General features: G+C 42.4%; 1 pseudogene; it reads left to right on the plus strand.

The window, feature by feature from the left end:
• Nucleotides 1–5,060: 5,060 nt before the first annotated feature.
• LOC112404585 (calpastatin pseudogene) lies at nt 5,061–43,365 on the plus strand (annotated as a pseudogene).
• Nucleotides 43,366–72,089: the final 28,724 nt, after the last annotated feature.

The raw sequence follows: 72,089 nt of genomic DNA on the forward strand, positions 1-72,089 counted from the left end.
TTATGGCTGAGTAATATTCCATTGTATATATGTGCCACATCTTCTTTATCCATTCATCTGTGGATGGACACTTAGGTTGCTTTCATATCCTGGCTATTGTAAATAGAGCTGCAGTGAACATTGTGGTACATGACTCTTTTTCAATTATGGTTTTCTCAGGGTATATGCCCAGTAGTGGGATTGCTGGGTCGTATGGGAGTTCTATTTTTAGTTTTTTAAGGAAGCTCCATACTGTTCTCCATAGTGACTGTATCAATTTACATTCCCACCAGCAGTGCAAGAGGGTGGTTCCCTTTTCTCCACACTCTCTCCAGCATTTATTGTTTGTAGATTTTTTGATATCCCCTTATTTTACTTTTTCCTTGTATTTTGAGGCCTTTGTGGGTAAGAAAATGAAGCCAGGTTTTGGGAACACATAGCTGTAAGTGCAGTTTGTATGACTTTGGACAAGTTACCCATATTTAAGTGGACTTCAGTTTCACTATCTTGAATTATTTTACATTATAGGGTGCAACAGGCTGAATAATGCCCCCCCACCCGCCGAGATATCCACGTCCTAGTCCCTGGAATCTGTGAATGGTACTTTATGTGGCAAAAAATACTCTGCAGGTGTGACTGAATTAAGGATTTTTGAGATGGGGAGATTATTCTCAATTATCTTACGGGACCCTAGATGCCATCACATGTATCCTTAGAAGTAGAAGGCAGAGGGAGACTGCACCACAGAAGGTGGGACTGCAGTGTGAAGACAGAGATAGAGATTGGAGTGATGCAGCCACAAGCCAAGGAATAGCGGCAGCTGCCAGACACTGCAAGGGGCAAGGAACAGATTATCCCTAGAGCCTCTGGAGGGACAGTGGCCTGGCTGACATCTTCAGATCCGTGATGCTGGCTTCAGACATTGAGCCTCCAGAACCGGAAGAGAATAAATTTCTGTTTTAAGCCACCAAGTTTGCAGTAATTTGTTATAGCAACCACAAGAAATTAATACATATATGTTATATACAAAGTATATGACATATACATATACATATGAAGAGTATACACAATGTATCTAGCAGGGTCGGGCACACAGGACTTCAGTTGTTGGCAGGCATGTAATCTCTCAGTCATATTTATCTGAGCTGTGGCAGTTTGCCTGCCTGGTTGACATCTCCCTATAATACTTAAAAAGAAAAATAGCCCTTTTTAAACTTTTAAAAAAATAAATTTATTTATTTTATTTATTTATTTTTGGCTGCATTGGGTCTCTGTTGCTGCGTATGGGCTTTCTCTGGTTGTGGAGAGTGGGGGCTACTCTTCGTTGCGGTGCACAGGCTTCTTATTGCGGTGGCTTCTCTTGTTGTGCAGCACAGGCTCTAGGCGCACGGGCTTCAGTAGTTGTGGCGCATGGGCTCAGTAGTTGTGGCTCACGGGCTTAGTTGCTCCACAGCACGTGGGATCTTCCTGGACCAGGGCTTGAACACGTGTCCCCTGCAATGGCAAGCGGATTCTTAACCACTGTGCGACCAGGGAAGCCCTAAACATTTTTAAAAATTAATTTTTATTGGAGTATAGTTGATTTACAATGTTGTGTTAGTTTCTGCTGTACAGCAAAGTGAATCAGTTATGCATATATCCACTCTTTATTGGATTCTTTTCCCATATAGATCATTACAGAGTCTTGAGTAGAGTTCCCTATGAAAAATAGCCCTTTTCAAAAAAAAAAAGTGTTGATTCCTAGGGTTTTCTAAGAAGAAAACAAACCCTAGGCATAATACCATCCCTTTTCTTTATTTACAAAAATAGAATTCACTATGTGACTGTTTTCTGTTTATTAAAGTAAAATTCCCCCCAAGTTCTTTAACCATCTTTAATGTTCAGAATTAGTCAAACATTATCACGTTTCAAGAATTTATTTCCTACTACATTGCAATATATATATATATATATAATACTTACATCAATAAAGTAATATCCTTTCTCCCTAAAATAGTCACATACACACACAAGGAGGCTGGTAGAGAGGAAGGTGTCTAGGGAGGACAGAGCTGATGTCCCGGGAGTGAGGGAGCTAAACAGGCTCTAAGGGGAGGGGTCACCGTTGGTGAGCGAAGCCTGAATCCACAATGCCAGAGCTGTAGCGGGGGGCAGCCACGCACGTGGGCGCCTCACTGGCCTGAGGATGACAGGGTCACAGAGAAGGTTCCGGGGTATTGGGTCAGCCCTCCACGTGGGCATCAAAGTCACCTACAGCTCCTGCAGAACTTAAATAGCAGGCGGACTCTAAGCCAAAGCCTGCAGTGAATCCAGGACAGGGAGCAGCAGGTCCCCAGGTCCTAAATTATTCACAGGCGCTGAACCAGTGTCTACGTTCAGTTTTCAGGTTTGTATTTTCTGCACAGGTTTTGTAAATTTGGACTTTGCACCGGTATGTGGGGCAGGGCATCCAACTTCTTATAGGAGAATTTTTAGTTTTCCCATCCAAGGCATCCTACTGAAGGCCAGCCTCCTCCCTACCTCCCTGGGCCAGCGAGCCCCTCCTAGACCACAGGGCGCTCCCAGAGACACGGGTCTCTAGGGTCCTAGTTCTGCCTCTGTTGTCTCCTCTGTGTGAAGAGGTGTGCCCCCTTTTTCCACCTGGGCATTAAATTCCTGGTCTGCATGTAGACCTGGGGTTTCCGGTTACTCTTACCACTTGGATTTTAATTTTTTCCTTTTTCTTTCTTTTTTTTTTTCCTTTCTTAGCACTTCTTCTATGTATTAAAAATATCTTTTTCTATTTTCTGTAGCATTCCTATTGCTTATATTAAAGGAAGGGGCTTCATATCTGTTTGGACCACTAAGTCACCAGAAGTGCCACTGTCCCCCAGACGTGGTGTCAGCCTCCCATTATTTATTTATTTATTTATTTTTGCGGTACGCAGGCCTCTCACTATTGTGTCCTCTCCCGTTGCGGGGCACAGGCTCCAGACGCGCAGGCTCAGCGGCCATGGCTCACGGGCCCAGCCGCTCCGCGGCATGTGGGATCTTCCCGGACCGGGGCACGAACCTGTGTCCCCTGCATCGGCAGGCGGACTCTCAACCACTGCGCCACCAGGGAAGCCCCCAACCTCCCATTTTTAATACTTCACGCCTCACAGTTGTTTGTGAGTCTGTCTCTCTTCACAAGCTTCTCTAGGGTTGATTGATGGCATAGCTTACTTCTCTTTGTATCCTGCTGCCCAGTACAACACAAGGAAGATGCTTATGAAGTCATGGAATGAGAGAGAGGGAGAGAGAAAGATAACTTAATAGGTGTTAACCTCAAAGTAGTGAACTTTTTTTGGAGCCACACAAACAAAAATGTGTTACTTTGTTCAGTATGAGATCAAGTCAGAGCGTTTGAACTCAGTTTAGGGGCACGTACAACTCCGATCCGACCCTGTTACTTATTAAATGCAGCATCTTAAAGAACTACAAAAAGCCAGACCGTATATCTTCTAAGGACTCCGTCGTTTTAAATTTAGGTTTGCAGCTGAAGTCAGCCACACCTCCTGGGGCTGGTCTTAAAATAATTCCTTTCTCAAAAAGTCCGAGTATCCTGGCACTGAACAATAACATGAAAGAGCCCCAGCCTGGAGGAACTATTTGTTTTTGTAGCACCAGAATCAACCCTCTTTTAACGAACACAGAGCTTGCCATAGGTTCAGGGGTTTTATTCAGCTGTTTTCTGAATCTCTCAAAGCTCAGCTTCTGAAGTTCTAGCGAGACCCCATCCACTGCCCTCCTCAGCCTGGACACCCCTTAGCCTTTCTGCTCGCCAGCCCCGACCTCAGACAGACAGGCAGGGACAGACAGAGGGGCCGTACTGACCAGGAGCCTCGCTGCCTCTCACTCGCTTTGTACCGCAGCAACAGAGGTGTCCTGGACCAGTGCCCACGCCCTGGAAACAACACACCAGTCTCAAAGGCACAGGCCCTGCCTGATAGGACTTGAATGCGGAGGTGATAACAGCAGCTGAGCCAGAGCAGGGCTGGGAGCCCCCCATCCCCTGTCTATGGAGGCATAGCAGACACATAAACACCCCCTCCACTGCCGCCGGAAGGAGGGGGTGAGGCGGAGAGACTGACGGGCGGGTGGCCGTGCATCGCTCCAGGTGAGCAGGCCCTGAACCTGCACGCCAGGTTGGCACCAGACCACCAGCTCTACACTCCTTCCTCTAGGGTGACCCCGAAATGCTGCTTTCCCAGCCAAGAAGCCTGGCGGGCCAGCCAGGCAGCTAGGAAACGGATGCCAAGGCTGTCACTGGCGGAGGGCTTGAAGAGGTGCAACCGAGACCTTCCGACTCCCACCTGTATCAGACACACCTGTATCCATCTGTCTGCCTGCTGCACCAGAGATTATAGAGAACAACAGAGCGGGGAGGGCGGGCTCCTCTCTGGCAGATTTCAGTACAGGAGATGGATGATGAGAAACGTGCAAGGATGATGAAATCGCCCCCTGCCACCCCAGTGCCCTGTGTGTCTGTGCTCTAGGCGCAAAGCCAAAGCAATATAAGAGGCGTGGCTTTCTGCATAACCTCCAGACCTCTCTGAATAGTGAGGTCGTCTGATACATACGGGATCTCATGCTTCCTGAGCATTACAAAGGGAGGGGACAATTTCTGCCAACGTGCTATAGCTACTCTCCCTGGGACCAGCTAAATCTAAGTGTTTGCGATGACGTTTCCTCCAGCCACGGGCTGGGGGGAACAGGGAGCCGTGTGGATTCCTCAGTTTCTATCCCTGCAGCCTGGAATGGGATGCACCAGCCAGTGTGGACTCAACGGACACCTGAAATGCCATTCCTCAGAACTGAGTCTGCCACTCAAGCGGGGGCTTCCTAGAAGGCGGGGGTGGGGGGGGGTGGCCCTAACGCCACCTCAGGCCCCTCCATCCTGAAGCAGTTCGTCCTAGAGCCCTAGGTCTCCCCCCCTGCCGGAGGCCAACCGGGAATGCTGGAGGGCAAAGCCCTGTTGCAGGAAGCAGACCCCAGCTCAGCGGGAAGTATTTCTTTATTCGTTCCAGAGGTGGGCTGTGGAGCGGGTGTGGATTAGGGCCATGCTGCTCCGATCAGCCTTGAGCATCTTGTCAGACCGTGTGCCTGCAGAGTTGGACGGAGACCAAATGCGTCTGCAGGTAAAGCCGCGGCTGTCCGTGGGGTTCGCAACACGGCCGTCGGGATGAAGAGCTCTTCCAGCAGAAGCAGGAAGGTGCGCTGCCCATCTCCGGGGGCCCAAGGCAGCGCAGAGCTCCTTCTGACCTGCATCCACATCTGAGTGCTCTGAGGGCCCCTGGGGTTACTCCACTAATTCACAGAGGGCCATTAACCAGAGGTGACGCCTGACACCACTCCAGAAGCAAAACAAGAATTCAACTGCACCAAGCTCATTGAAGTATTCAGACGCACACAAACGCAAAAGCAAATGAGACCCCAAACGCGGCGGTTTCTTAGGGCAATCAGACTAAAAGCAAGAGATTAGGTTCGAATTTAGACTCTGCTGATTAGATATGAGAATCCAGCAAGTTGCCAGATGAAATACAGGACGCCCTGTTAAACTTGAATTTCAAATAAATTTGAATAACTGTGTAAGTGGGCCCCATGCAGTGTTTGTTCCCTGCGGTATTTTTAGTTGCTAAATTTGGCAACCTTGGTGCTGCAGAAGTTGAGGTTATCGTTAGGAGGTAGATAACATGGGGTGATCTTTGTAAAAGGGTGGTGTGACATTGAATGAAACTTTGGGCAGGTCTTTCCTACGTGTTTGCCGCTCCTGGAAGCAGGGACTGTGTCTTACCAGATTGTAACCCACAGTCCCCAGTGCCCGGCGTATGGGCAACGGTACGTGAACAGTATGTTGAATTGGGTATAATGATTAAATGACACTTAGGGGGCACTTTTAATAGAGCAGCTGATGGAGATGGTGGCTGAAAAAAAGGTTGCAAAGAATATGCAGTAACTGCACCCTGAAGGAGCTGCCCCTTGGTGTTCTCAGGGAGTCCTGCCGGGTTGGAAAGGAGTCGGCCATGGCAGCAAAATGGAATCCGCAAGTTGTCAGGGCAGAGGTGTGCGGGGAAGTTCATGACAGAGAATTCGCGGTTAAGCGACAGTGTGGCAATATTCCTGATGTGACATTTTCCCCAGATTATAAAAATCATTTATGTGCATTGGAAAATTGAAGAAACAAAAAAAAAACTACAGAAAAATATTGATTAAATTTGTTCATAACCTCACACCCAGAGATAAACACAATTAACACTTAACACTTCTATACTCATAGTATTTCTGAACCTATATATATATACTTAGAAATTAAAATTCATATAATTTTTTTCTAGCTTTTTCAAAGTATTGCGAGCATTGCTTCATGTCCTTAAATATTCTTTGAGTATATAATTCTGACGTCTGCCTCTTATCAACTTTTGGATGGGTCAAAATGTGTTACACCAATCCCTAAACATTCAAAATTGAAGTTGTTTTTAGTTCCTTGGCATTATAAGTAAAGCTGTTATAATCATTCAGTCATGCAAACCAATATACACATCTCTGATTATTTTCTCAGGGCATTTTAGTGAAATTATGGGGTCATTGATTATACACATAAAAAGGTATTTTTTAATGTATTTATATTTATTCAGCACTGACTGTATACCCTGCACTATTGTAAGTACTTAAGATAGGCTAAATCATTTTATCCCTGTAGTACTAAAGGTGACGATGGTTGTTTTCCTCATGTTTCAGAAGAGGAAATTACACCACAGGAAAACTAATAACATGCCAAGTTTTCACACCTAGAAAGTGAAAGAGGAGGGATTGTCACAATCCAAACGGTCTCCAGTCCAACTGTCTGATTGCTCTTCGCTGCTGTTTCACCAGTTTTCCATTGGTAGCTTTTGAATTCTCATCTCACACGTTGGGAGACAGAGGGAAATATTATATCTTTATCTTTGGTACTGTGATAACCTATAGGTTGTTTCATTTGTACTTTTGATAACTATGTAGGTTGAATTTTTTCACATTTATTAACATTTTTCATAATAGAATTTTTAATATTTATTAAAAAGTTGCTTTTTTCCTCATTAGTGAACTGGCAGTGTTTATGTTAGGGTGATTGTCTTTTCCTCTTTGACATATGTAAGTGTGTATAAATACATATATGTGTGTGTGTGTGTATATATATATTTTTCTCTCTCCCCCTCCCTCCATAGAGGTATATACATGTATATATACATATATATATATACACACACACACACATAATATATATATGTATATGTATATGGAGAGAGAGGGAGAGGGGATGTACATGTTAAGTATATTAACCCTTTGCTTATCGTAAATATTCTATTATTCCCTGTGTAGTGCCATGTAATTTTATAAAGGTTTGGATGTCTTTAATTCCTATATACCCAAACTATTTATTGTTCCTTACTTTAAATATTTTTAGTTAAGAATTGCTTCTGCCTTAAACATTCATATTTTCTTTTAGCTCTGTTATGATTTTATGTTTTATTCAAATATCCGATCTACTTGGAAAATTCATTAGTGTTATTTTGCTATTAGGGATATAACTGATCTTTAAAACTAATAACCAAGTTTTCTACTAACATTTACTAATTAATGCATCATTTCTCCAATTACTTGGAAGTGTACTTCTATCATATACTTTTTTGGGCTTTCTGTTCTGTTCCGTGGCTCTCTTTATCCTATGATATTACCACATTGTTCTGATGATTGTAATTTTATAAACAGTTTAGCAATGTCCCTGCATTGCTCCTCTTTTAAATAAAATTGCCTATCCTTGTTCCTTTATGGTTTTGAATAATCTTCAGAATCACTTTTTCAACTTACAAAATAACATCATGGTGAAGTCTACTGGAAATACCTTAAACTTACCTATTATTTGGGGAAAGACTTACATTTATAAAATAATACCTTTCCTTCTAGGAATAAAACTTATTTTACTTTTGTTTCTTTAATATATCTTGATAAAGTTTTGTAGTATTTTTTCTCATAGACCCTGAGTGTTTCTTTTTTAATTTATTCCTTGCTATTTTGTATATTTTGTATTCATTTGAATAAGTCTCTTTTTTAAAAAAAATGCTACTTGGCTTTTTGAAATGTTTAAAAGAGTCTTTGAGGCTTTGTGGTAGTGGTAGTTGGTGCTTCTTTATTTTGTTTTAGCCAACGTTCTGTGTAATTTATTCGTTTGAGTAGATTTTTAGTAGATGCTCTTGATTTTCCAAGGAGAACAATCATTCGTCATCTGGAAATGACAAGTTGGTCTTGTTGCCACTAATGATGTCTCTTTTTTCAGTCGTTTGTTTTATTGCTTTGGATAGAACTTCCAAAAAATACTGTGTAATTGTGGTGATGGTGGAGGGGAGAGGGATGGACTGGGAGTTTGGGGTTGGTAGATGCAAACTACTATATATAGAAGGGGTAAACAGCAAGGTCCTACTGTATAGCACAGGGAACTATATTCAATATCCCGTGATAAACAATAATGGAAAAGAATGTCTATATGTGTATAACTGAGTCACTTTGCTGTACAGCAATTGGCATGACATTGTAAATCAACTACACTTCAATTAAAAAAGAAAGAGAGATAATTGTGGTGATGGCAGATGCGTACCTGATTCCAGTGAAAACTCCTATGGTGTTTCATCATTGCATGTAATCTTCACTGGGTTAAAATATATCCTTTTTTCTTATGTCAAAAATTACGTTTTTTGATTTGCTAATATTGGTATTTGATTTTATCTAATACATTTTTTCTTACGGTGTTTAGAAGGTTTTCCCCTCCTCTGACCTGTTTATGTAATATATTTTAATAGTAGCTTTCCTAAAATTAACACATCCTTTCATTCTTAAGGAAAAAATTGCAACTTGGCTGCAGAACATTATTTTTTGAGGTCAGAATCACATTCCTAATACTTTCTCTCTGACTGTACAATGGGTACATAGTTTGTGTTTTTCTTCTCTCGTGCTGTGGTTGTCAAGTTTTAGAACCAGAGTTAAGATAGCTTTACGAAACGAATTAGGAAGCTTTGGATCTTCTTCTGTCCTTTCAGTTTACAGAGTCCGAGAATTATCTGTTCTTAAAAGTTGGAAAAAATTGTTCATAAAAACATGTGAGTCAAGAGCCTTTTTTGGAGGTAAGCCTTTGACAACACTTCCAATTTCTTCCCTGGTTATTCTCTTTTTTTAAGATTTATTTATTTATTATTATTATTTTTGGCTGCATTGGGTCTTTGTTGCTGCACACAGGCTTTCTCTAGTTGCGGTGCACAGGCTTCTCATTGGGTGACCTCTCTTGATGCGGAGCGTGGGCTCTACGCGTGCGGGCTTCAGTAGTTGTGGCATGCGGGCTCAGTAGTTGTGGCGTGCAGTCTTAGTTGCTCCGCGGCATGTGGGATCTTCCAGGACCAGGGCTTGAACCCATGTGCCCGGCATTGCAGGCGGTTTCTTAACCACTACGCCACCAGGGAAGTCCTTCCCTGGTTATTCTTTCCTACTCAGGTGTCTGCTTCATCCTCAGTCCATTTCTGTCATCTCTATTTTCCTAGAAAATCGTCCATTTCATTGAGATTTTCAAACTGACGAGCATAAAGCAGTAAATAGTATTCTCTTACGACGCTTTTAAACTCTCTCTTGTCCACAGCATCATTGCCTTGTAACTAATTTTGTACATTTACATTTTCTCTCTCCTTTTTAAAATGAGATGTGTAGTTTGCCTCTATGATTGGCTCAGTCACAACACTAACAAGGTCCAAATATCAGACCTTTAAAATAAATTCTAAGTTTTTCCCTCTTTCCTAATGGATTTTTGCTTCTTTCCTCATAACTTTCTCCTCTCTGCTTCCCTAAAGCTTATTTTGCTATTCTTTTCGCATATCTTAGTTGAATGTTTAATTATTTTGTACTCATCTTTTCTTGAATAGCAATGAACATATTTAAGACCGTGCAAATGCCCCTGAGTGTCACTCTGGCACCGTTCCGTGGTCCTTTATAAGCAGCCTTCCTATCAAAGTAAAATTGACCCTTGAACAACACAGGTTTGAACTGCATGGGTCCACTTGTACATGGATTTTTTCAACAAATACTACAGTTCTACCTGATTCACGGTTGGTTGAATCTGAGGATGCAGAACCATAGATATGGATACAGAGGGCTGACTAGGAGACTTGAGTATCCGTGGATTTTGGTATCCACAGAGGGTCCTGGATCCAATCCCCCATAGATACTGAGGGATGATTGTAGTTCAGAGTTATAGTTTTTCCCCTCAGAAGTACAAAAGCTATTTACATAGTATTTTATCTTCATTTAATGAGGTTTTATTTAAACCGGCATTAGTCATTTATAGAGTAGGTTTCTTCTTTTTGTTTTTACCATAGTATGTTTAGATGATGCTATCGTAAGATTTCTGCCCTGAGGGATAGACATACTAAGGTTTTGTAAGGGTTTTGATTTTGTAAATAAATATGTGAATCAGTTTGTATTAATATGTCATGAGCATTTTAAAATAAAGTGGATTCCAGTTTTTTAGGGCTCAAATTCGGTATGTATCTATTATATTATTAGTTTTCATACTTAAAGTCATTATAATATTAATAATTTGTGACTTTCTGCAGCTATTAATGACCAAGAATGATATATTAAAGTATATTATTGTGTTTCTATTTCTTTCTCATTGTTTTTTTTGTGTGTGCGGTACGCGGGCCTCTCACTGTCGTGCCCTCTCCCGTTGCGGAGAACAGGCTTCGGACGCGCAGGCCCAGCGGCCATGGCTCACGGGCCCAGCCGCTCCGCGGCACGTGGGATCTTCCCGGACCGGGGCACGAACCCGCGTCCCCTGCATCGGCAGGCGGACTCTCAACCACTGCGCCACCAGGGAAGCCCTCTCATTGTATTTTTAACTGATATTCTTTGTATGCTTTGACGTGATGTTTTCAGCTGTGTGTATGAACTGTATTTCCATGGTGGAGTATACTTTTTGAAATATAATAGGACATAATACGATTCCTATTTTTCTGTGTAAACTATTGCATCTTTCATTTTACTTCAGTATAAATATTTGCATTCATCTCTGTCAGTTTGGGTAAATCTTTATCGGTTTTACTCTTAGCTGCTCTGAGTAATTTCAGTTAAGATGTGTTGCTAATTAAAGAAACAGACTAATAATACCTACTTCTTATAGCTGTTTTAAGGATTCAGTGAGATAATACAATTAAAATGACTAGCGTAGTGTTTGGCACATAGAAAGTGCTCATGGGACTTACCTGGTGGCTCAGTGGTTAAGAATCTGCCTGCCAGTGCAGGGGTCACGGGTTCGAGCCGTGGCCCGGGAAGATCCCACATGCCATGGAGCACCCAAGCCCGTGCGCCACAACTACTGAGCCTGCACTCTAGACCCCTCAAGCCACAACTACTGAGGCCCACGTGCCACAACTCCTGAAGCCCGCGCACCTAGAGCCCATGCTCTGCAACAAGAGAAGCCACCGAATGAGAAGCCCGCACACAGCAACGAAGACCCAACGCAGCCAAAAATAAATAAATAACTAAATAATTTTTTTAAAAAAGAAAATGCTCATGAAATACCAACTAATAATAGCATTAAACAGCATGCATTGAATTTTTAAAACAAGATGATAATTTAAGAATTGTAAGTAAAGAGGATGGCCTATTTGCTTTTATGGTCACGTGGTTTATGTAGGCATTATTCTTGACATCTTGTTTCATACTTTCTTTTTTTTTTTCGATGCCCTTTGCTCTTTCCTTGTTTGTTCACTTTACTTTCTCTCGAAAAATTGTATCAGGCCCTGTGATAAGCTGTATGGATGATATTGTGAGCAAAATGTACTTGGCCTGACCTCAAGCAGCTTATATTCCAGCAGGGAGACACAGATCAAATCATCCTTCAAACAATATGTGAAATGCCAACCACAGTCAGTGCTTTGATGTCTGTTATGAAAGTAAAATCCCAAGTGCCACCTTGGACTCATATAACCATTAGTGAAGCACTTTTCATACATTATGTCATATGAGAAGAATGATGGTGGTATAAGAGGTGTCTCTCAATAGGGTGTGATTAAATGGCAGGTGGTTATTAGTGCCTTCATAATAAACATCTCTTGTGTAAAATGTCACAGTCAACTCACTGGAATCTCTCGTAGCGGGAATACGGAGAAACGTTGCCTTCTGATGGGATTCAACATTTTCAGGGAGAAAAATCACCAGAACATCTCATTTCTTAGGTAGAATATCCAAGACCCCAGGCTGCGGTTCTACCACATTAGAGGGGGAAAAAACCCTACAAGTCATTAGCTATTCAGTGACATGTGTTGTGTGTCTTCTGTGTGCTAAGTACGGGGCTAAGTGATATTGTTACAAGAAAAGTGAGACATGGCTCCTGCCTCAAGGAACTGCCAGGCATTTGAGAAGCATCATGGAGTTGAACATGAACAGCAGAGGACTCAGGTGGGCGATATCAGGTTGGGGGCAATTATAGCCCTCTTCAAATATTGAAATGCCAAAACACCACGGTATCTTTCTTCTAGTCTGAACTGTTGAAAGATGGAGTGAGTTTCCTCATGAAAAAATATGTTTTTCTTTCACCAGTTCCATGGACTGGTCCTTCAACTTTTTTTAGCTCACCTATGACATCAAGTGAAGATACCCTGTATGCATGACTTTTAGAATTCTTAGCTATAGTAATTTTCAAAGATTCAGAAAGGTACTGAAAATAATTTAACAAGTAACCATGTACCCAATCCCCAATTTATTCAGTGTGAACATTTTTGCAAATCTACTTTAGATTTCATTAATGAAGAGATAAATTTTTATTTATTTTTTTAATGACGTATAGTTGATTTACAGTGTGTTAATTTCTGCTGTATAGCAAAGTGATTCAGTTATGCATATATATATATATATACATTCTTTTTCATATTCTTTTCCATTATGGTTTATTGAATATAGCTCCCTGTGCTATACAGTAGGACCTTATTGTTTATCCATCCTATATATAATAGTTTGCATCTGCTAACTCCAAACTCACAATCCATCCCTCCCTTACCCCTCCTCCCCCCTTGTAAAAACCACAAGTCTGGGCTTCCCTGGTGGCGCAGTGGTTGAGAGTCGGCCTGCCGATGCAGGGGACACGGGTTCGTGCCCCAGTCACTCCCTTACCCCTCCTCCCCCCTTGTAAAAACCACAAGTCTGTTTTTACGTCTGTGTGTCCTGTTCTGTTTTGTAGATAAGTTCATTTGTGTCATATTTTATATTCCACATATAAGCAATATCATATGGTATTTGCCTTTCTCTTTCTGACGTCATTTGTTATGATCATCTCTAGGTCCATACATGTCACTGCAAATGGAATTATTTTATTCTTTTTTATGGCTGAGTAATATTCCATTGTATGTACACCACATCTTCTTTATCCATTCATCTGCCGATGGACATTTAGGTTGTTTCCATGTCTTGGCTATTGTGAATAGGGCTACTATGAACATAGGGGTACATGTATCTCTTTGAATTAGAGTTTTGTCTGGATATATGCCCAGGAGCGGGATTGCCGGATCATATGGCAACTCTACTTTTAGTTTTTTGAGGAACCTCCATACTGTTTTCCATAGTGGCTGTATGAAGAGGTAAAATTGTAAAGATACAGTTGAAGCTACCTTTGTCCCCGCTACCGATCCCATTCCCTTTTTTCAACCTCAGAGCCGGTGCTGCAAACATCAACTGAAGTCGATGTCCATCTTTCCCATCCATGGTTTTCTATATTTACTGAATAGACACATCTGGGTTTTTCCTGAGACTTTTACCCTAAGTCACTTCCTTGCTCAGAACCCTTCATTGCTTCCCACTGCCTGTCCCAGTGGTTCTCAAATCACAATTTTCTGAATCCCTGTGGGAGTTTCAAAATGATATGAAGAGATTCCAGGGTTGTCCTTGAGGACTTTTCAATTTCCCAAGGTGTCTTGACCTTGGAACTGTTGACACGTGGGGCTGCACAGCTCCTGGTAGTGAGGACTGTCCTGTGCATTGTGGGACGTTTAGCAGCACCGCTGGCCTCCACTCGGTAGATGCCAGTAGCAGTCACCCTCTCCCCAGGTGTAAAAACCAAAACTGTTTCCAGACATTGCTGTATTAACCATATCTTTTACTTCCTGTAGTTCTGATGCTTTGTCATCTGGGGTCTTGCTTAACTCTAGAACGATTGCTCCTCGCAGGGTTAACCAATTCTTAGAAATAATAAACAACTCACTCACAAGTGTACTTTTCAATTACAACTCCACCAAACCAGAGCCCACATTCCAACTACCTCTTTTATGGAATTCCCACACTTCAGGCCACTATCCACCTGCTCTGAGCATTCCAGAACCAGGTACTAGACAACTAGGGACACCCCTTGCCCCAGAGCCTGCTGAAATGATTCATGCTAGCCAATTCTAAACCTGCTTACCCTGCCTCACCTGTTCCTTCCCATGGAAACCCCAATAAAGTCTCGTGTCCATGGTTCCCCCTTCTCCTTTTGGCCCATGATTGACCCTGGTGCTTCCCTGAGTGGCCCTCCCAGCATGGCATGCCCCCTCCTCTTGGGAACTGTGAGTAATAAACTATCTTTTATTTTTTTAAAAAAAAATTATTTTATTTATTTATTTTGGGCTGCATTGGGTCTTCATTGAGGCACACAGGCTTTCTCTAGTTGTGGTGAGCAGGGGCTACTCTTCATTGCGGTGTGCGGGCTTCTCATTGCAGTGGCTTCTTTTGTTGTGGAGCACGGGCTCTAGGCGTGCGGGCTTCAGTAGTTGTGTCGCACGGGCTCTAGAGCTCAGGCTCAGTAGTTGTGACACAAGGGCTTAGTTGCTCCGCGGCCTGTGGGATCTTCCCAGACCAGGGCTCTAACCCGTGTCCCCTGCCCTGGCAGGTGGATTCTTAATCACCGTGCCACCAGGGAAGCCCCTAAACTATCTTTTCTATGGACGTTGTTTCCTGATCTGTTGGCCCTCTTGTACCTCAAATTTGCTATGAATATACTCAATTTTAAGCAATTCCCAAGTGTCTTCTGGTGCAAAATGGCCCCAGTGTGAGAATGACTGGATTAACTTGAAACCTGGGCATCTGGATTTTTAAAAAATTATCCAGGTGATGTGAGATCAGCAAGTTTGGGGAACCGCCAACCTTTAGAGTTTGTGCACAGAGCTTTGAGTCTGGCTCTCAAGGCTCCATACAGTCTGACCCCATCTAGCGTGAATTCCTTCTTTCCTGCATAAGACTTCACAGCTCTAGTCCTCTTGTCCTGTGACCTGACCCTTTGCTGCACGCTGACCCCTCTTACTTCCAAACCTTTGTTCCAAATGCAGACCCCAGCTTTTCAAATGAGCCATCAGACTTCTAATCTCATATGTATTATTTTTAATAATAAATTTGTTTTTAATCAAAGGAATTAACTCACCACATCTTAATCTGGACACATCTGAAACTGCTAAAACACTACCCTCAGGCCATAATGCTTTACAAACCCTCATACATACATGAGGCAGTCATTGCAAATTTATACTCTCATAACACATGGCAAGGCACTTCTCACAGTTTAATTTCATATCCATGTCTGTGGTTATTTGATTCCTGTCTCTGGCATTAGACTGAAGCCTTCACAAGGTCACAGATCACGTCTGTTTTTGCATTACTTACCACGGTGTCTGGCAGTAAACATTCAGTAAATAAACAAAAGAATTGATTAATTAGCCAATTAATTAATCACTACTTTGTCTTCTCAACGTGATTTCACGCTCCTGCCGATTATTTCTTTGTTTCCATATTTCCTTCCAACCTTATGAATATAGTTATGTTTAAACAGTACATATTGAAACAATAAATGATAACTGTTATCTAAACCACATTAGTGTTGTCAGCTGTGCTTTACAGAGACTGAACTACAGATGCCAGCACTCATTTGTTTTATTTTTTAAATGGGCAGACTCCCTTCGAACAACAATGACAAAAAAAAACCCAACAATTGCATTTGAAAAGAAATATGATGTTATTTATGGCAATTATGTCGTGGCTTATCTAGAAAGGACAGGTTTAATTAAAACTGAGCATTGGTTCCTAAACCCAAAAACTATCCTCGCATTTGACAAATGTCTGTGTTGCCAAGGCACTTCCAAAAATTGAAAGGAATTAGTAGAAAGTGTTCTCTGCTGTATTTATTTCTGTTTCCTACACGGAGATGCCCTTCAGCCTGGGGGGAAAAACACAACATGTCTCCCCAGCTCCCTGTTTTTCCACCTCAGCATCTGCATTTCTTATTTAGAGGGGAAAAAAAAAAAACCCTCTCAAATGCTAGGATTTCTTTCGTTCTGAGTGACGAATCTGCACATGCTCAGAAAATACTGACTTGCCAGTTCACTGTGAGAATTCTCACCCGCAACTCCCACCCCACCCGTGGGAACAGGTGGCACCTCTGGGCTCCTTGTAGACCTGGCACCGCTCAGAGGGGCTTCTGAGGACCCAGGGCAGGTGCCGTCAACAGGTTGATTCCCCAAAGCCTTCTTAATGTTCTGTCCATCTCCATGGCTGTAACGCAATTAAGACGTACTTGTTTCCCAAATTCTGAATGTAATTTATATCTAAAGGGCCTGAACACCTAAAATTAAACGCTGACTTATGAAGGTAGCCTACAGGCATTATAGGATGAGTCAGACCTCCTCTCGCAGAGAGTACATGTGAGGTATCCTCACAGCCCTTGAGACTCAAGGGAATATTTTGACCATAGTTTGTATAATAACTGAAAAAGGCCCTGAAAAACAAAACAAAACAAAATAAAACCTCTTTGATCTTTCTTAGATGGGCAAACCTTCGAACTTCCTTGAGAAAATAAATCTGCACTTGAAAATTTATATCCCAAGGTTGGAAAACAAAACCACACTCGCTGGTTTCTCTAAACAGAAAAGACTTGTTGGAAATGGCTCCAGGGGTGATGGCTGTGACTAGAGCCATGAGGAAAGCTGGTAGCTTCTTCACCAGATGATCAGGGTCAGCTCCGGCCCGCCCAGGGGTCCCTGCGCTTTCTTTCTCTCCACAGACCCTTCCATCTCCACCTCTACCCCCAGCATCTCTTCCTCTTCTCACCCCCTGACGTCATCCCATTTCAGTCTCTTTGCCCTGTTTCTCCCTCCCTCTGCCTCCCCTCTGCCTCCTCCCTCCTCTTCTCTGAGCCCTGTGATAACCCTTTTCCCTCTTTTCCTCCTTCTTACCTTAGAGCTGTTTGCATCCCTGTTTAAGGTTTCAATCTGCCTTAGATCCCTACAAAATGAGATGCACTAAAAATAGATGCACAGGGGCACCTCAGAGCCAAAGTAGAGGAATCCAGGAATTCATTCTCGGTCGTGGTTTCAAGCCTTCTTCACTGCTAATCACGGCGTCTTAGACACCTGAGGACGAACGTACCACATACCACGTCGCGGGACCTGACCTGACATCTGAGCGTGAGACTTCCCAGGCTCCAGGAATCGAGATGCAAGCACCCCATCAGCCCACTAGTCTCTGATGAGCCCCTCATGCACTGCAGTGGGAATGGGCTTCTCCCATGAACATAGAGGGCACACGGCTCACCCACAAAGAGCTGGGTGACTAGCCAGGCAGAAATGACAGCCCAGGCACCAGGTTTGGTTGAAGAACCAATGAGTTAGATGGGGGAAGAGCAGAAAGGGCAAGAAGGAGGGGTTCAAGGCCAGGCCAGTGCAACCAAGAGAAGGCGGGTCACACATCCAGACTCTCCACCGATGAATGGAGTCCCTGTCCATCCCAGGCTCTCGCATCCCCATGGCAGCCTCTGCATGGCCCCCAGGACCCTGCATTGGTAACCCGGTCTGGTCTTCTCTGCTGCACGATAGTGAGCTGGACAGGCAGGTGGCTGTGGTCCCGCGTTTCGTCTTCATCTCCTTAGGACATTGCCCAGGTCCTTGAAGCCCATGGGTGTTTTGAAGAGGATGAGGTCTCAGCATCTTCTATCAGTATCTCCCCCCGTCTGGTCACCCACTGGAGAGATGGGGCCTCTCTGTCTCGTTAAGGCAGTTGGTACCTATGACACAGGGACATGTTGAGAATTTTAGAAGTCTTCCAGATGGTAAATTCTGTAGATTTCAGATATCATGACTCTAGGTCATATGTAGAATTTATAGAGGATGGCTCCATCTTCCCTTTGCTTGCCCCTATCTTCCTTTGTGTGTTTCCATTCCCAAATTTATGGGTCAGGGGCAAGACAGATATGCTGGAATGTCTGCATGTGGGAGAATGTTTGGACACTGGGAGCATCCCCAAGTCCCATTCCATGATAGAGAGGGGCAGGGGGAGCTGGGGCGGAAACGTATACGACATAGACACGTTATCTTTATGGAAAGCCAGTGGTCCGTATGGCAGGTAGAGAGGTACCAATCACCGTCTACTGAAATGAAATACACACCAATCTCCACCCAAAATAAAAACACACACAAAATTTGTAATCTTTCTTGGTGAGAGGGAGAAAATGAGCTCTTAACAGAGACCCACTCCAGAGGTGAAGGGAAAGTGCCTCATGTCCTCTTTAATGTCCTCCTCATTCACTTTTTAAGCAAATGCTTGAGTCAGAAAGAAAAAAAAATACCTGCTCCCATGTAGAGATAAGTCATAATCAGAAAAGAGCCAAGGCATGGATATAACTAGAGAGAAGGAAGAAATGTGCCAAACAAAATTTTGCCAGATGGAGAGAATATACATCAGAAGAATGACTTAGCAAACAACAGTACAAACAAACATTTATCCACAGAGTCAAAGAATTTCTAATGGCATCTGTGAAACTCAGAGCTCAAAGAAGAGATATAAGGATCAAGGAGGACGTGATAAAGCAACAGAAAGAAATAATGTGAGCTGAAAGAGCGCCAGGGAAAATGTGGAAGAGAAGAAAAATCCTTTCAAAACCTTTTTGAAAAGTCGGTTCAAAAACCCAGAATCTTCAGAAATCAAAATAAATATTGCTGAGAGAGATGCGAAGGACAGTCTTAGAAAAAAAAGAAAGGAACAAAATATGTGAACAGAAGTGAAGAGTGACAGAGAAAATGAGGCACAGTGGATAAACATGCACGTGATTGGTGAACCGTCAGAAGGAAACTAAACAAACGGAGTAGATCTAAAATATTCAGATATACAAAAGAGGGACATTCTATAAAACAAAGGTAATTATGTGTCTTAGGATTGGAAGGGTACACTGTGTCCCAGGAAGAACTAGTGCAGAATGATCAACGGAAACATATCTTTTAAATTTGTCGTGCTTTGTTAATTACAGTGAGTTTCCTACACCATCCAGCTCATCCTCTGTATGGCTCTCCAGCCCTCCCCGAAAATAAAGAAGACACACATTTTAAAAAAGCTACCTCTAGGGGTAAAAAAAAATCTACCTGGGTCCAAAACTCTCTACAGCAACATATGTCTACAATTCCTCAGATATAAGAAATGAGACCAAATGTTTTCTGCCAAGACAGACGTGTTCAAATACTCAAGAATGAAATAAACATAGACTCCGTAAACCCTTCCAGAAAAAAAAAGCGTGAACTGAATTGAGATTTCTAAGAGATTTCATTAAATCAACTTAAAAACTTTGAAAATTACTGCCACAGGAAAAAATATATATAAATTTTTATTAATGCTGAAAAAACAGCATAATAAAACGGTCTACTTGGAGAGCAATGTTTTTCTGAAAAACTCATTGTAAGGTGAATTCACCTGTTGCTATTATTGTTGTTATTACTATTATTACTATCTACCTCTTCTAACTAGAAGATAGCTTCATGAAGGCAGGGACTCTATTTTGTTCACTGCTATATCCCTAGCACCTGAAATTATACTTGGTACATAGTAAGTGCTCAGTAAATACAGACAGCCCTGCTATCCATGGGTTCTGCATCTGGGTGTTCAACCAGATGTAAATCAAAAATATTCAGAAGGGCTTCCCTGGTGGCGCAGTGGTTAAGAATCCGCCTGCCAATGCAGGGGACACAGGTTTGATCCCTGGTCCCGGAAGATCCCACATGCTGCGGAGCAACTAAGCCCGTGCGCCACAACTACTGAGCCTGCGCTCTAGAGCTCGCAAGCCACTACTGCTGAAGCCTGCGTGCCTAGAGCCCGTGCTCCACAACAAGAGAAGCCACCGCAATGAGAAGCCTGCGTACTGCAACAAAGAGTAGCCGCCGTTCGCCGCAGCTAGAGAAAGCACACGTGCAGCAACGAAGACCCAACGCAGCCAAAAATAAATTAAATGAATTAATTTTTAAAAACATTTCACAGACGTAGGGAATGGACTTGTGGACACGGGGAGGGGGAAGGGTAAGCTGGGACGAAGTGAGAGAGTGGCATGGATATATATACACTACCAAATGTAAAACAGATAGCTAGTAGGAAGCAGCCACCTAGCACAGGGAGATCAGCTCGGTGCTTTGTGACCAGCTAGAGGGGTGGGATAGGGAGGGTGGGAGAGAGACGCAAGAGGGAGGGGATACGGGGATATATGTATAGCTGATTCACTTTGTTATAAAGCAGAAACTAACCCACCATTGTAAAGCAATTATACTCCAATAAAGATGTTAAAAATTTTTTTTTTCAAAAAACATTTTCTGAAAGTTCCAGAGAGTAAACTCGAATTTGCTGTGCCAGACAACTACTTACATAGCATTTACATTGTATTTACAACTATCTACGTACCATTTACATTATATTAGGTATTAGAACTAATCTAGAGATGATTGAAAATACGCGGGAGGATGTGCATAGGTTATATACAAATACTACACCGTTTTATATAAGGGACTTGAGCATCCATGGATGTTGGTATCCATGGGCGTCCTGGAGCCAATCCCCTGCAGATAGCAAGAGACGACTATTATTTTTTAAAGAAACATACAAATGAAGACAGAATACAAAGTGAAATTACAGAAATGAAGCCAAACACTGATAACATATTGATAAAAGTGGATGAAATAAATGCATTTATTAAAGGGGAAAAAATCTCAGATTGAGCCAGATACATAAACCAAGAAAATCTAGTGGTTAAAAAAATACAGGCTCTGAAGTAAAAATGCAACTTTGATTTCCAAAACGAGATCTATCCATTGTTCACCATTCATAAATTATCCTCATCTTACAAGGTGCATTTCCCCTCTTCTCCTAGGACTGTTTTGAGTCTGTAAGCAGATAATCCATGTAAACCATGACTTTGAAGAGTGCCTAGTGTACGGTGCCCAGTCTGTAACTGTCCGCCCCCAGAAGTAAAAATGGAAGTGGCCTTGGCTGTAGCAGGGTGAGAGTAGTAATAACCCAAAACCAATGACTCAGAAGGACCACGACGAGAAGGAGTAGTGTCATGACAGCGTGAAAGACGGGGCCTGATGTGGTCTGCAGAGTGAGAAAAATATATATATATTTTTTTTTGCGGTACACGGCCCTCTCACTGTTGTGGCCTCTCCCGTTGCGGAGCACAGGCTCTGGACGCGCAGGCTCAGCGGCCATGGCTCACGGGCCCAGCCGCTCTGCGGCATGTGGGATCTTCCCGGACCAGGGCACGAACTCATGTCCCCTGCATCGGCAGGCAGACTCTCAACCACTGCGCCACCAGGGAAGCCCAAGAAAAATATTCTTGAAGGAAGTGACACTTGAGCTGAGACCTGAAAGATATATAGGAACTAGTCAGGTAAAGAGCAAAACAGTGGAGAAGATAAAAAAAAAGTTGTGTGTCTGGTGGGGCACGTGGCAGGGGCACCAGCTCACGTGAGCAGAACTTAAAATAGAGAAATGCCAAATAACGCAACCTCAGAAAAAAGTATCATTGGCCTAAGCACTTTAGTTAACAGACGCTGTAACAAAGGGAATTTTTGTGATTCATGCATTCAATTTACTTCACAAATACTTATTTAAGTTCTCATGTGCAAGTTCTATGTCAGAGGCAATAAATAGAGCCAAGAGATGCAGAGCCCTTGGCCTCTGGAAGCTGACAGTAGAGGGGGATGTTTTGAAAAATTAATCTTAAGTACCCTAGGTTTTACCATGAAAAATGGCAGAGTGCTATAGGAGCCCTTATTTAATTAGGGTCAAGGCAGTTGTGAAGATATTGAAGCAAAGCACGTTGCACGCAAGGATCCAAAATAAATCCAGTATGTGTGAAACAGAAGCAGAAAGAAAGCAACAGAGAGCAAGAGTGAGAGTAAGAACGTAAGAAGAGAAAAAAGCTGAGAGGCCGACAGGGCATGGTCATCCATGGTAAGGATGCTGTGATTTCCTGAGTCCATAGAAAATCATGGAAAGGGCAGTGATGAATGTATTTTGTGTATTTTAAAAGATCCCTCTGCTTACTGTGTGGGAAATGGTTGGGCGCAACCAGAAATGAAAGCTGAGATCAAGCGTATTTGTCAGGATGGGCTTAGTTGCTTAACAGTAACAAACAAGCCCGAATCTCAGTGGCTTAACAAATAAAAATGCTTTTCTCACTCAGGCCGCACATCTTTCAAGGATTGCCTGGGGATTCTGTTGCACGTCATCCTCACTCGGATGCAGACCGAGAGAGTTTCCGCCGGGGAGGGTGGTTACTTGCCATGGCGGGGAGAAGGAGGCAGGGCAGATCACTCACCAGCTCTTCACACGGCAGAGGCTACCATGTCATTTCTGCTGACATGTAACAGCCCAAAGGACATGCCTGAGTCCAAGGGTCTGAGAGGTACAATCCCATTGTTTGCCAGGGTGAAGTAGAACCAGAGAGTTGTAAACATCTTACAGACCACCACACCAATTCAGATGCAACAGTATTCTAGGTAACAGGTGACAGAGGAGCAGTTAAGTTTTTTTCTTTTAATTTTTATTGGAGTATAGTTGATTTACAGCATTGTGTTAGTTTTAGGTGTACAACAAAGTGATTCAGTTATACATATACATATATTCATTCTTTTTTCAGATTCTTATATAGGTTATCACAGAATATTGAGTGGAGTTCCCTGTGCTATACAGTAGGTCCTTGTTGGTTATCTATTTTAAATATAGTAGTGTGTGTATGTTCATCCCAAGCTCCTGATTTATCCCAGCCCTCCACATTTCCCCTTTGGTAACCATAAGTTTGTTTTTGATATCTGTAAGTCTGTTCTGTTTTGTAAATAAGTTCATTTGTATCATTTTAAAATTAGATTCCACATATCAGTGATATCATATGATATTTGTCTTTCTCTGTCTGACTTACTTCACGTAGTATGATAATCTCTCAGTCCATCCATGTTGCTGCCAACGGCATTATTTCGTTCTTTTTTATGGCTGAGTAATATTCCATTGTATATATGTACCACATCTTCTTTATCCATTCATCTGTCAGTGGGCATTTATAATTAGAATTATTAAAATTTATCAGTTAGTTGGAAGTGGGTGTTGAGGGAGGTGGAAACGTCAGGGGGCAGTCCAATCCCCTGTGATGGAAAGGGCAACTGGGTAGATGGTGGTGACATATCCCATGTTATGGGACATAGAAGATGTAGATGGGAGTGGGGGGAAACATCCAGAGGTGCCTTTGGCATCTAGATGGTACCCAAAGCCAGTGGAACAGATGAGATCCACAGAGTAGGGGAGCAGTTCATCCTACTTTAAGGCAGTTCATCCTACTTTGGGATTTTATGTTTTAGCACTAGAAGTCCCATGTCATGGAAACCTCCTCAGGCCTGGACAAACTGTGACAGTTGGTTACCCTATGAGAGAGAGTGTGTGAATAAAAGGAACACTAAGATTCTTGAGGAGGACAGTGTGAGCTGGACAGATGGAGGAAGAAGGGCTGTCAAATGATCCTGAGAAAATTAGCCATGAAGGCAGAAGCCAAGTTAGGGGAGTGTGAGTCCCGAAACCGCAAGGGAAGGGAGTGTTTCAGGAAGGAGCAAGTGAGTGGTCAACGGTGGGAGATGTGCCAGGGAGTCTAGTGGGACACGGTTGGAAAGCGCCCACTGCTGCAAGATTGGAAAAGAGCTGATGTTGGGGTCTGTGGTGTTCATGCCTCCAAGCAGAGAAGCCTACAAGAGGGGAGGTCTGACACATCAGCAAGTGGTCTGGGCTTGTCCCTGCCATGCTGACCAGATGGGCCAGATAACAGCTTCTCACACAGCCGACAAGAAATGGGGCTGATCAAGTTTCTTGACCTACGGTTCCCTCCACACCTCCTCTGGCTCCTGAGCTGCAGAATTCAAAAAGAATCCATTGAACCCACAAGAGGAATTAAAAAAAAAAATCCTCCCTAATTATACAGCTTTAAGATACAGATGAAACTCAAAGACAGAAAGAAAATAGCCAATTTGGAGTGTCTGCAGGATTCCTTAACGTAAAGTTGAACTATAAAGAAAAATTAAAAAAATTTTAATAAACATCTGATTTTTTCTCAGTAACTTTCAAGAAAATTCTGATAATGTAAAAAAAGGTGAAGAATAAAGAGGCTAGAATTTCAACAAGTTTAAAATTTTATTATAAGCTCTATTAATTGGTATAGGCTAGCTACTGAAACATGCAAGAAAAAAAAAGCCTCCAAAATTTAAGTGATTTAACCTGATAGAATTTTGTTGTTTGATCCTGAAACTGTATAATGTAGATATTTGTCAGATGGCCTTCCATGCAGTGACTCAAGGACCCAGGCCTTTTCCTAGTGGCTATCAGAATAGGAGTTTTTCGTTCTCCCCCCAAATAATTGAAATATAATACCAATGAAATCTGACAACATTTTGGGAACTTGACAAGGTAATTCTGATGTTCATTTCAAAGAAATACAATTTTGAAAATATTTGAAAAATAACGTTAATGACTGGGGACTTTACCTCCAGAAATCAAAATCAAGCTGCAATGATTTTTTTCACTTTTATTTTTTTCACTTTTTATTTACATTAATTTGCAAAGATAGTACAGCGAGGTCCTGTGGACCTTATACCCAATTTTTTCCCAATGCTAAAGCCAGGAATTTGACATCGTACAATGTGAGTGGATGTAGTTCTGTGTCATCTTATCCCATGTGTAGATTTGTGTAACCACCACAAAACCATCAAGACCCAGAACTTTTTCATCATCACAAAGATCTTCCTTGTGTTCCCCTCACCTCCCTACCCTCTCCCCCATATCTAATTCCTGGCAACCACTAACCTGTTTCCATCTGTATAATTTGTCATTTTGAGAATGTTATAGAAGTTGAATCATACATTATGTGACCTTTTGAGATTGGCTTTTTTCACTCTGCATAGTGCCCTTGAAATCCATCCAAGTTGTTGCCTGTTACAAGAGTTCATTGCTTTTTATTGCTGAGTAGTATTCCATGGTATGGATGTGTCAGAGCTTGTTTAACCATTTACCTATGGAAGGAAATTTGGATGTTTCCAGTTTTGGGTAGTTACAAATATTGTTATAGTCCTATATGTCCCTGAGGCTGTGTTCTTTTTTTAAAAGTCGCTCTTCTCTCTGTTGTTCAAACTGGATAATTTCTATTATTCTATCTTCAAAGTCTCCGATTCTTTCTTCTTCTAATTCTGATGTCCCGCTCATCTTAGTTTGGTTATTGTACATTTTAGTTCTAAAATTTCCATTGGATTCTCCTTTATATCTGATATTTCTTCGCTGAAGTATTCTATTGTTCGTTGGAAATTTCTGTGTTCTTAGTATGATGAGTGATGTTTTAATGGAAACCAGGACATTTTGGATATCATGCTGGAATACTGGATCTTATTTAAATTCTTCTCTGATACCACTCTGGTGAGTGATGGGGGCGGCACCTCACTTCTGCCAGGTGGGTGAGCTTGGAAGGTCTGGCTTCTCTACTCAGCCTCCATTGACACCTGGGGGCCATAGGAGGGACTTCTGGTTACTGCTGGGTGGGAATGGGAGGTAAGGTTCTTATGAGACCTTTCCTGACGCTATCCCAGCAAAAAGGGGTAGAGCACCTCATTACTGCTCCCCATATGTCCTCCACTGACATCTCATCATGGTTTTGATTTGCATTTCTGTTTGGGTTTTTTTCTTTTTCTTTTTGTCTGCACTTGTTGGTGTTTCTTGGTTACTGTTTTTTTTCATTTCCAAGTCTGGGATATATAAGAAAACAAGAAAAACCCAGAGGACTCAGCACTATGTCTTTCCTTGGATCTTGAGGTCCCTAGCCAGTCTACCTTCTCTCCACCTTTGAGAGTCTTCTTATGATTCTCTTGTATAAAATCTCCAGGACTTATAGTTGTACTTAGGAGGAATGGGAAAATGTATGTCTACTCTATCTTCCTGGAAGTGGATGTCCAGGCTTTAATAGTTTACAAATGAAAAATGTGAAAGTGTTCAATGTTGCAGCAGAAATGGACAGAACAGTCAAATAGAGAAAAACCGCATTCGGAAATCAGTAAGAATTCTTCAACAGATGTTGAAGAATTACCCAGCTAACCAAAAAAAGCAGAATTAGATCTCTGCACGTATAATACTCCAAAATGAATTCCAGATAGATTAATTGTACAATTAATTAATTGTAAAAGCAAAACCATATATAGGAGAGAATATAAGCACATTATATAATCAGGATAGGAATAAATTTGTAACATTTACACACAAATGATGGCTATCTTTAAAATATAAATAATTCTTATAAATCATTAAGAGAAATATGAGTACTATAAGTAAATAATCGGAGAAAAGCCCAAAGAGATTATTTGCATAAAGGGTATAAGTAGCTAACCAATATGAAAAAATGCTTCCCTTCTCAAGCAATGGGGAAATAAAAATTAAACAAATTAATTATTCTGGGTTTTGGTTTGAATTGGTTCCTTTTTGGCCTGTTAAGTAGACGTTTTTTAAAAAATATATTTTTTAATTGATTTTCATATTGGTAACTTTCCCTGAATCAAAGAAGGACTTGGAATTAAAGCAAACTCTTCAAATCCCTAAATACATTTCAAAAATATTTTTTAAATTGAAGTATAGTTGATCCCCAATGTTGTGTTAGTTTCGGGTGTACAGCCTGGTGATTCAGTATTTTTGCAGATTATACTCCATTATAGTCTGTTATAAGATAATGGGTATAATTCCCTGTGATACAGTATTTCCTTGTTGCTTATCTATTTTATAATTTAGTAGTATGTATCTGTTAATCCCATGACCCTAATTTGTCCCTCCCCCCACTTCCCTCTCACCTTTGGTAACCAAAAGTTTATTTTCTATATGTGTGGGTCTGCTTCTGTTTTGCATATACATTCATTTGTATTATTTTTTAGAGTCCATATGTAAGTGATATCATACAGTATTTGTCTTTCTCTAACTTATTTCACTACGTATAATATTCTCTAGGTCCATCCACATTGCTGCAAATGGCAGTATTTCATTATTTTTTATTGCCGAGTAATATAATATTCCATTGCATATATATATATGACATCTTTTTAATCCAATTGTCTGTCGTTAGGCAGATGGTTTGCTTTCATGTCTTGGCTGTTGTAAATAATGCTGCTGTGAACATTGGGGTACATGTATCCTTTCGAATTCATGTTTTCATTTTTTCTGGCTATATACACAGGAGTGGAATTGCTAGAACATACAGTAGCTCTGTTTTTAGTTTTTTAAGTAACCACCATCCTTTTCCATAGTTTTTCCATAGTTTTCCATAGTGGCTGCACCAATTTTTATTCCCACCAGATATCCCATGCTCTTGGGTTGGAATAATATTAAAATGACCATACTACCCAAAGCAATCTACAAATTTAATGCAATCCCTATCAAAATACCAATGACATTTTCACAGAACTAGAACAAATAATCTTAAAATTTATATGGAACCACAGATGACCCCAAATTGCCAAAAGAATCCTGAGACAAGAGAACAAAACTGGAGGTATACCCTCCCAGACTTCAGACTGTACTACAAAGCTACAGTAATCAAAACGTCATGGTATGAGCACAAAAAGAGACACATAGATCAATGAAACAGAATAGAGAGCCCAGAAATAAACCCACACACCTGTGGGTGGCAAAGGAGGCAAGAGTATACAATGGAGAAAAGACAATCTCTTCAATAAATGGTGCTGGGAAAACTGGACAGCTACATGGAAAACAATGAGATTAGAACATTCCATCTCACCATATACAAAAATAAACTTAAAATGGATTAAAGACCTAAATGTAAGATCTGAAACCATAAAACTCTTAAAAGATAACACAGGCAGAACACTCTTTGACATAAATCGTAGCAATATTTTCTTGGATCAGTTGCCTAAGCCAAAAGAAATAAAAGCAGAAATAAACAAATGGGACCTAATTAAACTTAAAAGGTTTTGCACAGCAAAAGGAAACCATCAACAAAGTGAAAAGACAACCTGCTGAATGGGAGAAAATATTTGCCAGTGATATGACCAACAAGGGGTTAATATTCAAAATATACAAACAGCTCATACAACTCAATATCAAAAAACAACCCAATCAAAAAATGGGCAGAAGACTTGAATAGACATTTTTCCAAAGAAGACATACAGATGGCCAAGAGGCATATGAAAAGATGCTTAACATCACTAATTATTAGAGAAATGCAAATCAAAACACCCATGAGGTAACACCTCACACTGGTCAGAATGGCCATTGTCAAAAAGTCTACAAACAACAGATGTTAGAGAGGATGTGGAGAAAAGGGAGACCTCGTAATTAGCCCTTTAAATAAAATGAAAGTGACAAAACTTTAGAGGAGTGCTCTGAGCTGTGTACCAACTTATAAACACAGTCATGGCAGGAACCACCTTAATATACTTTTTGGCAGAAATACTGCCAATAAGTATCAAAAGTAATAAAGATCATCATTCCTTCTGACCAAATGATTCCACTTTGGGGAACTGACCCTAAGGAAAAGGAGATTAACATAAAGGTTAATGGACAAGGTTGCTTATAATGTAAGTATTAATAATGGTAAAAAGTAGCAAAAAACTAAAGAGTCCAACGATGAAGAATTGGTTAAAGAAATATTGGCATATTCATAGAACAGAATACAACAGGGCTGTTATAAACCATGTTATATAAGAGTATTTAATGCCACGGGAAAATGCTCATAATTCATCATGAAATAAAAAACAAAAAGCCAATTACAAAGCAGTGTAGACGGTAATGCTATTTTAATAGGTTAAAAATGTTCAGAGAAATGGCATATTGAGAAAACACTTATTAAAATATCAGCACTTGCAAATTAGCTGCTGCAACTATGATTAAGTTTTATTCACCAGCTCTCTCTATATTTTCCTATTTTCAAAATATATTTTTAAAACCATATTTTCGTATTTAAAATAAAGCAAACAATATATGTTAGGGATCTCTAGTTCTTAGAGATGCTTAGTGATGTCATCAGAGACACAGGCCCTTCTTAGCTTTTCATCCTGTCTTCCTTAGCTTTTTGGTTTTTATTTTTATGTTTGTTGCTTCATTGCTACAAGATGGCTGTTGCACCTCTGGGCATCACATCAACACTCCCGGTAGAAAGAAAGACGAAGAGAGCCCACCTTCTGCGTCTCTACCTCCTTCTCATCAGGACTGTTTCCCAGAAAACCCCTCAACAGACTTGGTTAATCTCACATGGCCAACAAAGGATGCTGAGGAATAAGTATTCAATTTTCCAGACTGCAGAGTAGATCATGACAAGAAAGAAGGGGCTGGGAATGGATGCCAAGTGAGCCAACTGCAGTTTTCACATAGTATTTTTGGGTAGAAAATTAAAAGCACGTTTTGCAGAGTGCACTGATCGAACGCAGTGACAATGAGAAATGCAAGAACTGTGTTTTGCAGGCACTGGAAAGAGCCTTTGTGACATCGGACCATTAAAAGGAGTGAGGGGATGTACTTACAAATTATCCAGGCTCTGATCCCTCCGTGGCGGGGGTGCGACACTGTATATTGCATGTCTTTTTATTAAGAAAAGATGAGAAGCTTGAAGTCAAGCACATACATCTCCACCATAAACTCTTCCACGGACACTTTGTTGTAAGCGACAGGGAAGAGTACTTTCAAGCTGTGTTTGGTTACATGAAACCTGAGTCAGCTATCCAGTGACTGCAAAAAAAAAAAAAAAAAAAAAAGAAATCACCGAGAAGCAGGATTGGTCGTACAGCTGAAGGCAGCAGCAAGCTGTTGGACAAAGAGGAAAGTCAGGGGGTCAGGAGATCTGAGGGATCCATCACGCTCTGCTGCTAAACAGCTGTGGGCCGTTGGGCACATCATTTACTCTGACTTCAGCCTCCTAATCTGTAAGATCAGGGGGTGAATGGAAAAGACCCTTTAAGTACTTTGAGCACGAGATGACTAGATCCTATTCTAATTGCTATCTTCTGAAAATGAATAACTGCAAAGGTAATGAATCAAAACTTCTCACTGTGGGGCTTCCCTGGCGGCGCAGTGGTTGAGAGTCCGCCTGCCGATGCAGGGGACACGGGTTCGTGCCCCGGTCTGGGAAGATCCCCCATGCCGTGGAGCGGCTGGGCCCGTGAGCCATGGCCGCTGAGCCTGCGCGTCTGGAGCCTGTGCTCCGCAGCGGGAGAGGCCACAACAGTGAGAGGCCCGCGTACAGCAAAAAAACAAAGCAAAACAAAAAAAACTTCTCACTGTGAGCAGACAGCAGGGAGCACAGAGAGGTCTGGAGAAACAGAAATGTGAGGAGTCATTGGCTCTGGGTCAGCTGCCATCATTCAGGGTACATGGTATAATCCACAGGGGAAACAGAGCAGATATAAAGCCTCAGCACCCAATAAAACTCTATGGACATTATTTTTGTACCATCGGAGAAATGGCTTAGCAATGCAATGTATGGAGCCCGCACTCCAACTCAAGACTTGGTGTCCTTGCGGATTTCATTTCACAACCTAGAAAAAAACACACCTCAAGAGTGAAGCAAATCACGATGATCAGGAAGTGGTCACTGGTAGCTACTAAAGTCTTTCAGTCCAGAAATCAGAAGCTGTACAAGGAACCCTTTATTGTTACCATGGGAACGTATCAACCTTCAGTTTTGGATGAAGGTGATGGCTGTCAGCATAGGCTGTGATGGAGTTGGAATTCTTCCTCCACCACTTAGAGCTGTGTGACATTCAGAAGATTACTTAACCTCTCTGTGCCTCCATTTCTCACCTGTAAGATGGGGGCCAATAATGACATCCACTCCTTAGAAATGGGTGAAATTTAAAAATGTTAGTCTAATGCCTGGTCTCTAGATAGTGATTGTCAGGTAAATTTTAATTCTTCAAATAAATCAGTGAATTTGCAAATAAGCTTATAAGCTGTTATGGACTTAGTAACTTGTGGTGGGTTTTTCAGTTGGGGGGGATAGAGTTTTTTCTCTATGCAGAAATGTACAGAAATGGCAGAAGTAGGAAGTTTACCATAAACCTTGGGGAAGCTTTTAATAAAATTCATTCCAGAGCACATGTGCAGTTTTGCAAACAGTAGTTGCCTAAGGTCCTGAGCTGCTCCCTAAGGCAGTGACCTCTACTTCTGGGAGGAAGGAACAGAATAAGAGAGATATAAAGTCTGGACAAAGCAGGAATAGAAATGTATCTTTGGATTTGGCTCGGACTGTATCTTTTGGCAAACACTGACAATTTAACTGGAAACAAAATTGGAAAGGTTTCCAACTATTGTCTGTTCCTGTTTCCCTTGTTGGAAACCTCTCCTGGGTCCTTAACAGGTGGTCTACTTCCAGTCCCCAAATATGAGGTGTTAAAATAGACTTTCAAATCAGTGGTGAAAAGCTGGGTTGTTCATTAAATGGTATTGAGACAGCTGGCTAACCATTTGGTAAAACAAAGTTAGAACCCTATCTCAAACCAAAATAAACCCCAACTGGGTTAAATATTTAAAGAAATAGAGACATGAAAATATCAGAAGAAAATACAGGTGAATAACAACGGAATGATAATATGGGAAAAGGCCTTATGACTCTAATACTTAACAGAAATTATCATGGGAAACAGGATTGTTGGCTGAATAAAAAAACTGAAATGTCCCTTTCTAAAATTTATCAGCAAAATAAGGAGAACAGTAACTGAAGAAAAATAATTTCAAGATATCAGGTTAAGAGGTCATGAGCCTCAATACAGAATAAACTTTTATAAATGAATTAAAAAAGAGATGACCTGTTCCCTTCTCCTCCCCCTATCCTAATGTGATCATGGCCATAAAAAGAAGAAAGACATATGGCTAATAGACATGAAGAAAATTCAGCCACACGTGTCATCAGCCACTTTTCTTCTATCAAGTTGTCAGAGCTGAAGGACAGCAGCTCTCCGTGTCAGGGAAAGCATTGCCGGGTGATATGCAGATGTGTGCATGGACGCTGGCAGTGTAAATACACAGAAACTTTTTGGAGACCTAATGGGCCATTTAGATCATTTTTTTAGAGAAAAGTCTTGGCAGCTTTTCATATTTATCCTTAGAAAATGATCAGGGACATGCCTGGAAATATAGATCAAGGATGGTCATTGCAGCAGAGTTGGGAATCTCAATATAGAAGGTTAAGGAGACATCTGTCATCTGAGGCTGGTTAAGAATGAAGATTTAGTTTCCACAATGGAATACTATGAAACTGTTTTTTGTGGGGTTTTTTTTGCGGTACGCGGGCCTCTCACTGTCGTGGCCTCTCCCGTTGCGGAGCACAGGCTCCGGACGCGCAGGCTCAGTGGCCATGGCTCGCGGGCCCAGCCGCTCCGTGGCATGTGGGATCCTCCCGGACTGGGGCACGAACCCGTGTCCCCTGCATCGGCAGGCGGACTCTCAACCACTGCACCACCAGGGAAGCCCGAAACTGTTTTGTTTTTTTTTAAGTGATGATACAGGATGACATCACAATTTTAAAAATTATAAAACGAGTAGAGTATAAGTCATATTTGTATCAAAATGTATATCTCGCTAGGTTTAGCACCTTAACACACATACGTGGAAGAATATTGATGAATGGCTTAAAACGATTGTCCTCCCAGACCTGTACTCCTCAATTCTGTCACGATCAGGAAAAACAAGGAATGACAGAGAAACTGTCACAGACCAGGGGGTGCCTGGGAGACATGACAGCTATGTACAGTGTGGTGCCCTGGACTGGATCCTGAACAGAAAGAGGACATCAGTGGAAAACTGACGAAACTCAAAGTTTGGAATTTATTTAAGCGTAATATACCAACATCAGTTTCTTAATTTTGACAAAAGTACCACAGTCATATAAGGTGTGAACAATGGGAAAACTGGGTGAGGGGCATGTGGGAACTCTCTATACTATCTTGGCAGTTTTTATGAAAATCCAAAAGTTTTCCAAAGTAAAAAGTTTATTGAAAACCTCAGTGCATTTTCAAATAAGGGTATATACCTAAGGAGTTGGATTGGGGTGAGAGACCTAAAGAATTTCAGATTCTACGTGTATAAATTTTTGCAGTGACTATGGATATTATATACTGAAGGATAAACAGATTTAACAATAAAATGATATTAAAGAAGTATATTTGTGAACATGGAATAATAAGAAAAAAACAAATTATAATACAGCATAATCCTATTGAAATGTTTTTAAGTTGGTGGTTTGTTTTTGCCTACTTTTATTTTCTAATTTTAAAAATATGTATTACTTATAGGATACAGAATAACGTTTAAAACATCCCTGAAGGCGATCATGGGGCAGGTGCAATTCTCAAATCTCTGGTCTCATGAGTTCGAATCAGGGGTTTCCTGATCATGTGCCTGGTCCTTGGAAATTCGGGGCCACTGAAAGTGTGTCTCTTTCTTCTAGTGATAGATTTAAATAAATATTCCTTTAATTATGATCCAACATATCTTGTCTTTGCTTAACACAGTCCATTCAAGACAGAAGGGTGAAGATGAGAGTCTCTATACAAGTAAAAAGAAAGAGAGAACAGGAAACATTATTTCCTACTGAGTTGGTTATTTACATGATTTTCAGAGAAAATGACAGCAGGCTGAATGAGAGAAAAAAAAACCAAGATCAATAAACTTAAACACTGTTATTAGAAAACTGAAGACAAAATGTAAATAACCATTTTGCCTGTTTCATGTTTATCACATAATCACAGCACTGCCATATTTGGAATAAATAGCATAACATTTGAATGCAAATGTGACTGATACTTACTATAATATTTTGGACATGGAATCACATACTGCAATCTTTTCATATGCTTGCCTTACCCAGAAATGAATTTGCTGGATGATTTCCAAGCTGTAATTTGGACTTATAAGACTAAATGCCACATGACAATTGAGTCCCCAGTAGCTTTTAAGCTCATGGAAATTAAGCAACAGCAGATGAAAGTGTGTTCAGAAGCCCAGAGACCCATCTGCCCGGATCCCTACCCCCATGGGCCTCCCACTCACATGGGCCGTATTTCAGAATTCATTTCTGTGTGTCTCAGAGACTTTTTGGTTTTCAAGGGCCTTCTCATGAACACAATGGCTCTTGCCTGCTCGGGGTCACAGACAAGCCAACTGGTAATTATACAAGAGTGCAAAAAGTACTGTAATCGGTGAAAACATAAGATTTCACAGGAAATCAAAAGAGAGACACCTTGGAATCTAGACACCTGGACACACAAAGGGCTTGCCAGTGTAAGGGGTGCATCTACCATGAGGCTTGAAGGATGAGTAGCCATTTCTCAGGTGAACGGGGAGATCGGTATTCCAGGCAGAGGTGACGGCGTCTGCAGAGGCCACTCAGAAGATGGGAGAGGGCCCAGAGGTGGGGGGCGGGGGGCTGACGAGGTGGAGTAGAGAGTGCCAGAGGGAAGGGTGAGAGCTGGGGCCAGAGGGAAGGCAGTGGTCCCATCCTGAGAGGCCTTGAAAGCCATATTAGGCAGGTTGGATTTTATCCCAAGGGTGTTTGGGGCTGAACCATGTCCCTGCACCACTTCCCCAAATTCATATGTTGAATCCCTAATCTCCAGGACCTCAAAATGTGACTGTATTTGGAGAAAGGGTACTTAAAGAGGTAATTAAATTAAACTGGAGTTATTAGGGTGAGTCCTAACCAATGTGACTGGTATCCTCATAAGAGGAGATTCAGACACACAGCGGGAAGACCGTGTGAAGACACAGGATGAGGACAGCAATCTAGCAGCCAAGGAAAAAGAAAGGTCTCAGAAGAAAGCTCTGCTGATACCTTGATCTTGGACTTTCAGCCTCAAGAACTGTGAGAAAATCTGTTGTTGAAGCCCGCCAGGCTGTGGTATTTTGTTATGGCCGCCCGAGCAAACTCATCAATACTAAGGGCAATAAAGTGTTCTAAGCAGAGAGGGGGAGGATGGTTAGATTTATCTTTTGAAAAGTCACTCTGGCCAATGGACAGAAGGGGTGAATACCTGCAGTGATCCGTGCAGGCTGAGCTTAACACACCACAAGGGGCACCTTCTAAATAGACAACAACACGAATCGCACGTCCACCACTTGTATAACACACAGTTCGCAACTGCACACCCATACGTGGCCGTGATATCAGGAGATAGGTAAAGGAATGGAAAGAAGTGAACAGGTTTGAGACAGATTCAGAGACTAGACTCGGTGGTTTTTGAAGATTGGTTGGATGCCAGCAGTGAGAGAGAGGAAGAAAAAAAGGATAAAGGTGTTTTCAGTCTTGGGAAGCTGGGTGTATGGGTGCACCTGCCAACCACATAAGAAATCGAGACGGAAGACCTGCATTGGAGAGGATGATTGAGTTAGTTTGGGCTTCAAGTTTGATGAACCAAAGGAAAGTAGTCCAAGTGGAGCTCTTCAATAGGGAATTGGGTGCATGAAGGTATGAACTTGCACACGCACCACAATTGGAAGCCCACTATTTTTTTTTTTTTTTTTTTTTACGCGGGCCTCTCACTGTTGTGGCCTCTCCCGTTGCGGAGCACAGGCTCCGGACGCACAGGCTCAGCGGCCATGGCTCACGGGCCCAGCCACTCCGCGGCACGTGGGATCTTCCCGGACCGGGGCACGAACCCACGTCCCCTGCATCGGCAGGCGGACTCTCAACCACTGCGCCACCAGGGAAGCCTGGAAGCCCACTATTTTAAACCACGGAGGTTGGTAAGAACAGAAGGAATCATATGTAAAATAAGAAAACAGTATAAGAGAAAAAAAATAAGCATGACTTTTATATCCAGACTCCTAAGCCAGAGGCTCATTATGGGAATGAGGTGACAAAACAAGAAAAGTGGCGTCCCCTGTTTCCTTCTCTTCTACCCACCCCCTGGTTCCAGGCATGGTCAATCAGCTCCTCACATCCGTCTTCTTGAGGCTTGGGTTGCTTGGATCCAGAGAGCGTGCTTGAGTGGATTCCCTTACTCACTCAGCAAATACTAGGCACCTACAGTGCGTCATATACATGCTAAGCTTCTGTTGGTCAATAAAAAACATCATATGGCTCCCCATTCTCAGAACAGTCCAGATCCTTGGTCTGTTGCAGGCACCCCTAGAATTGTAATTCTACTGACAGCATGGAAGAACAAGGCTGTCTTTGTTGAATGCATGGCTGAATTCGCTTCAAGAATACATGTAGCACAGGGAGATCAACTCGGTGCTTTGTGACCACCTAGAGGGGTGGGATGGGGGGGGAGGGAGGGAGACGCAAGAGGGAAGAGATATGGGGACATATGTATATGTATAACTGATTCACTTTGTTATAAAGCAGAAACTAACACACCATTGTAAAGCAATTATACCCCAATAAAGATGTTTCCAGATTTCCATGGTTGAATATGGTATTAGCTGTGGCTTAGTCATATATGGCCTTTGCTGTGTTGAGTTTTTCATCATGAAAAGATGTTATATTCTGTCAAATGTCTTTATGCATGTATTGAAATGACCATGTGACTTTTATCTTTCATTGTATTAATGTAGCAGATCACATTTACTGATTTGCGTATGTAAAACCATCCTTGCATCCCAGAGATTAAAAAAAAAAAGAATACATGTAGATCTGGAAAAGATGAAAACAAGGCCACTCACTGCCCCTCCCACTTTATTGCCACACATAATCAAGGACCGACCATAATATCGCTGAGGGTGGTACTTTGCATTTGGCATTATCTGAGCTGAAGCTCAAATAGTGCTAGTTATCACACACTCCCCAATATCTTTTTAAAAAATTCATTAATAAGCCTGAATGCTTTTGTCTAGTTATTAGGGAAGCTGGGGTTAGTAATTAAGCTTTGCAGCAGGACAAGCTAGGACAGAAGAGGCTGCTTGGCAACCACAGCTGACTGCCTGGTTTGGACATACCTGGGAGGAACTTCGTGGGGACCACCTGAAAGTAACTGATGGACAAAGGAGAGGAGGCTTTGTTCTTGCTTGAGCTCAAAGGATTACAATTTGGGCACAGATAGAAATGCAGTCCTGTTACCAGCCCTGGGCTGGTGAGGTCCAGAAACGTTTGGGCAACATGAGATAAGTATACAAATATTCAAATCCTTCTGGGAACCTGGGATAAGATTGTCTTGCTTCTGAGAAAAGAATACTTGTAACATGAAATAATCCTTGATGTTGATGTTTGACTTAGGATGGCAATTTGATCAGCTTAGTAACTCCATCAAGAGCAAAAAATTCATATGCAAGAGATTATAGGGGAGCAGGAAGCTTTAGTCTTTTGGCAAAAGGGACGGGAACCAGTCAGCCATGACCAAGAAGTCAACAATCCTTAAGCAAGTTGTAAAATCCAGTCTGGAAGCCTGGGGAAATCCACAATTAGTCACCCAATCATGTCCCTGTGAAGAGATGGTGACACCAAAGGAGGAAATGGACTTGATGGGAGAAGAGGTTTGAAGTGATTTCTTCCAACTCTGGTTAAATTTGATTCTAGAGCTTTACAAGGGACCATTTCGAGTCCTTTTATTGTTTCATTCTTGTTCAATACAATTTCAATGCAAATGAGAAATTAGCTAGGGCTAGGAAGTCTTTGGTTATAGTGGTGTGAGAGGTATAACAAAACTCTACCCCGTCAGTAGGGAGAAGAAAAATTCACAAGTTAAAATTAATTCTAGGAAACATATCTACATAGATGGATGTGCCAATACCCGGTGTTCACCTGCCTTGTTTTCTCACCATGCTTTACTGGAGATAAGCTGCCTGAAAAACAGCCAGATGACTTTACTGAGTGCACTGAGACTCTGCATCCAGTCCCTGCAAATCAGTTAGGGGCAGGACAAAGCTGACCATGAAAGGCCCATTCATAGCCGACAAATTCTTCTTCTGCAACTCAGCAAGCCTGCAAGTTTGTGCTTCTCAACTGTAATGTGCTTACAGATCTTCTGGGGGGTATTGTTAAAATACAGATTCTGAATCAGAAGGTCTGAAGTGGGACCTGAATTTTGGTGTTTCCAGATGATGCTGTTGGCCCATGTCACACACTAGCAAGTTGACTTTTCCTATAACATCCCATAGGTGGAGCAAAATTGCATTACCCCTCCCCCCCAGAACTGCAAGGAGAAAATCAACAGCTACAGGGCAACGATTTCCCTTGTGTTACGCATGGATTTAATTCTAGGCTGCCTTCACATGATGGATGAACCTTACAGATCATTACCAATTTAAAGTCAAAAGACATCGATGTCGACTTTTGTCATCCCCGTTACCTGTCAACGATTGTAAAACATCATGTTGTGAAAGACTGAATTTACTCAGAGGTCCACGAGTAGTGGCAAACTGTCCATGTTCAACATCGAATTTCAAACCTGAAATTTAAAAGCTGAAAATGCATGAGAGTCATATGACATCCCTTCATGGAAGAGAGAGTGCTTCACTAGGATTCCAGAGGCTTGAAATAAAGTCTGAGCTCTGTCATTCACTTGCTGGTGACTTTGAATAATGCCGTCCGCCCTTCCGAGGCTCAGATGTGACATGAATAGTTGTTGGGTGACCATGACATATGAAGCAACCCAAAATGGCTGCCTTTCTGCTAAGTAAGCATCAGGACCACATAGCTTCTCAGTGGTGAGACCCTCACAAGCCTGGTTTGAGAATTCTGATGTGGCTGCAGGCAGACAACAGTGCTATGGGACCGGCACCAACTGGGAATGGGGGCAGCTGTCCTCTCTAACCCCAGTGTCACGTGCTGAGGTGATGCCAACATTCTTCTCCTCCATCACATCCTCCAGAGCTCATCCTTGTCAGGATGTACTCAGATCTGTGTCCGAGGAGTATCAGAGTACCTCCTGTCTCCTGTCATTGTTGCAGGAATTTAGGACTCACCCTGCTGGAAAGTCTGGTGTAGACAATTCTGTATAGACAATTGAAGAAAACTCAGTAGCCACATTCCCTACTTACAGCCACTTCTATTCTCTAACCTGCTTTTGGAGGTTTCCTCCGCTTTTCCTCCTTCCTACTCTTTGCCCATATCGGCTACCCAGTCCTATGGACTGTAGGTTCCAATCAACCAGCCTCAGAGCTCATTATTCTGGTTGCAAGTTGCCAATCACACCAGTTCCTCAAACTTTCTGTTTTTTTCTCTTGGTGTTTGTACTTCTCCATCATTTCTCCTGTGGTTTCCATGTTTGGGATGAACAGATACACACTAGTATATATAAAAGAGATAAACAAAAAGGAACTTCTGTATAACACAGGGAACTATATTCAATATCTTGTAATAACCTATAATGGAAAAGAATCTGAAAAAGAATAGATAGATAGATATGTGTAACTGAATCACTTTGCTATATACCTGAAAATAACACATTTTAAATTAACTATTTTTTAATATTTTAAAAATGTTAAAAAAAAAAAAAAAAAGCATATTACTCTACCCAACTGAAACTTCTTCAGCATCATCCCGGCTGTGGGATGTCCTGGTTTGTCCAGGACAGTCCTGGTTTACACCTGTTGTCCCAGGTTAGTAATTAGTTGAATCCCCTTTTACTCTCAAAAATGTCCCAGTTTAGAAGATAAACTATATAACCACTCTAGGTGGAAGCAACTCCAGCAAGATGAAAAAGTCAACCAATGCCAGAGAGGATGAAACATTCATAAACATGGTCGACACTAGCTATGGTGTGAGCAGAAAATTCACCAAAAGAAATACAGGTAGAAGTCTACATCACACTGATGAATATGTGCTCCTGGGCCAGACTTCATTGCTTTAGGTACAAGATGCAAAAAAAAAAAAACCCCAAAAATCAACTTGTACTTCATGAGCAAAACTGTGAGTTGTACTTCTTAAGAAAGAGAGAAAAATAATATAACAAGACTTATTACCAAGCAAATAGATCATCAAAATGAACATCCACAATTCTACCTTGGTAGAAACCACTGGGGATAAGTCTCCAGCAGTGCAAGGTGGGCAGCATGCAGAGCCCTGTGGAAGGACCTGAGGCTTTGGGATAAATCAGACTAGAATTAGGATACTGACTTCTCTTTGAATGCTGAGACCTTGGGCAGATGGCTTCATGTGTCTGAACCTTTGTTTCATCACTTATGAAAGGAGAGAGTTCAATTAGCCATTGGTTTTCAAACTAGGCTCTGCAGGGCCCAAGGGTTTTGCCTTTCAGACCCGTGGTGGGGTGGGGGGGAGGAAAACTTAACTTTTCCCACCACTTGTACGTGTTTTATATCAAGCAGTGAGCTCTCTTAAGATGTTTTAAATTTGATCTGAGATATTAATTTGTTTGAAGAAAAGAGTTTGTTGCAAAAATAAAATGTGAACACATACGGGTTAGATGGTCTCTAAGATCTCTTCCCAACTCTAGTAGATGTGGTTCTGAGGCCTCGGGTAATGTCAGCGGTTAGTGAACTGACAGATGGGAGTGGCCAGAAGATTCCTCTGATGCCTGCAGAGACTTGCTTTTAAGGGCAGACCAGATGGGCCTTAATGTGTGCACTGCTTTATTAGGGAGGCTGATGAAGGCCAGGGTGTGTTTGAGGGACGTATGTTTACAGACACATGGAGGTGTGGCTGGGAGATGTCTTAGCTGGAGAGGAACATTCCTAGGCCTCTGAAAAGTGTTCCTAGAAGTATCCTCCATTACTCATAAAGATCCAGAGATTCTAAGTTGGTCCTAGACTGATTCTAGATTATTAGGAGAAAGTCTGGTGTCTGAAAATTATTGCCAGTATCTTCAAAGTTCTTAATAATTGTAATAAGGAAGGAAGGGAAGGAGGGAGGGAGGAAAGGAAGGAAGGAAGGAAGGGAGAAAGGAAGGAAGGGAAGGAGGGAGGGAGGAAAGAAAGGAAGGAAGGAAGGAAGGGAGAAAGAAAGGAAGGGAGAAAGAAAGGGAGAAAGAAAAGTCTGGTATATTCTAGCACTTCAGGGCATTGGGCAGCATATATAAATTTAAAGAGTAAAACGTCTTTTTTTCTGGAGTAAAAATCAGAAGTCTACACATTTAAATAAGACACATTAATGAGGACAAAGGTGGATCAGGGGACCATGGTCTTTTTCCCACATGCTGCATATACCAGGAATCAAGAGAAAAAAAGTAGATAATGGTGAGTGTGTGACCGAAGTGCTTTTTTTCACTGACCTGGAAGAAAATGCAATCTTGAAGCAGAAGAAAAATACTAGCATCACTAAGGGGCTTTGTGTCCTGGCTACAAAGTCAGATATACCTTGGGAATCCAAATTTAAACCTGGGAGACTGGTTTCCTTTTCTCTGTAAAAGCACCAGATAAGAAGTCAGGCTTCAGACTGAACTTGAATGAAAATCATTTGTGCACTCTTCTTTCTGTCTTAATCAAACAAATGGGATTCCTTACATTTTATGTGCTATTCGTCTCATATCTGAAATACTTTTAAATTCTGGTTAGATTTGGAGTTTGTTTGAATCTAGTCTTGATCATTTAAGAATGATTCAGTTGGTTGCTGTTTCTTATTTCATTAGACTTCTAATCATGCCATGATGCTGTTTTTAAGAATATCCAGGGATTTCTCCTGCCTAAGAGATAAAGCCCAAAGTCTTTACATTAAAGACTTTCATTATCACACACCAGCTTACTTTTTCAGTCTGGTGTCTTTATGATCTAGAAGCACCAGGTTACCCACTAATGGCCAAGCACATCGTTTGCCTTCTTCCTACTGTCCATTCATTTACCCTCAGTACTACCTCGTTCGTGATGCTTTCCAGATACCGGAGCCCCAGGCAGAACGAATCACCTTCCTCTGCTCCTAGAATCCTCTGTTCCCATTGTTGGCCCAGCAGGGATCTCACTGGTTCTCGGAAGCCACGGGTGTGACTCTCTTCTTGTATAGTCAGTGACAAGCATTAGGGTAGGGACTCTGCCTGTTCCTCTTTATAAGTCTGGCATCTAGCACAGAGCCTGACACATGGTAGTTGCTCAAGAAATCTTTATAGAAAAAAAATTGTTTCTAATGAGTGAATTCTCAATGGCATCTAGACATTAGGGGACTGAGCAGTTCTCTACATGGTGGATCCTTCTTTTGTCTGTTTTAAATGTATAAGCTTACTTACTAGTTGTAAAATGAAGAGTACTGTGGGTGTTTTGAAACTAAATCTTTCCAGTTTAGGATGACATGTTTTTGGTTTTGGTTTTGGTTTTTTTTCCCTAGGTGGCTTTTTAAATATTTTATTTAAAAAAAATTTTTATTCAAGTGTAGTTGATTTACAATGTCGTGTTAGTTTCAGGTGTACAGCAAAGTGAATCAGATATATAGAGATATAGATATCTGTATATCTATAACTATAGATATAAAGGAGCCCAAGGAACTGCTCCCACCCTTGAGTGAAGACTTCCTCCTTAATGCTTTGTCCAAGGACTTCAGCGTTCCCCCAAACACTTCATCTCCTCAATTTGAAGATGCTAAACTTTCGGCTGTCATATCTGAAGTAGTTTCCCCAACCCCAGCTCCACCCACCCACTATGCAGGTCCACCCCCTGACACTCCGCAGAGTCATGACAAAGAACTTGACAATGCCCCGGATCAACTTTCTGACAGTCTCGGGCAAAGACAGCCTGACCCAGATGGGAACAAACCCCCTAGAGGATAAAGTCGAGGCAAAAGCGAAAGCTGAACACAGAGACAAACTGGGATAAAGGGATGACACCATCCCACCTGAATATCGACATCTCTTGGATGATGACGATGTGGTCGAACCAGCAACACCACCTACAGAGAAACCTGAGGCATCAGAGAAACCTGCAGATGCCCAAGACCTCACTGATGCCCTCTCAGGGGACTTCGACAGCTGTCAGTCAGCTACAGAAACCTCAGAGAACACAGCAAGGGACCGAGACAAGAAAACTGCTTCCAGCTCCAAAGCACCCAAGAATGGGGATAAAGCAAAGGATTCTGCAAAGGCAAAGGAGGAAACTTCCAGGCGAAAAGCTGGTGGAAAAAGTACAAATTAAAGTTCACACTATTTGGTATCTGCATATTAAAATCTTCATCTGGTAGATGGTGACTTTTGAAGAACAAAAGGCTTTGACAGCAGAAATATTTTCTGAGTGGCTTCTAGACAGTGGTATTTGTTGAGTCTTTTGACATCCTAAACATTGTTTGTTATTCTTTTCCTGAAAAGAAACTGAATTTGTCTGGTTCACCTGTGTTATTCTACTGAGTATTGATAAACTTTGAATATCTATATATCTATATCTATTTACATTTACATTCTCTTCCTTTGTAGATTATTACAAGATACTGAGTATAGTTCCCTGTGCTGTACAGCAGGTCCTTGTTGGTTATCTATTTTATATATAGTAGTGTGTATATTTTAATCCCAAACTCCTAGTTTATCCCTCCCCTCCTTCCCCTTTGGTAACCATAAGTTTGTTTTCTGTGTCTGTGAGTCTGTTTCTGTTTTGTAAATAAGTTCATTTGTATCATTTTTTTAGATTCCACATATAAGCGATATATATTTGTCTCTGACTTACTTCACTAAGTATGATGATCTCTAGGTCCATGCATGTTGCCACAGATAGCATTATTTCATTCTTTCTTATGGCTGAGTAATATTCCATTGTATATATATCCCCCCCCCTTCCAAATGTCCATAGAACTGCCATTCTCTCATAAAGAAAAATTAGCAAAAAGTCTGCATCAACTTTGCAAAACAAGGAAGGGCATTTTCTGCATGAAAAAAACTCTGAGGACTTTCTGTTAAATGTAGTGCCGATCCGAGCCCACCCACAGTTTCAGACACGCAGTGCAGCAAACACCTGAGCAGTAAAGGAAAAAGCACCCAGAGGTGAGCTTGAAAGCCACTGACTTGAGAGTTTGGTGGAACAACGTGTGAGTAGCGTTAAAATATTGCTGCAATAAGTGGGAAAGTTGAGGCCAGTTGGCAAAGCTGACAACATCTTTGAAAGATGATTCAAATAAACTACATGAAAAACAAATTATGAGACAGGGAAATGTGAACAGAGACTGGACATTTAATGATTTCAAGTAATTACTGTTAGAAACAGACTCACAGACATAGAGAACAGACTTGTGGTTGCTAAGGGAGAAGGGGGGGAGAAGAGGGATGGACGGGGAGTTTGGGGTTAGCAGATGCAAGCTATTACATTTAGAATGGATAAGCAACAAGATCCTACTGTATAGCACAGGGAACTACATCCAATCTCCTGGGATCAACCATAATAGAAAAGAATATTTTAAAAAGAATGTATATATATGTATAACTGAGTCACTTTGCTGTACAGCAGAAATTAGCACAACCTTGTAAATCAACTATACATCAATTTTTAAACATACATTTATTTATTTATGGCTGCGTTGGGTCTTCGTTGCTGCGCTCGGGCTTTCTCTAGTTGCGGTGAGCGGGGCCTACTCTTCGTTGCGGTGCACGGGCTTCTTGTTGCGGTGGCTCCTCTTGTTGCGGATCACGGGCTCTAGGCACACGGGCTTCAGTAGTTGTGTCTCGCGGGCTCAGTAGTTGTGGCTCTTGGGCTGTAGAGCACAGGCTCAGTGGTTGTGGCACACGGGCTTAGTTGCTCCACGGCATGTGGGATCTTCCCGGACTAGGGCTCGAACCCGTGTCCCCTGCATTGGCAGGCAGATTCTTAACCACTGTGCCACCAGGGAAGTCCCGTATACATCAATTTTAAAAAATGGAATAAAATAAATAAATAAAAAATTAAAAGTAATTACTGTTAGAATTTTTAGATATAGTAATGGGACATGGGACTTTGGTTGTGCTTTTTAGAAAGAGTTTATATTTTTCAGAGACATATACTGAAATAGAGTTGATCCTCATTATTTGTGATTCCATCTTTGCGAATTTGCCTCCTGCTAAAATTTATTTGTATCCCCAAAATCGATGCTCACGGTGTTTTTACAGTCATTGGAGGACATGAGCGGAGGGGTGAAAACTGAGTCATCCGACACCCCACCTGAGGTCAGCAAGGCAACAGCCGCCCTTGTGTCCCTTTTGCCATCCATTTAGTGCTACATGTTTTGCATTTGTGTGCCTTTTGCTGGTGACTTTATTGTTTAAAAGGATCCCCAAGCATATGCTGAAGTGCTGTCTGGTGTCCCTAAGCGTGGGAAGGCTGTGACGTGCATTTCGGAAGAAAGATAAGTGTGTAAGATAAGTTTCCTTCAGGCGTGAGTTGCGGCTCTGTTGGCCATGAGTTCTGTATTAACGAATCCATGATATATAGTCACTAAGGTGTCTTTAAACAGACGTACACGTAAAACAAGGGTATGTATTAATCAGTTGACAAAAAGTTTGTGACCAGAGGCTCTCAGGAACCTAACCCTGTATGTTTCCAAGAGCCGTGGTTGAGTATTTGCTATTTCGGTATTCACGAGACTTCAAAAAACATCACTACCACGAGTAACAAGAATCAGCTGTCAACACGGATGAACTGATGTGTGTCTGAAATTTGCTTCAGAATCGTCCAGAGGATTAGAAGCAGGAATATAAATGAAACAGGTTAGCCCTGAGTAACTCGCTGAAGGAAAGTTCATCACACTCTACTCTCAACTTCTGTATATATTTGAAATTGCCCGTAACCAAAAGGTTTTATTTTTAAAAGAGAGAGTGAGAGAGAAGAGCAGAAACCCAAGTGTGGCCTTTTCTTCAGGCATTAAAAGAATCATTCCATGTATTCTCTAAAGAAATATAATTATTTAGAGGGAGGATGAATTAAATTTCATGTTCAGTATAAATGATCCAGGGCCACGTAAAGTTAATATATACAAATCCGCAAAAGCAAAAGACAGTGAACGAGTGTGGGCTTTTATAAATTGTAAGGTAATATAGAAACTTCCATGTTGTTTTACAAAGTGAAAAGCGAAAGGCAAGAGACATCTAAATAAAAGACCACGTTCTGCCATTTCATTATAATAAAGCTCAGTTTCTAACCTTCACTCTTGTTTATTCCATTAATAAAACTGCTTCAGGCTCCTGGGAGGGCTTTGGCCCCTCTGCCCCAGCTTAGCCTCTGAGAGTTCAGAGCAGGGCAAGGGCAGGGGCGAACGCCCTACTTTATCTCCATCAGTTTCCATCACGATGCCTCTACTTGTACTCAAGCCCTCAGACACTGATTCCAGTCACTTGTCCCAAGTTAAAGCCTTTCTATCATTCCATCTTCCCTCACCTCTAACAGTGTTCTCCAAATGCATCCTGAGTGGTCCTAGAGCTCCAGGGAGATTTCCCAGGAATGGGAAAACTAAAGGACCCTGCAGCATGGAACCACACCACTTTTCTTTTTAATTGAAGTATAGTTGATTTACAATGTTGTGTTAATTTCTGCTGTACAGCTAAGTGATTCAGTTATACATATATATATATATATATACATTCTTTTTTATATATTCTTTTCCATTATGGTTTATCCCAGGATATTGAATATAGTTCCCTGTGCTCTACAGTAGGACCTTGTTGTTTATCCATCCTGTATATAATAGCTCACATCTGCTAACCCCAAACTCCCACTCCATCCCTCCCCCAACCCCCTCCCCCTTGGCAACCACCAGTCTGTTCTCTGTGTCCCTAATTCTGCTTCTGTTTCATAGATAGGTTCGTTTGCATCATTTTTTTTAAGATTCCGCATATAAGTGATATCATACGATATTTCTCTTTCTCTGTCTGACCTACTTTACTCAGTATGATAATCTCTAGTTGCATTCATGTTGCTGCTAATGGCATTGTTTCATTCTTTTTTATGGCTGGGTAATATTCCATTGTATATATGTACCACGTCTTCTTTATCCATTCATCCGTTGATGGGCATTTAGGTTGTTTCCGTGTCTTGGCTATTGTAAATAGTGCTGCTATGAACGTAGGGGTGCATGTATCTTTTTGAATTACAGTTTTGTCCAGATATATGCCCAGAAACGGGGTTGCTGGATCATACGGTAGCTCTGTTTTTAGTTTTCTGAGGAACCTTCATACTGTTTTCCATAGTGGCTGCACAAACTTACATTCACACCAACGGTGTAGGAGAGAACCACACCGCTTTTATCTGCTTTATAATTTGGGTTTTGCACAAGATTTTACAAGGGGAAAAACAATAGTCTGCTTCTTAGGAAAAAAAAATTGCACAAGCCAAGCTTCTGAGATACACGGTACACTGAGGGGACATGAGGACTTGATGGAGACACATCACAGCTGTTCCCCAGGAACCTGGCTCACTTCAGGTGAAAGACACACTTCCTTGGAACACTTCACTCTGTTTCTTTAGAGAAACCAAGCCCTTTCGCAGCCCGGATCAACATCAGTACCTCTGAGATGCTTAGGACTGGCCGCTTCAGGTTGAGAAAGATGTCGAGGACCCTGAGAGCTTTTTGAGGCACCGTCCCCATGACCATTTCTAGAGAGCCTTTTGTTTGCCGGTTGTTGCACTGGTTACTTTCCATTTATTTATTTATTTTTAATTTTTTTTTTTCGGTACGCGGGCCTCTCACTGCTGTGGTCTCTCCCGTTGCGGAGCACAGGCTCCGGACGTGCAGGCTCAGCGGCCATGGCTCACGGGTCCAGACGCTCCGCGGCACGTGGGATCTTCCCGGACTGGGGCATGAACCCACGTCCCCTGCATCGGCAGGCGGACTCTCAACCACTGCGCCGCCAGGGAAGCCCTGCATTTATTATTTTATTTAATCCTCTCAACAAACTTGCCAGCTAGGTGGTGGCTTTCTCATGTATTAGTCAGCACCCTTTTACAGGCAAGTGACAGACACCCAGACCCTAAGCCACAGAAACTCACAGGAACCAAGTGCAAGAAACACCAGACAGAGCCTGTCTCTGGAAGGACCAAAACCCAGGGCTCCAGCACTGAAAGGATGGCCGCTGCCTTCACGCTCTTTGGTGTCCATCTTCACCTTGACTTGAACCCACAGAGGGGTCACTGGACGTGCCTGCTTTGTCCCTGCAGTATTCTCAGCAGATAGACCAATGCCTGGCATGTGGAAGGCACTCAGAATATAACTGTTGAATGAATGGATGGAGTGAAAGCAGGATATGGAGTTTTGTAAGTCCCATTACCCTATGCTCATACCAAAGACACAGGCACTTCCCGGTGTACAGTGTATCAGGGTGAGCACTGAGCAAGTGCATCCCCCAGCCTCTCTCCAGCCGGCCTCCATTAATAGATGATTACATCTTTTCCCTCATAGTTAGCTAAGTTATCATTCCACATGTTTTTTTTAAATGTGATATGTGTGAATCTAGAGGTAAAACAAGACCAGAACACTCTCTATGAAATATACAGGCAGGTGTGCACATACAGCTGCTGTTGGCTTTGGGTTATTGCGGAGACTCTACCACAGTTTTCTAAGGAATAATCCCTCTTCGTTACAGTCTACCAAGTAATTTCACTACGCTTTTATAATTTTAATTTGGAAAAGAAGCGTCTTCCCATGGGTTTGGTCCTGAAGAAAGTCGAGTACTTGACCTCAGATCTCCCTACATAAAATGAAAGTTTTAGACAAAAGGTTCAAGGACTCTTCTGGTTCCTTCTAAATTTCCTTCTACTTGTCACTCACCCACACTTATGCCCCGTTCCCATCAGTCTTTGTTCACTACAGTTAAGTCCCCTACATACAAACAAGTTCTGTTCGGAGAGCGGGTTTGTAAGTCCAGTTTGTTCATAAGTCCAACAACGTTAGCCTAGGTACCTAACTAACACAATTGGCTATATTGTACCGTACAGGTTTATAATACTTTTCACACAGATAATACATAAAAACATTTAAAAAATAAAACATTTTTAATCGTACAGTACAGTACCTTGAAAAGTACAGTAGTACAGGACAACAGCTGGCACACAGGGGCTGGCATGGAGTGAACAGGCAAGATGAGCTACTGACTGGAGGAGGGAGAGGAGGTGGGAGACGGCGGAGCTGAAGGATCGTCAGCAGTAAGAGACGGAGGGCGAGCTGCCATTTCACTCACGCCTGACGTTGACGGCACAGGTTCTGGTTCCTTGCTAGAACCAGATGCACGTTCGCATCTTTGAAAGTTCGAAACTTGAAGGTTCGTATATAGGGGACTTATGTACTTGGGACCAAATCCAGTGTATTTTCCTCCATTCGGGCTTTTAAGAAGATGCTATATTTCCCCTACATCAGCCTCAGGAAGGCACTCCAGTACTTAAGAAAATATAAGATGCTAGTAAGGCTTCTAGAAAGGGAAGCAGACAATAAACAAATAATACCATAATATGTTATATAATATAGAATTCATTATTTATTAATTTTATTAAATTAGTTAAGATATATAATGTCAGGTAGTGAAAAGGTAAAGACATAAAGCAATGCCATCCAATAGAAGTTTTTAATTTCTACTAGCCGCATTTAAAAAGTAAAAAGAAAGCGGTAAAATTAATTTTCATAATATATTTTAGAAAACCAAATATATCCAAACTATGGTCAACATGTAATGAATATGAACATTGAGCTATTTTACATGATTGTCTTCTCATACTAAATCTCCAAAATTCATTTAAAAAATCTTTGAAACCGAAGTATATTTGACACTTTCAGCATATTTCAGTGTCAATGGTTACAGTGGAATCGGTAGTCCCATCAAACAATAAAGTTGTTTAACAGGAAAATCATTTACACCCCATCAGTTTTTAAATTTAAGTTAAAGACGATTAAAAATTCAGTGACACTAGTCACATGTCGTGTGCCATATAGCCATGTGTCTCATGACCACCGCATGGAACGGCAAAGCAGAGGGAGTTACAGGGTGGGAGATGGGGGAGAAGGCAGTTTCAAGTAAAGATGTCAGGAAGATCTTGTGTGGAGATGACCCTCGAGCAGAGACATGAATGGAATGAGAGAGGGAGTCTGCCAAGATGGGAGAGAACAGCATTCCAGGAAAAGAGAAATAAAAATTGCAAAGGTCCTGAAAATGGGACCATAAATCCCAACGCATGTACAACCTCCGAAGACACGACCTTGGGAGTCTATTCTACTTGTTCTAAGGATGCCATCGTGGTGCAATATCTCTTTGGTGTTTGTGGCACAAGGTTCCTAAAGTATGCATCGTTTCCCCTTTCTGCGGTTCATTAGAACAAAACATGAGATTCATGTGCGTGATTTGAAGGGTGTGAATGGAGTTTGAGGCTCTGTGTTTGGTCTTAGGGCTGAGTCAGCCGTCTCCCTCTGGCCTTATGGTGTGCGCCACTAAAGAGAAATCCGAAGAGCAAACTCTCTGGATCACACCTGGCAGCGAGGTGCTGCTTGCTCTCAGCCACCTCTGTCCTTGAGAAGGGTTCCTGGTGTCCCTCTGCATTTAGCTAATCTCGGTGTTATTTTCCCTCGGCGGTTTTCTGGACAGCTGACACCTTTGACAGTGATAATCAGAAGTAGGTTTCCAAACAGTGCTATTCACGGCCCACTCAGAGCATCTGAGCGAATGGATGAAAGCCCTCCTTATCTCTGCTTTTTCTTAGGCGAGTTAGACAGAGGTGTGTAGCTGCCGAATAATCTCAACCAGGGACAAAAAGTCTAGAGGAACCAAAAGACCAAGAGCTGCAAGGCCCCTCAAGTGGGCCCTGAGCTCCAGGGCCGGGAGCACACAAGGTTGAGTGAAGCTGGGGAGCCAGTTCTGGCTCCACGCTTCGATATCCCTGTGCAAAAAGCGAAATACCTGAATGTGTGCACAGCATTGCCGAAATGAATTAGAAAGGTAGAAGGGTTTAAGCTAAATCAAAAATAGATTTTGCGAGGGTGATTGGTTGAAAACTTTTTTCCTTTTATCAAAATTGTCTTTAATAATCAGTATTAATTAAAAGTTGTAAAAGTGAAAAGATGCCCACTACCACTAATCATTGGAGAAAGGAAAATCAAAGCCAAATGAGATGTCCCCTCACACTTGTGAGAATGGCTGTCGTCAAAAAGACAAGAGATAACAAGTGTTTGCATGGATGTGGAGAAAAGGGGACCCTGGGAACGCTGTTGGTGGGAATGGAAATTGGTGCAGCCACTATGGAAAACAGTCTGGAAGTTCCTCGAAAAATAGAACTGCCATGTGAGCCAGCAATCCCCCCTCTGGGCATATAGCCAAAGGAGATAAAGTCATTATCTCAAAGAGAGATCTTCACCCCGGTGTTCACTGCAGCATCATTTACAATAACCAAGACATGGAAACAACCTAAATGTCCACTGATGGATGAATGGGTGAAGAGAAAGTAGTATACTGTTTACAGGGGAATATTACTCAGCTGTAACAAGGAGGAAATCCTACCATTTGCAACAGCATGAATGGACCTTGAGGGCGTTATGCTAAGTGAAATAAGTCAGACTGAGAAAGACAAATACTGTATGATCTCACTTATATGTAGAATTGAAAAAAGCCAAACGCACGGAAGCAGAGAGTAAAGTGGTGGTTGCCGGGGATCGGGGGTTGGGGGAAATGAGGAGAAGATGGACAAAAGGTACAGATTTCCTGTTACAAGATGAATAAGTTCTGGGGAGGTGATATACAGCATGGTGATGATAGCTAATAATTCTGCGTTACATACTGGAAAGTTGCTAAGAGGGTAGATCTTAAATGTTCTCACCACAAAAAAGAAATGGAACTACGTGACCCCGTGGGACTAATGCTACCTAGGTGATCATTTTGCAACGTGTAAGTGTTTCACATCAATACGTTGTACACCTTAAACGTAGACAATGTTATATGTCAGTTATCTCAATAACATTGCGGGGGGGAAAGTTGGAAAACAGAAATTCTTGCAACTTTTCATTTAAGGTTAGTCCTGTCCCGTCTTTCAACACTATCAGCCTTGATGACGCTGCTTCCAGAGAAAGTTTGCCCAGGCTTCTCTTGAGCCCATTCCCTGAATTAAAGCCCCATGAGGGTGAGAGTATGCTTGTCCTGTTCACCAAATAGCCTCAAAAACTCACACAGAAGTGACGCTTAGAAAATATTTGCTGAATATTGAAGGGCCCATGTCATGTAAGAACTCATTGCCCAAACTACAGGACAGGAGAAGAGAGCAGAAAACAGGAACCATGTGCCTGATTGGGGGGCGGGGGGGAACATGAGGTTTTAGAAAATGAGACCCTGAAGGCATATCTGGGGTGAGATGAGGAAGGACCTTCCAGGCTGTGTAGAGAGCTGCTTTGAAGTCCATCAGAAAGCTATGGATTTTTAAGTCCAGGGACGCAAGGCCCTGGGGGCGCCATAGCACCTGCCCTTGGAGGTTCAGGATGTTTGAACCTGAATATGTGTCTGCCCTGAGCCTTGGGAGCTAAGATAAATCAGGCACTGGACTCAGCCCAAGGCCATTTAACGCTAATGGTGAGCTCCGGTCGCCCAGACCAGCAGCTGCCAGTTAGGAGGGGGCTCAGGGATTCCTCAGGGGAGAACCAGGAAACAATGGGGAGCAAAGGACTTCCCTTGCCCCTCCAGTCTGATAGCACCTTTCCATCCTCGGACCTTCCATAATCATATCTGAAGCGTTCTCCATTAGGAGGGAGAGCAGACTTTCTGTGCTCTTGGAGAAAGAAGATTTCAGCTCAGTCTGATAAAGAACATTTTAGAATCCACCGAACCACACAGAGAGTAGGCTGCCTCCTGAATCAAGGTCACGACCCCAGCCTGAGGGACCACATCAGCGGCATCATGGGGGGGAATCGCCATTCAGAGGGAGTTGAACTTGGTTATCCACCTGTGTAACGATAGCACCCCTTTGTGAGTGGAACCAGCAGCTGTGGCCCATGCCCGGCGCCCTGAGCACAGCCCTGCTCCCCTCCAACCTCTGAGCAGAGTCAGGACCCCAAAGCCAAGTGGCCCGCTTGTCCCCTGCACGTAGGGTGACCATCTAATCAATCATGCAAATTTGGACATTTTTACAAGTGAAAGGGGACAGTAATATTATTATAACATACCACAACAGGGCAGAGAGGGAGCCGTGGGCCCCTAACTGGAGTGCACCAGCAGAAAAAATGCCCAGCCTTGTGGTGGGACCTGTGATTCTAAACCACAACATTGATTAATGGGCTAAAAACCTGCCTGGTGCGATTAGAGCCTGAGGATCTCAATGACTCTAGCAGTAAGTATTACATGTGGGGTTATGTAAAGCCTCTTGGCTCGGAAGTCTGTTGGATACAGAACACATCGTGTGGGGTTAACGGTTGAAGGAGAGCCCTCAGGTTTTTGAAGAGCAGAGGTGATTAAGAGAAGCAAGGCCGGAGTGAGACGTGTTTCAAAACTGCATTTCCAAAGAGACCTTTTTTTTTTTTTTTTTTTGCGGTACGCGGGTCTCTCACTGTTGTGGCCTCTCCCGTTGCGGAGCACAGGCTCCGGACGCGCAGACTCAGCGGCCATGGCTCACGGGCCCAGCCGCTCCGCGGCATGTGGGATCTTCCCGGACCGGGGCAAGAACCTGTGTCCCCTGCATCGGCAGGTGGACTCTCAACCACTGCACCACCAGGGAAGCCCGAAAGAGACCTTTAAATGCTCTTAAAATAAGCGTAAGAAACTCTCAACTGTCTGTATCCAGTTATACCATTTTCTTTTATCTGGACAGCTTTAGGGGATATCTAGAATAGAATTGGGGGAGATAAAGCCCTCTGCTACACTGTCTCCTCACAGCACTGTCACCGAGCCACGCCCCCAAGCTGGCATTGCCTGGGTTTGCTAAGGAACAGCCATAGGACCAGGCATGTTTCTAAACATCTGAACGTCAGGTCTGCATCTGTGAAGCCCAGCACGGAGGCCTTTGCCCCTGGGTTTCCACTGTAGCCCAGACCTCTGTGACTTCACTCTCTATTGACCTTCACAGCAAACCAGCTGACGTCATGCCAAGCCCTGCAGACCTCCCGGGGTGACCCATTTAACAATATTTGTAATCTTTGTAAGGTGCAGTTGCTCCATAAAAGAGTTAAAAAACAACCAAGTCAGGAGTCCCTCTGGTGCAAACAATTTTATTACGGCCTGTGCTCTTACTTTCTTCCACTGGCTTCCTATCACCCCACTGCCCCCCTCCCCGGGCTCAGACTCGCACTGGAATGGTTTGCAAAACTCCGGTCTTTTCTGATTGGGTCCATCTGAATGGAGCCACGCCACTGTCTTCACAAATGGCATTTCCATTAACATTTCTATTTCCGTCCATTCGGGGCACCTAAAGATTTCCCACCAAGATTTACATCATCTATTTTAAGAAAGCGCTTTTAAAAAGCCAGCGCTTCGGCTAAGTTTAAGTCTGACTTTCTCAAGGGATGCTTAAAAGAAATACACAAAGCTTTTTTTAAAAGAACCTTTGTAAGTTCAAAATAACATTCCAAAAGGAGTCACTAGAAAAACATTCAGGGGAAGAGAAAGGCTTTCTTTTTTTTTCTTGCGTTTGGGGCAGTCCTGGCTTCATTCTCCTGTTCTGTGTGTGTTTTTTGATGCGCAAAAGTCAAATAGCCCTACGAGTCAGGTAATAATTGAAAGAAGAATGGGTTGTGCCTCCCATATCTAGGATATTTACAACAGAGGGAAGAGTCAAGCCTGTCTGGATCCATTACTCAATAGGTCGGGTAGAAAGAGAAGATTCTGACAAATGGTGGATCAAAGGCAGAGCTTTGGAGATTCTCTTAGATCTTAGAGGAGAAGCGTCAGAACCATTGCCCAACTATGCCAACTGTAACTTTCCATGAGGCTGATGACCCACGATCCTCTGATGCCACAGCCCGATGGAATGCCTGATGTGCTTGGACAGCTGCCAGTCAAGAAGATCAGCCGTGGGTGATTACTTCAACAAAATTGAGATTTGACGCGATTGTTCTCCTAGGCATGGAGACTGACCTCTGCTGACAGAGCAGCATGAATGTGTCAGCATACGGTGTTTGTTTTTCTCTTTCTGACTTACTTCGCTCTGTATGCTAACACATATATATGGAATCTAAGAAGAAAAAAAAAAAAGGTCATGAAGAACCTAGGGGTAAGACCGGAATAAAGACACAGACCTACTGGAGAACAGACTTGAGGATATGGGGAGGGGGAAGGGTAAGCTGTGACAAAGCGAGAGAGAGGCATGGACATATATACACTACCAAACGTAAGGTAGATAGCTAGTGGGAAGCAGCTGCATAGCACAGGGAGATCAGCTCGGTGCTTTGGGACCGCCTGGAGGGGTGGGATAGGGAGGGTGGGAGGGAGAGACGCAAGAGGGAAGAGATATGGAGATATATGTATATGTATAACTGATTCACTTTGTTATAAAGCAGAAACTAACACACCATGGTAAAGCAATTATACTCCAATAAAGATGTTAAAAAAAAAAAAGAATGGCGTCTCAGTGAAAACTGGGTTTTGCTACGAAAACTGAAAAACCATAATAGTGGTCTAATCATAGAGTCAAAGAGGAGGTTTAGGACTAATATAGTGGGACCACAGTGTCGTCTGGGTCCCAGGCTCCTAACTGTTTCCTCTGCTACCTTGAACATGTGGCTTCCATTCTCCAGTTTACCTCACGGTCCCAGATAGCTGCCGGGTCACTGTTCATCATGACTGCATTCCAAGTAAAAGCAGAGAGGAAACAGGGGGAAGTGTGGTCCCTTCTCTTTTTGGAGTCCCACACAACACCTCCATTGCATCTCATTGGCCAGTGTGGTCACGTGGCAGTTAGGAGCCACAAAGCAGGCAGAGAGTTTCTACTTTGGAAAGGTATCCCCCCCGCCAGTCTCTTCCATAAATAGAGACTGCAGTGAGTCTTTTCATATCTTCCAGAAGCACCAACTTGCCTAAACTCAGCATTGTAGACTACAGAAGTCTTTACGAATGTTGACTCACCCTTGGACATAAAAAATAATCCAGAAATTTGAAAAGAATGCCATTTTCCATGACCTATAATAAATGGTAAGTGTCTAATCCTTAAAACAGTAGGTAAGAAGTATCTCCTGGGCTGTCTCCAGAAATGGATATGGACAGATAACCTGTGTTTTACTCTAATAAAGATGTGGTGTCCTAAATTCACTTTTGAGGGAAAATGAGAAAACCATTAGCTTCTAGAGAACCCACCCACTGTGCTTGCAAGGTTCACATCCAGATTCCCAGATCTGCGTAATTCTACTCAGGATGGCTTAAGGGGTGCCAGTCTGGGTGGAAGTTACAGGGGAAGTGGAGGTGGTAAAACCTGTCTTGAAGGTTACTTCCATAGCAAGCACGATGCCCATAATTTGTTCAAAGTCTGTTGATTTCAGGTTTCGTTTTCCCCACACCCATGACAAGGCAGCTTTGGAGATGGTCCTGCGTTGGAAGCTTTTTCAATGTTCCTACACAACAAATGTCTACAGGGCAGGTGCTACCACCGGAATCGGGCTGTATTCAGACACCTTTCCACGGGAACTGCTTCCCGCCTGCTCTAGGTTCTGAGCTCTTGACTGAGAATACTCAGTGGGTCTTTCAGCTTTAAATATTTCTTTCCATTTTAACACGTGATACTTTGCTTCTTTCACACCAAAATATATAATGATGAACAGCAAAGACTTATTTGAGACTAACTGTGTCCGTTATCTACACACTATGGAAGGAAAAAAAAAACAAAACATGTTGATCATGAAACCATTGACTGAAACGGTTATCTACAACAAACTCCGGTAACATGGTACTGATGGGGTCTTTTTAGTGTATTTTCCCAGCCTGAGATATAATTGACAAGATTGTAAGACATTCAAAGTGTGCAACGTGGGGCTTCCCTGGTGGCGCAGTGGTTGAGAGTCCGCCTGCCGATGCAGGGGACACAGGTTCGTGCCCCGGTCTGGGAAGATCAAAAAAAAAAAAAAAAAAAAAAACCAAAGTGCGCAACGTGACGATTTGATATATGCATACATTGTGAAAGGATCCCGCCTACTGAGTTAATTAACCCATCCATCACCTTACATATTTATCTTTTTTTGGTGGTCGTGGTGGGGGGATACATTTAAGTTCTACTCTCTTAGCAAATTTCAGTTATACGATACAGTGTTATCAACTATAGTCACCATGTTATGTATTAGATCCTCAGACCTTATTCATCTTATAACTGAAAGTGTGTACCCTTTTACCAACCTCGCCCTATTCCCCACCCAGCAGCCCCTGGCAAGCACTTTTCTACTCTGTGTTTCTGTGTTCAAGTTTCTTGCTTTATGTTTGTTTGGGGGTCCACTATGTCACACTGTCTTCAGTAGGCAGATCTGGATGTAATTGACGGGAAAGTGACTCCAGCTTATTCTTTTCCTCCTTCTCTTCTCCCATATGCCCAGAGGCACGGGCCTGGTGCACACAAGTAGGTTCAGGGACCTCCTGAAACTGCATGTCCAATTGTGTGTATATGTGTATTTGCGTCGGGAGCAGGACACATATCAGATTCTCAAAGAGGCCTCTAGCCCTATTTTATACCTCAGCAATGCAAACCCCTCCCACCAAGGCTAAACACGCAAGGTTGTTTCCTGCCTCCGAGTCTGCCAGGGGACAGAGAGGAGGCGTCCAGGTAGAGAGAGCCATGTTGTCTACCTGGTAAACTCTGGCTCAGCCTTAATATTCCAGAACAAAACCTGTCTTCTCTGTAAAACTTTCTGAGACCTCTAAGGAGATACAGGCTTTCTTTGCCTGGGTGGTGCTGCCTGCACCTTATTTCATCATATCCTGTTGTTTTTCTTTTCATTTGTCTGTGAATTCTCTGAAGCTCAGATTGACTTTTCATGTAGGTATCAGCTAGTACTACAACTAGTACATCCCAGTGAGTTCCCACTGGATGGGTAGGTGGGTGGTTGGTTGGATGGATGGATGGATGGATGAATGGTGGGAAGATGGGTGGGTTAGTGGATGGGTTGACGGATAGATGGATGGATGGGTGGGTGGGCAGATGGGCAAATGGATGGATGGGTGGATGGGTGGATGGTGGATGGACAGATGGATGGAGCCTTTCCTATCATTGCCGGTTTTGCATTATCCACAGATCCACTTTTGTTCCCTAATATGTTAGTCATTTCCTTAACTCAGGGCTAATATTAATTGCAGTGCCTAATATTGCTGAATGTTTAGGCTTTAAAATAAGCAATCCTGGTTAACTGAACTTTGATCCATCCATTTCTGTTTTCTCTGGACAAATTCTAGAGCTGCAACTCTATTCTGTAAATGGGTCCTGTTTGGTTCCTGAATAACAAATAGTGTCTTCTCTTTGATGGGGGCTGTTTCATGCTTCTTCCTTTTTCGAGAAAGAAAACAATGTCCAGTCTCAGGCTTATCTGAATCTAACACCATTTTCCACAAGTTGTTTTTGCCTCATCTACTTTACATGGCTCTCTATCAATTGCTGGTCCCCGCTCTCCACAGTAACTAGGTTTAAAAAACTGTCAGTTTGGCTCCTTCCTGAGGTTTTGCTAATTTTTAAACTTCCCAGTACTGACTTGCATGTTTTAAATTTGCTTATCTCTCAACTTACTTCCAAGAGCTGATGAACTTTCCCTTCCACGTTGATAAGCTGTGAAAGAGTGAAAAATTAGGAGAGGAAAGAGTTACTGTCTCACAAGCTGCGAGTTTGCCTGTCTAGCGTGGCGTTTGGATGAGGCTCATTATTTGTGGCAATGGTGTGTTCCACAGGCAAAAATAACTTTTTAAAAAAAGAACATCTCTGTACCCTCCTGAAATCATCTCAAAAGGAATTCAAGATTTCTTATGAAACGTAGAAACCTTTATCATGGCCCGAGTGGGTCCTTGTATACTTGGCCACACCACATTAAGTCTAATCTCAGTAACATTAGGGTCCAGAAAAAGCTAATAGAGACTTAATGATGAGGTAATGAGAACAGAGGTCAAGGGTGGGAAACAGGTTTTCTATTTGGAGCCACACGACCATGGGAAAATCTCACTTGAGGACCATAAACTACCAAAGAGAAACAATGGAAAGGACCATTCTGATATGGGACCTTTCCCTTACCTGATTTTAAATTAAGCACAAAGGAGGTCATGTTTTGATTAATAAAGCATATTATGTCAGCTTCACGTGAGAATCAGCTAAGGAAAAGAGAAAGAGAAGGAAGGAAAGACAGAAAGGGAGAGTTGGAAACAGAGGAGAGGAGAGGGTAAAGGAGAGAGAACACGGCTGGAAAAAATAACCAGCACTTCCTTTGTGCCAGGTACTCTTCTAGGTGCTTCATTCATATTGGTTGTTTGAACCATTGTAAATCTACAAGACCCATATTATTATTCTCTCTGAAGAAGTGATGCATAGAGAGGTTAAGTAACTCACCCAGTCAACACACCTAACAGGTAGAGGAAGTGGGATTTGAACCCAAGAAGCCAGACTCCAGGGTCTTTGCCTTGACGACAGTGTGACTGCAGGTGCAACTGAGGGATTGGGAAAGCTGAGCTCTCCTGACCCCAGGCTGACTGTTTATTTCCCCTCAAAACTCATTGAAACCTCACCTTCAGTTTGATGGTATTTGGAGGTGGGGCCTTTGGGAGGTGATTAGGTCATAAGGGTGGAGCCCTTATGAATGGGATTAGTGCCCTGATAAAAGAGACTCCAGGGAGTTCCTTCACCCCACCTCCCGTGTAAAGACAGTTGTTTATGAACCAGAAAGTGGGCCCTCACCAAACACCAAATCTGTCGACACCTTCATCTTGGACATCCCAGCCTCCAGAACTGGGAGAAATAAATTTCTGTTGTTTATAAGCCACCCAGTCTGTGGTATCCTTTTATACAGCAGGAACGCACTAAGACACCATGGAACTCCCATCCCAAATCCCATTCAGGGTCCAGCTGCCCACATCCCTGCTTTGTACGTTCCACCCCTCTGCTCCCACCTTGGGCTCTTGAAAAAGCATTTCCAAGTGCTCTCCTAAGAGTTCTTTCCTTCCCTAAGAGTTCTAGTCTAATAATAAGCTTTGCCTCTAGTTCAGAGGACACAGTAGGGAAAGCCCTGGATTCAAGGTAAGTTGCTTTGAGGGGTGTAGTGGATACAGTAGTCTGACACCCAGAGCCCCCAGCTGCTTGGAGTGTTTGGGGGCTGATGCCTCTCAGCTGAATCCCACTTAGAGATTTGCTCTCAGCCAAAGAGAATTACCCAAGGTTCGATCCCCTCCCCAGGGGCACGTACACTCAATGACTGGTCCATGAGGTTGGCGATAAGCAGCCCCAGCCTCATTGCCTGAAGGCAGAACGACTCTGAAGGACCATCCCAGCTCCAGACCTCCTGGGATTCAGAGCCAGAACTAGGATGAGGAGATGAAGGTGCTCACCTCAGCTACAAAATCTAAGGGGGCACCAAAAGTCTCAGTAAACAAGACAGATACAATTTTAATGCAATATTTTTTTTAATACTGCAAAAAAAGAATCCAGGAAAACTATCAAATTTTTCAATAAAGACTGACCTTGACCGGGGTGAGGAGAGTGAGGGCAGTCACACAAGTGCAGGGTTGGATTTTGACTGTATTTAAAATTTTGATAGCGTGTTCATGATGGATTTTTTACCGTTAGCTTAATTTTTTTTTCGCGTTGCATTAAAATATTATGTATCGTGATGACTGTGTTTTCTGGCACCCCTTACATTTCGTCCCAAGGCAAGACTTGCTTCACCCTGGTCCCGGTTCTACTGGGATCTGCTGGGGTTTCCATGGCAATCACATCCCAGCTTAACTTCTTTGCTTGCTAATTCTGCGTTCCTCACTCTTGTAAGAATTATTCCCCACAAGCCTTCTACGTCCACACCTAACACTGTCAGAGTCTGTTTCCTGAGGATCCTGACTGAGGTCACGGAGACAGCTGGAGCAGGAAGCTTATATGATGGGCAGACTTGGGACTGAAGCTCAGCCCTGCAGCCTTCTCAAAGCGCGATCCCAGGCAGGGCATGCAGTCCCCGTATCTCGGTTTTCCTCCAAAGTAAAATAAGAACAACGATGCCTATCACTGATTTGATCGTGGGTCTCTGTGAGGAGTAAATGAGCTAATGTAGGTAAAGAATTTAGTCTAGCAAATAACAGGTGTTTGGGAAACGTTCTTATCTTTCCCTGTTTCATCTCCATCTTTACTGAAACCCTGAAACAGACAAGACCGGGAGCCTCGGTAAAAGGGATGAGACCCAGTGTCATTGGTTTTGCCAAATCAGCCTGGGTCCGACCCCCCCTACAGCTAAGTCAACACTCTTTATCCTTTGCCTGCTGATAACCTGATCCACTGCTTCCTGGTAAAATCCCTAACGCGGGAGGTCTTCCCTCTGGGTTGTCTCTAAACATCCGTGATTAGGGACAATTAGGGACCAGTGTGCCTGCCTTTCCTCTCCTTTCAGCTGAGGAGGAAGTCCTGATGGGCCATTATCAGGGGCGAGACATCACCTGTCAGCCACAGTCTCAGGAATCCATGGCTCGTTCAGGCCCAACACCAATCTCACTACCTTTATCTGTGTTCCCCAAGTGCCTCCGACTGTTTGCTTCCCACCGATAGAGGAATCCAGCTTCTCCTTCTCTCAACAACCAGAAAAGGATGCTTCAGTAACAAGAAACTAAGATAGGTGTTATGGAATGTCAAGGAAATCGGGAAAACCACATAGGGGATGCAGTCCCCTCCTTCAGGGAGCTTCCAAATTTCCTACAGGAAAGAGGGCATAAACATACACGCGAGAGACAAACAAAACCCATAACCACAGACCTATAATGGGATGTACCCACCTCCCTGCGTGCCGCCTGTCAAAACCCATTAGGGCTCCTGTGACACCTCCACAATTAAGTGTCCCTCTCTTCTGCGCCTGCCCCCTCTCCCACGCCAGACAGAAGCAATTTCTGTACTATCTATTTCCCTAGCAAATTGCAATGCTGTTATAATACATATATGTAACAGCTCGCTGAAATGCTCTTCTCGTTTCTAGATGCTTCGCTTTAAATTCGGATGACTGTATCCACTCTTGCGTGCTTTTTCATGTGTCTCTTCCACAGTGATTTGTGCAAAACAGGTGCTCAGTAACTGCTTGCAAATGAGTGGCTGGGCTAGAAAAGGCCAGGGACCATGAGTAAAGGAAGGAAGAACAGATTTCCAGGGGAGGTGGATTTTGTGAGATGGCTTTGGAAGGAATGGAACAGTATGTCCCTCTGGAGTAGGAGTTACAGACTGGAGCTCCAAGGGCGCCGTTCCGCCCACCCAAGTGTTTGCTGGGCTGGCGTGGTGTTGTGAAATTTTCATATCCAAAGGCCTGAGGTTAGCATGTGCACTCCTGCTGAACAGCATGTCCCATCACTTCCCGTCTGCTCTCTGCATCTCTGTTACCTGCCTGGCTCCTAAGGCCATTGGCGTTTGTCTCCTGCTCTAAAGCAGCCTGTCCATAGCTGCTTCCCTCTCTAGAGCTAAGTCTGCCTGGCCAAAACACATGGAGGACGAAGGCAAATGTGTGTGTTTTCCCTAATTTCTCCGCCGTCTCCTTCAGTGTAGATTAAGATCTCTTCTTTCAGGGCCAAATACAGATCTGGGAAGAGAAGGGACAAAGCAGTTATTGAATACTCCCCCTCCATATAACTAGGCTTTGTTGCATTTAATCCCCACAGCCGCCTTGAAATTAGGTGTCCCCCATCCCCATTTTACAGATGAGCAAACTGAGGCTCAGAGAGGTTTAAAAACTTGCCCAAAGCTACAGAGCTGGGAAGTAACCAAGCCAGAGCTCAGACCTAGATCTGTACATCCTACACCCTTTACCTAATTACAGCTTGGAGCTGCCAGGGAGGAGAAGCAGCACAGAACCTCCGTTTTCACGGGCAGAATCCTGGGAGGGAGGATTGTCTGAGAACATGTGCTCAGACACATCTTCTGAGCCACACAGGGGTTTGCATGCAAGTAATTCATGTTTATCTGCAGTAAGGCAGGAGACTCATGGGCAGATAATCCAGAAATAGTTTCTCATTTTTCTTGGGATAAATATAAAGTTTTGGCAACAGACACCCGTTTCAAAGTCTGTTTTGATTAGAGTTACACGGAAAGGCGTTTTTATTCTATGAGGATTTGCCAACTAACAAGCAAAAGGGAACTGAGAAGTACGCCAGCCCGACCTTTCTCCTGCCACCAGCAGGAGGACTGTGTCCAGGACACAGAGCTGTCAGTGGAAGGACACTGGGTGGATGTGAGCCACCTGGGCTAGGGCTGAGTGTCTCCCACTCCAGAACTTGAATCGCAACTCAACCCTCCTCATTTCACAGACACATTTCTTACTTCAGTCTGGTTAGGAAGTGTCTCAGCCATGGTCCCAAGGCAAGTCGGTAGAGAATAGGAATTAGTCATCTCTAGAGCCCTTAACGTCGTCTCTTTTCAATATTAACTGTCCTCCTGATCCGAATTCCAGAGTCAGGAATAGCCAGGAATTGAGGTAAAGAGATATTTGCATATGACTCAAAGTATGTACCCAAAGCGTGAGGGACAGAAAATGGTGGGTGGGCATTGTTCTATTTTAGCCCAGAAACTGGGCTTCCGGGAATACCCTACTTCTGAAAATTAACAAGGATCTTGGAGACAGTCATGAGGCAATTTGAGTCAAGGGGACGGAGCTGAAGCTTGCAATCAGGCAGACCCGTGTGGTCTGGGGCACCTTGTTTAAGCTCTCTTGGCTTTCCCTTGAATGCCATATTCAGTTATGGTGGGAGCTCACAGAGGCAGCCGGCACGTAGAGAAGACTTGATTAATGCAAACAAACGGTCTTGTTGAGGGCGGAGGGATCCTCGTGCTGCAGTCCTTGTGGATGAATCTGGCTTTATGATTCATTGTTAAAGTTATTGATTTAGTGATTTACTGGCGGGTCTGTTTTCTTTCTCCCAAGCACCTGCAATAGATGAAAGGGAAATTAAGAAATTGACATACAAAGAAAAGCAAGATCTATCCTCCCAGCCCTTTGGACTCAAAACCCGTGCTCTTCTGTACCACAGTTAGATGTCGAGGGCGTAAGTTACGACACAGCTGGGCAGAGAACATGGGGAGGGGAAGAGGCCAGAAGTGAGAAAACCCTAGAGCATCTGCTTCTGAGAGCACAGGCTCCAGTAGCCCAAGGTTAACTGAAATTGTCCAGCGTGCACAGGAGGGCCATGCTGCCTGGAAGAGCCAAACCAATGCACACAATGTTTCTGTCTTTAAGATGAGGTCTGAGAAGGCCTGGGGTTTACCATTAACGTAGTCTTTAATTCTCACTTACTGGATCCTAGCTGATACTCAGGAAAAACTCAGGAATGGTCAGACAGGACCCAGTGATCCCATTTCGTGGATAAGAGAAATTGAGACTCAAGAAAATCAAATGACTTTTCCAAGCATACACAGTGTGTAATGATAGTGCCTCCGTTAGAACCTACTTTTCTGAAAGGGTGTGTTCATATGCCTTGTACCTGGGGGAGGACAGAGGCTGTATCTCGTTCATCTTTGTGTCCTCAGTGACTAGCGGACGATTGGGCTTCTTCAGTAAGGATTTGTTGAAGGGATGACTTTCCTACATGTTATCCTGCTATGGAGTGTTATGAGTCGCCATGACTCCTTCTCCCAAACAGTATGTGACTTGGGATAATCCCGGTGATCACAAACTGAACCAAGTATAAGTTGGTGAGACAAATATTTATTTAGCCATATTAAAGAGTCTTTTAGTACAAATGTTTTTACATAATCCTAATTCATCAATCATTTCGAAATCAATTGTTTTCTGACTTTCTAAATATAATCAAGATACTAAGAGCCAAAATGGCTGCCCCAAGGAAGCTCACTCTGCACAGCTTCTGTGGGAAAGGGGGAGGGAGGCTATAGGAAGAGCCGTTGCCAGGACCATTGCCCCGCGAGCCGCACAGTTTCTGCTCAGCGTGGAGTCTGTCTTTCTATAAAAGAGCTTCGGGAGAGACCTTAAAGATGGCGGAGGAGTAAGACGTGGAGATCACCTTCCTCCCCACAAATACATCAGAAATACATCTACGTGTGGGACAACTCCTACAGAACACCTACTGAACGCTGGCAGAAGACCTCAGAATTCCCAAAAGGCAAGAAACTCCCCACGTACCTGGCCGTGTGGCTGACAGTGTCTTGGTGCTCTGGCCGGGTGTCAGGCCTGTGCGTCTGAGGTGGGAGAGCTGAGTTCAGGACATTGGTCCACCAGAGACCTCCCAGCTCCACGTAATAATATCAAATGGCTCAAGCTCTCCCAGAGATCTCCGTCTCAAGGCTAAGACCCAGCTCCACTCAATGACCAGCAAGCTACAGTACTGGACACTCTATGCCAAACAACTAGCGAGACAGGAACACAACCCCACCCATTAGCAGAGAGGCTGCCTAAAATCATAATAAGGTCACAGACACCCCAAAACACACCACCGGACACGGTCGTGCTCACCAGAAAAACAAGATCCAGCCTCATCCACCAGAACACAGGCACCAGATCCCTCCACCAGGAAGTCTACACAACCCACTGAACCAACCTTAGCCACTGGGGGCAGACACCAAAAACAACGGGAACTACAAACCTGCAGCCTGCGAAAAGGAGACCCCAAACACAGTACGTTAAGCAAAATGAGAGGACAGAGAAACACACAGCAGATGAAGGAGCAAGGTAAAAACCCACCAGACCAAACAAATGAAGAGGAGATAGGCAGTCTACCTGAAAAACAATTCAGAGTACTGAGTGTAAACATGATCCAAAATCTTGGAAATAGATTGGGGAAAATACAAGAAACGTTTAACAAGGACCTAGAAGAACTAAAGAGCAAACAATGATGAACAACACAATAAGTGGAATTAAAAATTCTTTAGAAGGAATCAATAGCAGAATAACTGAGGCAGAAGAACAGATAAGTGACCTGGAAGATAAAATAGTGGAAATAACTACTGCAGAGCAGAATAAAGAAAAAAGAATGAAAAGAATTGAGAACAGTCTCAGAGACCTCTGGGACAACATTAAATGCACCAACATTCAAATTACAGGGGTCCTAGAAAAAGAATAGAAAAAGAAAGGGACTGAAATATTTGAAGAGATTATAGTTGAAAACTTCCCTAATATGGGAAAGGAAATAGTCAATCAAGTCCAGGAAGCGCGGAGAGTCTCATACAGGATAAATCGAAGGAGAAACACGCCAAGACACATATTAATCAAACTATCAAAAATTAAATACAAAGAAAAAATATTAAAAGCAGCAAGGGAAAAACAATAAATAACAGACAAGGGAATCCCCATAAGGTTAACAGCTGATCCTTCAGCGGAAACTCTGCAAGCCAGAAGGGAGTGGCAGGACATATTCAAAGGGGTGAAAGGGAAGAACCTACAACCAAGATTACTCTACCCAGCAAGGATCTCATTCAGATTCAACAGAGAAATTGAAACCTTTACAAACAAGCAAAAGGTAAGAGAATTCAGCACCACCAAACCAGCTTTACTACAAATGCTAAAGGAACTTCTCTAGGCAGGAAACACAAGAGAAGGAAAAGACCTACAATAACAAAGCCAAAACAATTAAGAAAATGGTGATAGGAACATACATATCAATAACTACCTTAAATATAAATGGATTAAGTGCTCCAACCAAAAGACATAGACTGGCTGAATGGATACAAAAGCAAGACCCGTGTATATGCAGTCTACAAGAGATCCACTTCATACCTTGGGACACATACAGACTGAAAGTGAGGGAATGGAAAAAGATATTCCATGCAAATGGAAATCAAAAGAAAGCTGGAGTAGCAATTCTCGTATCAGACAAAATAGACTTCAAAATAAAGACTATTACAAGAGACAAAGAAGGACACTACATAATGATCAAGGGATCAATCCAAGAATAAGATATAACAATTCTAAATATTTATGCACCCAACATGGGAGCACCTCAATACATAAGGCAAATGCTAACAGCCATAAAAGGGAAAATTGACAGTGACACAATCATAGTAGGGGACTGTAACACCCCACTTTCACCAATGGACAGATCATCCAAAATGAGAATAAATAAGGAAACACAAGCTTTAAATGATACATTAAACAAGATGGATTTAATTGATATTTATAGGACATTCCATCCAAAAACAACAGAGTACACTTTCTTCTCAAGTGCTCATGGAACATTCTCCAGGATAGATCATATCTTGGGTTACAAATCAAACCTTGGTAAATTTAAGAAAATTGAAATCGTATCAAGTATCTTTTCTGACCACAACACTATGAGACTAGATATCAAATACAGGAAATGTCCTGTATCCTGTACACTAATGACGAAAAATCTAAAGAGAAATTAAGGAAACACTCCCATTTGCCATTGCAACAAAAAGAATAAAATACCTAGGAATAAACCTACCTAAGGAGACAAAAAACCTGTATGCAGAAAACTATAAGACACTGATGAAAGAAATTGAAGGCGCTACAACAGATGGAGAGATAGACCATGTTCTTGGATTGGAAGAATCAACATTGTGAAAATGATTATACTACCCAAAGCTATCTACAGATTCAGTGCAATCCCTATCAAACTACCAATGGCATTTTTCACAGAACTAGAACAAAAATTTTCACAATTTGTATGGGAACACAAAAGACCCTGAATAGCCAGAGCAATCTTGTGAAAGAAAAACGGAGCTGGAGGAATCAGGCTCCTGGACTTCAGACTATACTACAAAGCTACAATAATCAAGACAGCATGGTACTGGCACATAAACAGAAATATAGATCAGTGGAACAGGATAGAAAGCCCAGAGATAAACCCACACATATCTGGTCACCTTATTTTTGATACAGGAGGCAAGGATATACAATGGAGAAAAGACAGCCTCTTCAGTAAGTGGTGCTGGGAAAACTGGACAGCTACATGTAAAAGAATGAAATTAGAACACTCCCTAACACCATACACAAAAATAAACTCAAAATGGAACAAGAAGCCTGAGTTATAATTCTTTTTTATTTTAATTAATTTTTATTGGAGTATAGTTGATTTACAATGTTGTGTTAGTTTCTGCTGTACAGCAAAGTGAGTCAGTTATACATATACACATAGCCACTTTTTTACATTTTATTCCCATATAGATCATTACAGGGTATTGAGTAGAGTTCCCTGTGCTATACCGTAGGTTCTTATTATCTATTTCATATGTAGTAGTGTATATATGTCAATCCCAGTCTCCCATTGTATCCTTGCCCCCTTTCCCCCCCGGCAGCCGTAAGTTTGTTTTCTACCGCTGTGACTCTGTTTTGTAAATAGGTTCATTTGTACCATTTTTTTCGATTCCACATATGAGGTAGGCCATATGTATTTTTTCTCTGTCTGACTTCCTTCGCTCAGTATGACAGTCTCTAGGTCCATCCATAATTCTTTATGAGACATTGAAGTAGCATCACCCTGAGGTGTTCTTTGCTTAGGGACACAGGTTTAGGTGGGAATAAGATGAGGAGGTGGGTCAACTGGGCACATCTTTGGAATTAAAGATGCCAACTCCAGAATTTCATCTGTGAATAGTCCACCATTTCTTAGTCCTCTAAGATAGTGTATTTTGGAAGAAGGACATTCTTTTCAGCCAAAAAAAAAAAAAGTTCTTTTTTTCTTACATCAAGATAACTCTGTCCTTCATCACCTTTGAACCCATCACCTTGATGTTTGGTTGCATTCTCACCCGTGTGTGATGCCCCCTCCTCACTGTTCGGTTCACTCTCCTGCCTGACTCTCTATGTAGACAGAAACTCTGGGGGCAGGCGTAGGATGACAAGGAAGGAAGAGGTCAGTGGCTTTGCACACTAAAAGGAGGACTGAGCTGACCCTTGGGTGGGAATCTATAACAAAGTTGATTAAACATGTAAGCTGACAAGTAGGAAGCTCGGGCTTCATTCCATAATTCTCTGCTGTTTGTAAGAAACTAGAAAGCCCTGGTTGACATTCTCATGGGGTAAAGGGAAGGGGGGAATATGAGATGGTTTGGGATCATGAGAGGGAAAGCATGAGTCAGCTCAGGCTGCCATAACAAAATTCCACAGACTGGGTGGCTCAAACAATAGAAATTTATTTCCTCCCAGTTCCAGAGTCTAGAAGTCCAGGATCGAATTGTCAGTAGGGTTGGTTTCTTCTGAAGCCTCTCTTCTTGGCTTGGAGACAACTGTCTTTTTGCTGTGTCTTCACTTAGCCTTTCCAATGTGTGTGCACCTCCCTGGTGTCTCTCTGTGTCCTAATCTCCCCCTCTTATAAGGACTCTAGTCAGATTAGATTAAGGCTTCCTGCGACAGCCTCTTTAAAGACCCCCTTTCCCAAGACAATCACATCCTGAGGTACCGAGTGTTAAGGCTTCAACATACGAATTTTGAGAAGATATAATTCAGCCCATAACAGAGGAATATGTAAAAACACCAAAATCAAGCTTCATCTTCATCACAGATTTTCTCAAGGCAGAGTTAGACATTGGACCCAGGAAAATGGAAAACTAAATATGTTTTCTAGAAGCAGTCATTTTCTGGTAAATGTTTAACCACCATTTGTCAGGGATGTGGGGCACCATGACTTGTAGTATTTGCCAATGTCTGTGGTGTAAATATTCCCACCACCAACTATTTCAAGTTAGCACTGTGATGTCACCGAAAATGGAGTTGGGAAGAGATGCATGCAGTCAAACCTCACGAACAGTCCAAGCTGGCTTCAGCACACCTGCAAAGACTGGGACATTGTGTCGTCCCTCAAAGAGTGGAATGGTGTAGGGATGTCGTCTTGTCTGGGCCACATTTCTTCTTCCACAGTTGCCTCTGGTTTGTAGTCCCTCCTTAGTCTCCACCAGATACTGGGTCTCTAATCTGTCAAACTAAAGATCTGTGAATCTAAATGTTTCCCTTTTCCCTTCACCTGGACCCGAAATATTTTAATACCAATACACAAAATCCTTGATAGAATCCATCTCAACTCTCTATACTGGACAAATCACCTGAATGGTCATGGAAGAAAAGCGGTAGATGTATGAAAATATTCCACAGTCTCCAAGAAGGGAACTGATCTGATAAAGGAAATACCCCCCCATTTCAGTAACAGTTACTGAAATAATCATAGGCAACCTAACCTCTAATATGTATTTTCAGTGTTCTTCAGGAAGATTTTACACTTATGAAGCTGATCCTGAAAAGGAAGCAACCTGACATCAGAAAATATTTATTAGCAACTGAAAAATGACAGATACATTTTAAAATTCAGTGAAGGTGGCACATATCAAATGGAGTCTGTATAAAAAGTGCATAATTTAATTACAGTATAAGATCAAGAAGTTTCCACATAATGTGGAGTATAAATGATAAACGTGGTAAAGTATTAGGCATGATCCAGAAAGTCTAGTGTTTATGTGGAACAAAAATTCCAGAAAGAGATCAGAGTATTCAAAGGATCAATGAACAAAGAATTAAAGGAAAATCCTTCCTGAACTAACAAAAGAAATGAGTCTTTTCACCAAGTAGCACACCCAAGAATAAACTAAGACATACATCAAGACATATCTTGTTTGCTTCTAATTCAAGTGTGGGAGGGGAGGAACCCATAAGAATCCATGTATTTTTGTAAAATTACTCACAGAAGAAGAAGTCAGTTCTACATCAAACTTCTCCTTTGCAACACTGAAAGCAGAAGTCCAGTTTACAGATTTCTAATGAGAAAATATTGCAACGATGGGAAATGTTCTTAGACTTACACACTTTAACTACACCATTTGTTATAAAGCAGAAACTAATACACCATTGTAAAGCAATTATACCCCAATAAAGATGTTAAAAAAAAAAAACTACAGCAATACACCCATTCCTACAAAGTTAATCAGAGAAAGCGATTTCACAAAAGCAGATAAGTATATAAAATCCAAAGATATGATGCTAGCTCAAAGAGAAAAAAGTACAAATAGATGATGGTGAGTAATAAGGACAGTAAGATTTAAAGTTTTACATTTTTTTGTTAAAATGATTTTGACACTGGATGCAAATGTAGGACCAATTCTTGCCAAAAATACTGTATAATGAAAAAAAATTTTGAATCTGATTATTTTCCTCTATATTTAATATTCTTGATTAATTATTGAGAGTTATTACTGAGAGTAGCAGAGGTTAAATTATACTCTAGTTTGGAGCTTCCCTGGTGGCGCAGTGGTTAAGAATCCACCTGCCAATGTAGGGGACACGGGTTCGAGCCCTGATCCGGGAAGATCCCACATGCTGCGGAGCAACTAAGCCCCTGCACCACAACTACTGAGCCTGCGCTCTAGAGCCCACGAGCCACAACTACTGAGCCTGCACGCCTAGAGCCCATGCTCCGCAACAAGAGAAGCCACCGCAATGAGAAGCCCGCGCACCGCAACGAAGAGTAGCCTCCGCTCACCACAACTAGAGAAAGCCCACATGCAGCAATGAAGACCCAATGCAGCCAAAAATAAATAAATAAAATTTATTTTAAAAAAATTATATTCTAGTCTGAAAGAACCAGAGAGGGATCCCCAGACAGAGTGCCACCTAACGTAAGTTCTGGAGGGAGAATGCCTAGGTGATGAGAAGGGGAAGATTGTTCCTCAGAGAGGGAGCATGTCAGCGAAAGCACAGGGTATTAATAGAAAAATGTATGTTCAACTGTTTTTTAAAGAGATAAGGTAATAATCAAGGACTAGGAATAAGATATAGAACTTGAAAATCACTATAGGAAAGAAAAATAGCAAGAGAAAATTAAGAACTATGATAGAAGCATGGGAAAGCAGAAAAACGTAAAACAAGATGGGAGAAATAA

The sequence above is a fragment of the Neophocaena asiaeorientalis genome, unplaced genomic scaffold, assembly GCF_003031525.2.
Source record: "Neophocaena asiaeorientalis asiaeorientalis breed wild unplaced genomic scaffold, Neophocaena_asiaeorientalis_V1.1 scaffold540, whole genome shotgun sequence".
Classification (NCBI taxonomy): Eukaryota; Metazoa; Chordata; class Mammalia; order Artiodactyla; family Phocoenidae; genus Neophocaena; species Neophocaena asiaeorientalis.